The sequence below is a fragment of the Neopsephotus bourkii genome, unplaced genomic scaffold (genome assembly GCF_033783945.1).
Source record: "Neopsephotus bourkii isolate Nb327-2 ecotype Australia unplaced genomic scaffold, CSIRO-AGI_Nbou_v1 NB_1250, whole genome shotgun sequence".
NCBI classification, from domain to species: Eukaryota; Metazoa; Chordata; class Aves; order Psittaciformes; family Psittacidae; genus Neopsephotus; species Neopsephotus bourkii.
The window spans coordinates 4,605,965-4,666,023 of NW_026901735.1; the positions used below are offsets into that span (position 1 = coordinate 4,605,965).

At 50.6% G+C, this 60,059-nt stretch overlaps 2 protein-coding genes across 2 annotated transcripts; both read left to right on the forward strand.

The window, feature by feature from the left end:
- The first annotated feature begins 6,141 nt into the window (after positions 1 to 6,141).
- WLS (Wnt ligand secretion mediator) lies at positions 6,142 to 40,618 on the forward strand. Its single transcript, XM_061364869.1, has 12 exons — positions 6,142 to 6,421; positions 20,384 to 20,656; positions 29,376 to 29,500; positions 30,569 to 30,730; positions 32,044 to 32,180; positions 32,561 to 32,729; positions 32,911 to 33,008; positions 33,118 to 33,181; positions 33,899 to 34,042; positions 35,592 to 35,675; positions 36,754 to 36,907; positions 37,492 to 40,618. The coding sequence occupies exons 1-12, from the start codon at positions 6,316 to 6,318 to the stop codon at positions 37,599 to 37,601; spliced, it is 1,626 nt and encodes a 541-aa protein (XP_061220853.1). The 5' UTR covers positions 6,142 to 6,315; the 3' UTR covers positions 37,602 to 40,618.
- Positions 40,619 to 46,190: 5,572 nt separating this feature from the next.
- On the forward strand, positions 46,191 to 47,931 carry DIRAS3 (DIRAS family GTPase 3). Its single transcript, XM_061364905.1, has 2 exons — positions 46,191 to 46,360; positions 46,750 to 47,931. Exon 2 carries the CDS (start codon positions 46,835 to 46,837, stop codon positions 47,429 to 47,431), a length of 597 nt encoding a protein of 198 aa, XP_061220889.1. The 5' UTR covers positions 46,191 to 46,360; positions 46,750 to 46,834; the 3' UTR covers positions 47,432 to 47,931.
- Positions 47,932 to 60,059: the final 12,128 nt, after the last annotated feature.

The window sequence follows — 60,059 nt, forward strand, 5'->3', positions numbered from 1 at the left end:
ACATGCAGTATGGCTTTATATTTAGCTGCATCTCCTAATTCAGTCTTCAGTGCTGAAGTTGAAATGGATTTGATTAATGAGAATATATGGCGTTGAGCTGAGCTCTTAGGCAGAAGCTCTTCCCTGGGAGGGTGCTGAGGCGCTGGCACAGGGTGCCCAGAGAAGCTGTGGCTGCCCCATCCCTGGCAGTGCTCAAGGCCAGGTTGGACACAAAGGCTTGGAGCAAGCTGCTCCAGTGGAAGGGGTCCCTGCCCTTGTCAGGGGTTGGGGCTGGAGGAGCTTTAAGGTCCCTTCCAACCCAAACCAGGCTGGGATTCTGTGATTCTATATTAGAGTTGAAGCCAGAAGTTTCAGTTTTGGATAGGGTTTGGTGTGGAGGCTCAGCACGAGGCAGGAAGCCCTGTGAGAGGTGCAGTGACTGTGGTAAAAGCCATCACAGAAGTCTGATGCAAGGTGGGAGGTTCAGGCTGAGGGATGATGGCTGAAGGAAGGCCCCACCATAGAGTCCTAAGAGACAACACAAGAGCAGAGCTCTGAGCTTGTGCTTTCATGAGGACTAAGGGGACAGAAGAAGTAGCAAAATGGTCCCTGGAAGAGTTGTGAGAGGCTGAGCACAACTTTAGCTGACATGAGCACAGCTTTGGCTGACAATGTGTAGTCCAGTGAGCACTGATCACACAACTTACCCTTGACAAAGCCATCAGGGGAGCCATCTGACTTGGTCCAACAAATTCAGGCCAGGCCTGCATGGTGCAGTGGCAGCCCTCAACTGTGCACTAGCCCAACTTGCCAAGTGACCTGAGTTGTGTGGCTTTGAGCTGTGACTTCTTCCTATGGGTTTTGTAGAGGTGGGAGGTAGTTGGGCAGCAGGTGTCAGAGGTTAGAAGTGGTTGGATGTTAGAAGTGGTTTTGATAAGTCTTTTGGGCCTCCAGATCATTGATTCAGATTGATTATTGATAGAAGGATTCAAGTAGAGCTGTACTTGCTGCCAGCTGATTTTTATGTTATGAACGACTTTTGGATGGAAGAACGTGGAAATTTGGTGAAAGACTGGTGATGAATCTTCCCTAGACTTATTCAGATATCCTGCTGCAGGGAACTCTGCCTCTTGATGATTGGATTAATGGTTGGATCACACAGTTTGGCAGACTCAAATAAAAGGCTTTCCACACGCTTTGGAGGGTTTGAGCCTTTGAAGCATATGGTTGTTGTAAAGTCTATAAATAATACTTAAAAATGGAGTTTAAAGAGTCTTTAATAACTTAACTTGCTGCACTGTTGGCCCCTCCTTCAGGATATCACAAGTCTGCACTTCCAGCAAAAATGTGCTGTCTGTCAAATTATCAGCTCACTCTTGTCCATACTGAATGGAAGCCTTGATGCTTAGGGACGTGGGCTAGTGGGGGGCTTGGCAGTGCTGGTTTAATGGTTGGACTCATCTTCGAGGTCCTTTCTAACCTAAGTTATTGTACCAAAGCTTCATCCTAATGTGAGGAAGGCTTTGTCATCTGGTTGGAAGCACATCAGAGAGGAGCCATCAGGAGAGTTAGCTGGGATTGTTCTCTCAATGTGTTTCAAATGCTGGTCCATACCCAGTGAATGATGGCTTTCTTTGCCCAGTCTCTTGATGAGACAGGCAGGAGTTGGTGAGGATGTGCAGGACAAGACAGGTTGCTTTGAGCAACCTGGTCTGGTGGAAGGTGTCCCTGCCTTGTGTTCCTTTCTTTCTTGCCATATTGTGATCCAAGATATTATGCCAGGAGTCCGTGGCTTGCAGCGGGGATGGAGCTTCGGGCTGTACATCTCAATCCTGCAGAACTGCATGGGATGTCAGACCTAGCAGGCTGGCTGGTAAAAGGTGTTGTGTGTGTGGAGAAAGATAAGCCTGCTTCTGAGCTGTCAGATGTAGAAACAGTGGCAAAACTATCGTAGAATCCCAGCCTGGTTTGGGTTGGGAAGGATCTTAAGCTCCTCCAGCTCCAACCCCTGCCACAGGCAGGGACCCCTTCCACTGGAGCAGCTTGCTCCAAGCCCCTGTGTCCAATCTGGCCCTGAGCACTGCCAGGGATGGGGCAGCCACAGCTTCCTTGGGCAGCCTGTTTCAGGGCCTCATCAGTCTCACAATAAAGAATGTCTTTCTTACATTCAGCCTAAATCTGCCCTGTTTCAGTTTTAACCCATCAGCCCATATCCTATCACTGCAGTCCCTTATGAAGAGTCCCTCCCCAGCATCCCTGTAGCCCCTTCAGACATTGGAAGCTGCTCTGAGGTTTCCACGCAGCTTCTCTTCTCCAGGCTGAACAATTCCAAGTTTCTCAGCCTATCTTCCTATGGGAGGTGCTCAAATTCCACTTTCCTGGTTCTCTTCTAAGAAGTGGCTGAATGTTCAGCCTTGAACTACAGTGGGGCTTGGAAATCACTCAAAGTATTTACATTACAGAGTGGGGCTTGCTCAAGATGGAATACTGCATACCTGTCCATTTTGCTCCTGATCTGAACTGCAGTGGGCAGTTACAAATTGTAGCTGTCTACTCACCCATCTCAAACCCTCCAGGGTTCTTTTGATGAGTGCCACTCTAAGTTTCACATGTAAGTATCTTTACGACCCATAGCAAAGGCTTTTCCTACACAGATAAAATGTTCCCCAGTGTCTGTGGGCTAGAAATAACTCAAAACGCCCTTTTCCTGTTCTGTGAGAGAATTTTCCATGTTATCAGTATTTGCAAGAGAGCAGAGCTATGGAGTTACCTACAAAAGCTCCTAGGAGTACTGAAGAGTAAGAGTGCTTTTGAGAGCCTTTAACAGTCTTTCCCCTGGAGCAGCAACTCCACATTAGTTATTACTAGGGGTAATTTTGTAACGCGTTGGGTGTATGCCAAACAAAACAAGAAACTGTAGTTGTAGCATCAAGCAACAGTGATACCCACACCGAAAAATACAGCCTACGAAGTGCAGACCAGGGCCAAGCTTAATCCCTGAGGGTCTGTTGTAGTTATGCTGCACGCTGTGTTGTAAATAAAGCAGGCAAGTACCAACAAGGTTGTATCTGCTGGGAGATGACCAGGATTTAATCAGCTTTCTGTCCTCTATTATCCTTTGGATTTTACATATCACAGAACCCCAGAATCCCAAGGGTTGGAAGGGACCTCAAGAGATCATCTGGTCCAACCCCCCTGCAAGAGCAGGGTAACCTAGAGTACATCACACAGGAACTTGTCCAGGTGGCCCTTGAATATCTCCAACGTAGGAGACTCCACAACCCCCCTGGGCAACCTGTTCCAGTGCTCTGTCACTCTCACAGTAAAGAAGTTCTTCCTGATGTTAACGTGGAACCTTCTATGCTCCAGTTTACACCCATTGCCCCTTGTCCTATCACTGGATATCACTGAAAAGAGCCTAGCTCCATCATCCTGACACCCACCCGTTACATATGGATCAGAGTCCACTGTTGCACTGGTATAAATAGTGCTTCTGTAAAGGAGAACTGAAGCAGCTCAATCCAGGACTTCTGTGCAGCAGTGGAAGTCTGAATAACGACAGTGGGGGTTGATTTTGGGGTGGTTTGGGGTTTGGGGTTTGGTTTAGGTCTTGTTTTTAGCATTATTACTACGCTCATAGCATTTCGCTTCCTAACTGAGACCATAGATGTTCCTCTGTCAAGCCTGTGTGTTGTATTTGCAGTATGTGTCCTTCTCTTGCAGCTGTGTTTGGAAACCACCGCTGAATTCTAGCTTGATTTTTCACATCATTTCAGTTAACCAACTGAAAATACTGTGATTTTTGGGGAGTTTGAGCTCTGCGCAAACCCAGCACCCCAAGAAAGCCTTCTCAAAGCTTCTGCAGTGACCTGCAGCACAGACAGGTAGCACCAAGAGCGAGGAGCTTGTGGGAGTCCCGCGGGGCCCTGACCTGCATCTTCAGGCAGCTCAGCCCCTTTGGAAGCCTGGGATGGAGGCCCAAGCCTGCAAAGAAAAAGCATTCCCTGTGGAAAGGCTCCTCCTCCTCCTCCTGCCCAGGGCTGGCGGTAGGATTGCTATTTTAATAGCAAAACAGCCTCCAGCAGTCAAGAGAAACTAATGGCGTAAGTGGCAAGTAGATGAGTTCCCAGATGATTGATTCTGGAGACCTGGCAGAGGCAGAGGTTCTGGTTTGTAAACAGCTGCAAAGGAGAAGTGATGGAGATGTTCCTCCTCGTGTGCTTTGGGCTGGTTTCTTCCCTGTGTGATTCTGTGTGTGGTCACTCCTTGGCAAGAGAGAGGTCCCAGCTCCCTACGGTATGTGCTCTATACGCCCTTTGGACGTGTGTCAGAAGGCACATGAGATTAATATCTTTAAACATTGCAGTGTTAAAGATGTGGGAATGCACCAAAACAGAATGTGAAGCATTGTTTCCTGTGTCTTTGTTATTTTCCTTTATTTCCCACTTCAGATTCTGTTATTACAGCAGGATCTTAGCTCTGCCTCTTGGATTTTCATCCCAGAAGTAAATTTGCTTGGAAGAAATGGGACATTTAAGATTGCACCATGTAACTTCAGTGGAGACATTAAGGCAGATTGCATTTAGTGGCACGTGTGGCTCCAAAGGTGTTTGGTCAAATACATCCCTGCATTTGGGAACTGTGGGACCTCCAAGGGTGGCCTGGACCGGGTGGACCCTCCTTGCCAGCAGTGATTGCAGCAGCTGGGATACAGGAGCCAAGGATAACTTCAGGTATTCTGTGACTGCCAGAGAGTTTACTCGGTTAGAATTTCAGGTTAGTTTTTGCTTTTTTGGGGTTTTACATTAAATTATGACTTCATTGTTAAAAATAGCTCTTAATGGAAAAGTTCTTTGTACCCATTATGAACCCGCTAGGAGCGTTCCCACAGACCTGCTTCCAAAAATCAAAGCCTGTTACGGTGGCTTTTTGCCAAGACAATTAAAGACTTAAAATGCCAAATACTTTATACTGAAATTTCAAGGAAACCCCCATAGAACAATTGTTATAAAAAAAGGTTTATTTTGAAAAATCTAATACTAATGGTTAGGGTGTCTGTTGGACACTTCATGTCTGTTCTGAGTGACAACTTTCATTATTTCCTCTGTTGGAAATCATGGAATGGTTTGGGTTGGAAGGGACCTTAAATCTCCTCCAGCTCCAACCCCTGCCACGGGCAGGGACCCCTTCCACTGGAGCAGCTTGCTCCAAGCCCCTGTGTCCAACCTGGCCTTGAGCACTGCCAGGGATGGGGTTGTTGTCACCACTTGTTTCCTTTCATGGCTTTTTTTGTGCTCAAGGAGTGTTTTCAGCAGCTCCCTGCCTTGTTTCAATTGCAGACAGCAGTGCTCTGTGCTCCCCACTGCATGCCCAATGGGGCAGCATAGCACGGAACCTTGTGCTGTCCTGTGACTGGTAGCTTGGTTTGAAGGAATAATGGGATTCATGGTAAAACCCAGAGAGAGTGGCTGGGGATGGAGAGCTCATTCTGAGTCAGGTACAGGAACGGGGGAGCGGGCAGAACCAGGAGGGAAGCATCCTCCAGGGACCGGGATGGGTGTGCAGCATCCTTGCAGCCCTGCCCTGGGACGTGGAGGCTGAGAGAGCTGGGCTGGGGCAGCCTGGAGAAGAGAAGGATCCTGAAGGGGAGACCTGAGAGCAGCTCCAGTGCCTAAAGGGGCTGCAGGAAAGCTGGAGAGGGGCTTGGGACAAGGGCCTGTAGGGACAGGCCAAGGGGAATGGCTTGAACCTGCCCGAGGGGAGACTGAGCTGAGCTCTTAGGCAGAAGCTCTTCCCTGTGAGGGTGCTGAGGCGCTGGCACAGGGTGCCCAGAGAAGCTGTGGCTGCCCCATCCCTGGCAGTGCTCAAGGCCAGGTTGGACACAGGGGCTTGGAGCAAGCTGCTCCAGTGGAAGGGGTCCCTGCCCGTGGCAGGGGTTGGAGCTGGAGGAGGTTTGAGGTCCCTTCCAACACAAACCAGTCCGTGGCTGCACAAGCCCGGCTCGGCGCAGTGCTCCATAGGGAATGCCGCTGTGGAAGCTGGGGGGGGAGAATTGTCCCGCTTCAGGAGAGAGCCGGGGGGGGGGGGGGCCGGTGCTGAGGGAGCGGGGAGGGGCGGTGGCCGCGTCACGTGACCCGCCGCCAGCTCCTTTAAAGCGGCCACATGCGGCGGGGCCGCCACAATCACGGCGGAGGAGGAGGAGGAAGGACGGGAGCGGCCGGAGGAAGAGCGGGGCCGGTCCCGTCCCGGCGGGCCCCGCCGTGCCTGTGAGCCCGCCCGCCCGGGTGGGGAGCGGAGCGGAGCGGAGCTGAGGAGCGGGGCTGGCAGCGTGCGAAGATGGCTGGGGCCATCATCGAGAACATGAGCACCAAGAAGCTGTGCATCGTCGGGGGGATCCTGCTGGTGTTCCAGGTCATCGCCTTCTTGGTGGGGGGGCTCATCGGTGAGTGCGGGCTGATCGCCGACCCCTTCTCTGCTATTGCCGGTGTCGCTGCCTCCCTTCCCTGCGGTGATGAGCCCGGGCTCAGGGATTAAAACGCGGCCTCTCGCCCGGCGCCTGCACGGAGCCATCGGGCACAGGGAAAAGTTTGTGCTTTGTTGGGTTTTGTGTGCGGTTTATGGCCTGGTTTCAGCCTCTACTTAAAGAAAGAGGGAGGGGGGGGAAAGCCTTCAGTATGGCGACCGGTAGCGCAGGGGAGCCTGCAGCTGCGAAGTTGATTTAAGAAAAGAAGGTATATATTTAATTGACGAAAAATAGATTATCCTTCCTCTCTCGTCTACCTCGGCCCCTCCCCGGCTTCCCCCCGGCCGCAGGAGGGAACCTCACGGGAATGGTAGCGAAAAGCTAAGAGAAATAGCAATAAAACTGAGAAGCAGAAGGAGGGAGCGCTGGTGGGTGCTGCCCGGCCCCGCTCCGCCGCCCCGCGGCCCGGTTGGGTGTCCGGGCTCGTTTTATGGGGATCATCCCACCCCTTTTCCTTCCCTTTCCTTCCTCAGGATCGGCTTCCAAGAGGCGCTGGGTGGGGGGGTCTTAAACACTTCCCCCCCAGTGCTTCTCGGTCCTGTACGGACAACCCCGGACCCCGCCGTGCTTCGGGTCGCGGTCATCCCCCGGACTCCCTCTCGGACCGGGATCCGGGACACCCGGAGCCGCTGGTGCGGTCCCTACCCTGGAGCGTCCCCATCCCAGGGGATTTAAAACCCCTCCTTGAGCCCCCGGCCCCGGGGGGTGGTGGCGGTGGGGCTGGCCCCTGCCGGGGAAGGAGCTGGGTACGGAAGGAGGAAGATGGAGGAGGAAGATGAAGAAGGCGCTGGGGCAGCCCCGGCTCCTCTCGGTTGGTTTATTTGTTCTTTTACTCGAAAGCAGCCTCGCGTTGTGCGCCGGCTCCTTGCGGCGCAGGGCCGGCTGCGTGCAGCTTCCCAGTGCCCTGCCTGCACCCGGGCTTTATTCCCTTCCCTTTGCGGCTGGTGGGATTTCCAGTGCCCGCTGGGGGTAATGGGAGCCGCGCTGCTCTGGGTGTGCTTGTGAAGTTGGGCTGTTCTCACCATGGCCTCTGTTGGAGCGGCATTGAGGAAATACCTGCTGTATGCTTTGAGTTCGTCATGTTTCTTTACGTTACCCAGTTCTTTTCCCCAGGCAGCAGAGGCAGTGTTTCTGGTGCACATCAGCACGTTGCATTCGTAGCCCCTCTAGTTCTCTGCTTCCAAGAACCACAGAAGTAATACTAAACATCCTTTGGAAACATCAAAGTTCCCCCCGTTCTCTTCCTTCTTCACTTCTGCTTAATCACAACGGAGTCACTGGCACACGCTGGATAAAACCCAGTTTTTCTTGTTTTGCCCTGAACCAACCCTGACCATTATCAGGATTGGGGATTTTTTCCTTCCCCCTCCCTTTTTCTTTAAGAGATGCTTACAGAACCCAGCTCTTACTCATGAGATAAGGTGTTTTGGCCTGCGTTGTGGGTAGAAGCCAGGCTCTGTGCTCAGCCCCAAAGTGTTTTTCTAGTAGCTGCTCACTTCTAAGCTTAAAAAGAAGTTGCTTGTGCAAAAGGAAGGCGTTGATCTGAAATCCTGGTTTCTGTTGTTGAGACGTGATAGAAACAGATGTGTTTTTATTGCCTACGAAATCAAATCTAGAGAAATGTTATCAGGATTGCAGCGACTTAGAGGTGCAAACTTGGCTGCTCTTAGTCCAGTCTTCAGTCTTGCCTGTTCCCTCCCTTACCAGCTCCTATCTGCAGGCAAGTCCTAGGGGATTATTGTGGGCAAACTTCCTTTAATTGCTGGGGAAAAACCCCACTTTTGATCTTCCAGCAGAGGAACCAGCACTGATCAATCACCCAGACTGGTTTTTCCCCCGAGGTATTTAACACTTCTGATGTGTTCAAGGAGTGAAAAGGCTCCTGTTACCTCTGGTGGCTGTGGGATGGGCTCCAGCAGCTCCCGACCCTCCTGGGAGCTGCAGCCTGGGTGTAGTGGTTGTGAAACAGCTGGAAGGTTTGGTGTGTAAGCTAGGTGTGGTTCCCAACATCTGGCACATGGAGAGCATCACAGCCTGGTGCTCTGCACGGAGCTCTTCCCAGGAAGCCTCCCTGGCTGGCGCCTCTCTGAGGGGGTCCATGGAAACTGAGCCAGTGACTTGTGGCTGAGCCCTGCAGCTGCAGGGTCCTGGTCCCTTTATAGAGTCCCAGACTGGTTTGTGTTGGAAGGGACCTCAAAGCTCCTCCAGTTCCAACCCCTGCCACAGGCAGGGACCCCTTCCACTGGAGCAGCTTGCTCCAAGCCCCTGTGTCCAACCTGGCCTTGAGCACTGCCAGGGATGGGGCAGCCACAGCTTCTCTGGGCACCCTGTGCCAGCGCCTCAGCACCCTCACAGGGAAGAGCTTCTGCCTAAGAGCTCAGCTCAGTCTCCCCTCGGGCAGGTTCAAGCCATTCCCCTTGGCCTGTCCCTACAGGCCCTTGTCCCAAGCCCCTCTCCAGCTTTCCTGCAGCCCCTTTAGGCGCTGGAGCTGCTCTCAGGTCTCCCCTCAGTGTTGTCTAAGAGGTGGGATGCAGGTTGGTGGTTGGTGCTCTGCAGTGTGCAGAAGCAGAGCTCACGTTGCCGATGGCTGTGGCAGCAATGACAGGGCACTGCCACTCCTCAGAGAGGTGTGACAAGGTGGGACGGGAGCTGAGATGTCACTGAAATAGTGTTCCTGGTCTGGTTTGATCCAGTGCACCACACAGACACCAAGAATCTAGTTATTTTAGTGTATCCAGGTCTAGACAAACCAAAATACGTCCGCAAGTGGAACAGGCTACAAGGCTGAAGCAGCCTGTCCTTTAGCAGTCAGTTAGGTCATGTTTCAAAACAATGACTAAGTGCTCTATTTTAACAGATTACTTGTGCAAGTCCAAGATACACAAATGCATCGGTACCCGATGCGACAGTGACACCAAGGCTTCGTTTGCCTGACCTTGGGGGTTGCTGCAGCGGGGTTCTGTGCTCTGTGCATGAACAGTCAGCTGTGTAAGGGCTGCGTTTCAGTAGGGCTTGCACATTCCAACAGCTCTTTTATTTAGGAGCAGGACTCCGATCAGCTTGCACACGGGTGTTACTTGGAGCTGTGTTGGCAGAGCATGAGATGTGCACGCATGGGAGTCGTTCCCTTCCTCCTGGGGTGGTCTTTGCAAAGGTGGAGGGTGAGAAAACCCCTCAAAGAAGGGTTTTAGTGAGCGTTTCTTTGTGCTATGGTAATGAACTGTTGGCTCCGGACAAGTGGGGCTGTCACTGCTGCAAGCCCTCCTCTGCTCCCAAACCCTGCAGAACCCCTGGTGTCTGCTCTGTTCTGTGATAAACACCTTGTTTCTCGGTTACGTTTGTGTGTGCTTTATGTGCCCAGGTAGGATATATCAGTGCTAGCTAACACATGATCCATAAAATTAATCATACAACCCTGTCTTCACTATCCTGCTATAAATGATAGCATAGATAGAGAAAATGGATCAGACAGGAATGTTTTATCATTCAAGGCAGTGTGAGTGTTTGTGAGGAACTAGGCTAATGCTGGTTTGCAGTCACACTGGCATTCCCGGGAGCTCTCTCATGCCATGCATATGTATGCTCTGCCTTTCTGCTGTATGGGTGGGTTCAACCGTGTCCCTGCATCCTGTCTGTCTCCAGGGGGTCTACCAGGCTCCTACAGGCTTGGAGCTGTTCTGGCTGGCTTGCGGAGCCAGGTTAGATGGTGGCAGCGTTGGATTCAGCATGAGGACAGTCCTTCCAACAGCTGGATACCCGCTGGGGAGCTGGTGATGGTGTGTGTCCCTCTTTGTAATTGGATTTGCACCTTGAAATTCTTTTATGTATCCCAGCCTGGTTTGTGTTGAAGGGGCCCTTAAAGCTCCTCCAGTTCTACCCCTGCCACAGGCAGGGACCCCTTCCACTGGAGCAGCTTGCTCCAAGCCCCTGTGTCCAACCTGGCCTTGAGCACTGCCAGGGATGGGGCAGCCACAGCTTCTCTGGGCACCCTGTGCCAGCGCCTCAGCACCCTCACAGGGAAGAGCTTCTGCCTAAGAGCTCAGCTCAGTCTCCCCTCGGGCAGGTTCAAGCCATTCCCCTTGGCCTGTCCCTACAGACCCTTGTAAAAAGGGGGGCTGTGTGTCTGTATGTGCATATGTATACACATGGTATTTTAAGGGACAAATATATACAATGTTTAAAAAAGAAAATGAAACAAATGGACTTTACTGCTCAGATCTGTCCCAGAGTTCATGGAGATGGTAGAACTTCAGTGTTAATCAGGTCCCAAAGTGTGGGGCACTTCTCATGGTGCTTTGTAGCTCCCACTGAGTACCAGAGGATGCTGAGCCTGCTGGGTGCTGCTGGCACTGGGCAGGGTTCCACACCTCTCCGTGGGCTTTGTGCTGCTGGTTGAGCCCCACCAAAGCAGGAAAGACACATGAGCCTGCAGCTTTCTCTCTCCGTTACTTTAGCCAAGCAGAGTGATGTGCATCTTGTCTTGCCCCTCGTTTCCCAGCACTATGGAGGCTGTAGCAAGGAGCACAGTTGCTGGGTAGATGGGATGGCTGAAGTGGAGGGCACAGGGGGAAATCAGACCACAGAGCTCTGTGCAGCAATCGCCTTGCTTTGACGCTGTGGTTTGGTTTGTTCCTTTAGATAGTTATTGAAAAGACAGTTTATTTGATGTGACAGGCTCCTAGGTCTCCAAGAGCACCTTGTCCCACGCTGCACAGGACCTTGGTTTCAGTTCAGATGCGTGCAGGAGAACCTCTCACGAGTGAAGGCACAGTCCAGGAGCAGGCCCTCTGCAGTTAATCACTACAGACTCAGCTGGTTGAAGAAGTGGAGGTGTTCACTGAGCACATGGGTTCCCTGGGAGGAGGGGATGTGTTTAAGGAGGTGCAGGTTCACTGCTCCCTCGCCTCGGCTTAAGGGGAAAAAGCCAGAGTTGTTTTGACTGCCTTGAGTGTCTGGCCCAGAGCTAATGAGTCATGTGTGTAACTGCCTGAGCAGCGATCAACAATCCGCTTCATTATCTAATTGTCTGCTTTGGCTCCTGAGCACTGAGCTCCCAGGAGTTCATCTTCTTTCCCGGGATTTCATGACTTTCTTAGGGCTGAGCTGATCTCTTGGCAGGGAGGAGGCTGCTGCTGAAGGTATGTGGATGCAGCCTGCTCGGGAAGGGTGTCTGTGTGCTGCGGGACAAAGCCTGGTTTATGTGCCTGGCTTTCTTTCATCCCCTGGCCTCTCCAGAGATGGGCGAGCTGTGCGGTACCGTGGACATGAATGCCAATAGGTTCCTCTGTATAGACACATTCCTTCTGTGCTGCAGCCTTGGCAGGAGCACCGGGAGCCGATGAAAAAGCAGACATGAAAGGTCATGTCTGTTTGGTTTAGGTCTGCTCAATTCTTCTTCTTAAGAGCTGTAACTGTAGCTGAATGGGCAAATGTGCCACAAATGGAGGGTTCCCAGGCAGAAACAGCCGTGCTGGGGGCCTGAGGAGCAGGCAGAGAGGCTCTAAATCCCCCAAGGTGCTTGTTTTCTGCTCTTCTCACAGCTGTATCGCTCCTAAGCTATAGCTACCTTGGGGAGATGCATCAGGTAAACAACACGCCTTGTAGCTTGGGTCTTCTCATGCTCCTCTTGTCTTTTGTGTTGGCACTAACTAAACCCTTTGGTTTCAAACATGCCCTGAATGCTTGCAGGTGGCGATGACCCTGCCTGTCTATGCCTTGCAAAGGGCAAGGGTTTAACAGGAAGCCTTTGGTTAGTAAATAACATTTATGGTGTCTGAAGTTATAACCCTGACAGCCTCCAAAAGCCTTTGAAGGGCTCAAGGTGTCCCTGGTGCTCCAGGACCGTCGGCTGCTGCCCCAGCAGGATCTGATCCCTCCCATTCAAATGCAGATGGAATTCTTCACATATCTGAGCCCTGGGTGGTTTCAAGGTATCTTGTGATCCGTGGTGTGCAGCGGGAGCTCCGGCTCGGCTCGGGAGCAGAGCTGCTGGATACCAGCAGGTCATGCTGCTATTTTAGACCTCTCTTTGCAGGGATTTAATACCTTGGCTGGCTGGTGCAGGAAATGCATTTCATCCGAGTTGAAAATTGACAAAGGAGGCCTTGGAAGAGGCTCAAGCTGCCTGTGGCCATTGGTAAAGCAGTCCCTGCCTTCCTTGGCTTGCCCCTGTATTCTTTGAAATAAAACAGCTCTGAACACACAGTCCTGCATTTAGGGAATCTGGTACTGCAAATGCTCCCTTTATGTGCATCTGTTGCTGCTGTTCCATATGTATGTGAACCACGGAGGTCGCTCATTGAGTTCTTCCAGCAAACACACTTGTACTGTAGGGCCTTACAGGGTTTTCTTGCTTTGTGACTTACCTGGGGCTGATGGAAATAGCCCTTATCTCTGAGAGCAAAGCTGCTCTTTAGAGCAGCCTTTGGCTGCTGTTGGGTGGCAGCAGCCTTGCAAGGTGCTTGGATTCCTGTTCTTCAGTGGGGATCCTGACTGTGTGTTCAGTTTTAAAGGCTCTTGGCTTGGAAGGGACCTTAAAGCTCCTCCAGCTCCAACCCCTGCCACGGGCAGGGACCCCTTCCACTGGAGCAGCTTGCTCCAAGCCCCTGTGTCCAACCTGGCCTTGAGCACTGCCAGGGATGGGGCAGCCACAGCTTCTCTGGGCACCCTGTGCCAGCGCCTCAGCACCCTCACAGGGAAGAGCTTCTGCCTAAGAGCTCAGCTCAGTCTCCCCTCTGGCATCCAAAGGAGGCACAGGACTGCCTCCCAACTCCAGCAGGACTCTTCCATGGTTGCAGTGCTCAGCTGGGGGCCTCAAATCATGGCAGCTCACTTCCCAGCCCAGACTGTTCAGACAGTTTTCAGGTTAAGCCTAGGTTTGAGTTTGGCACTGTGGTCTGTGCCACCAAGCACTGCCTTCCATGTGGCTGTGTCCTGAACTAAGTCAGGGCTCCCACTGCCCTATAAGCAAGGTATAAAAGCTGGTGCTGTCACTAGAGGATGTCTGGGCACAGATTCCTTCAGTCTTGCTTTCCACATCTGATGCAGAATCTAGACTTGGGTCAGAAATCTCTGGAAGTAGGCTTTTGTGAATTGGGCATGATCATTTTTGTCTGAAACGGAGACAGAAACCTGTAGTATTGAAAAAAGTCTGCTGGAGACAATAGAAACAGGGGTGTTCATCTACAACAGTGTGTCTAGAGACTCCCACTGTAAATAAGAAGGGAAACGATGCCCTGGGGCATTAATGGATTATGGTCTGGGTAAAAGCTTTAATTAAATTCTTAAGAAATACCTTTCCCAAGTGGGTTTCTTTGCTCTTCAAAGATGTATTATATGGTTTTAATGCACAGCAGTTGTGCACGGAAGAGGTGCTGCAGCGCTGGGAAATAGGCGTTGTGAAACAGTAACAAGTACTGGTAACATAAATGTTTAGTGGTTACTCGATGTATTAAACTTGTAGCACGGAGGTGAGGCCAGGAGGTAGGGGAGGTAACTTGCGTGTCGCAGTAAGTGCCCGTTTCCATCTCGGGGCTGTGTGTGCTGTAACCGGGGATCTCGCTGCGGTAGCTGGGGAAGCCGAGCCTGGCTGCTGCTAAATTAGCTTGTTTATTCCTGCCCCACTGCTGGCGAGGGCAGTGGAGCAGAAGCGCTTTGTGTGTGCTCGCTGGGCAGTGCTGGCCCGCGCGGGAGGGGGTAATTGGGTACAAAAGCAGAATGCTGCTGGGGCACGGGAGAAGTTAACACCCCATGAGCTCGGGAGGGTTCAGGCTTTAATCAGGGTAGACACAATGCAACTGAGAGCTTCTAAAGGGTTGTTGATGGGGCGAGAGCAGGGGTCAGTGGTTAACTTGAAATGCTGGAGGGGTTCTAGAGGAGAAGGTACCAAATACACACCGTGTATTCCTATGGGAGCAGAGGGGATGTTGTTCTCGGCTTGGGGCTGAATTCCTTGTTTGCAGCAGGAGGAGGAGGGAAGGAGGAAGGACTAATTTGAGGATTTATCCCAGGAGCTTGTTAAAGATCTGCTTAATGAATTTAATACAATGAGTGATGGTGGCTCTTGTGTGAATCTAGGCACACATAATGTTATAAAATGAAAATAAATCAAAATTGAGCTCACTTATAGTGATGTTTTTACTTAAAGATTTACATTTAAATGCAGACAAGCAGCATTTCTTTTTCCTCTTGAGGAACAGTTCCTGGGGTAAGCCCCTTTGCTGGTGGGATCTCATTTTCTGCCTTGGGAAAAGGCAGGTGAATGTTTACATGTTAATAGGTTGGTTCATGGACAGTATAGCTGAAACCACAGACAAGTGCTTATTGCTGCACTGGAGAGATGCTGAAGCTGGCCAGCCTGGAAAACAATAGTAGTAGTTCTACAGCTGCATGTATGGATTGGGGAATGAATGCTTTCCTTTTGAGGTAACCAAGCCCTGAGGGTTAAGTCTCAACTGAAACTTGCCAATTCCTCACCCCTCGGAATACTCCATTTGTTTCATTTACTTGGCCATGGTGTTGCACCCATTGAATGGAATTGAAACTTCCCCTTCTCAGGATCTCTGGGAGCCACACTTAGGAGCACAGTGGTCTCCAGGATCTAACCCAGTGGCTCAGGAAAGCGCAGCACAGTGATGGGTAGGGTCAGGGGCACCCCACTGTTTACCACTTCGTTGGGTGTTTGGGGCAGGGTGCTCGGTCTCTCCAGTCAGTCCTGCAGGGTTTTGCTCTGGAGGATGCAGGCAGACGGAGGCAGCGCTGGATGGGGCAGGGTGTCTTGGCCACATGATGAATCACTTTGTCTGTCTCCACTTGCGCTTTGTTTAGTCTACGTGAAGCAGAAGAATTTCTTTTCCAGTTGAGACGCAGGAGGGAAATCCTCTCTCTTGGCAGTGAGGATTCTCACCAGTGCTGAGAAACCAAATCGGGGCATCTTTTGCTGCAGTAGGTCTGAAGATCGTTGACCTCTCCAGTCAGTGGATATAAAGCATGCTGAGATGTCTTCTGCAGATCCTCTTACTCAGAGTCATTCTATGACACTGTTCTCTTTGGGTAAAACGCTGCAAACAGCTCAACACAGGACGGAGTGGCTTTGGATCAGTGAAAAACAAAAGCAATTGAATTTTGGCCATCTCCCTCCCCCAGTAAACATCTCCCAACTGCTGCTGTTTCTTGGGGACCAGAAATATGATCTTAAGCTCCTTTCCAACCTAAAACAGTCTATGATTCTATGAAAATCCATACGCTTGAGGCAGCATACCATTGGCTCTGTGGCACTTTGAAGGTGAAAAGTGATAGACTGAAGCAACTCTTGCATGTAACCTGCAGTGAGTCTTCTGTGAAACGCAGCTGAAATTGCCTTGGGAGTCCATGGGAAGTGGTGGCCATGCTGCTGAAGGCACCTGGTTCTCCAGGGCTCACTGCCTAGAACCATTGCAAGGAGCTGGGTTTCCTTGGTAGGGAACAGCAGCATCTGCTGGGACCCCCTGTGACTGTGGAGCTGTTGGAGCGAGTGCAGAGGAGGCCATGGAGATGCTGCGAGGGCTGGAACAGCTCTGCTCTGGAGCCAGGCTGAGAGAGCTGGGCTGGGGCAGCCTGGAGAAGAGAAGGCTCCTGAAGGGGAGACCTGAGAGCAGCTCCAGTGCATAAAGGGGCTGCAGGAAAGCTGGAGAGGGGCTTGGGACAAGGGCCTGTAGGGACAGGCCAAGGGAATGGCTTGAACTGCATAGCTTTAAAGATAAATGGTTTTATATCACATATGCAAACAAGCTTCAAAGAGCCTAAACTGAATTTGCTCCCCAGACTGGTGTGAAAGCCAGTGAGCTGCAAAAGAGGCTGCTCAGGCTGCAGTGGTTTTGTGTTCCTCTCTGTGCCTGTCTGGAGTCTTAAGGAAGATTTAATGCAGGTTTGTCCCATCAGAGCTGAAGGGGGCTCCAGTGGTGCCCGTTCGTTCCCTCCTGCTTGCTTCCCTCTGGCATAGGCACATGGCTCCTTGGAGATCCTGCTGCTGCTTGGAAAGTGCTTGCTGTGAATCATCCTGCCTCTAAACTGCTCTGTGGGAAGTTTGTCTCTTAAGCACAGGGACGCTGGAAGCATCCTTGGACAGTGCTTGTGGCTCCGGCAGCCTCATGCCTATGGCTTCTGGTGTCCATCACCACAGGGGATGAACCCCTTTGGTGTAAGGGGTTGTTGGGGATGCTTTGTGGGGGCTTTTGGGGCTGGCTCTGGAAGAGCCATGTTCCCAATGGGCTTCTGCCAAACCTTCCTGACCAAGGCTCTGAACCCCTCCAAGTGCCACCTGCATTACTGCAGCGCTTCCCATTGCAGCGAGCAGGCTGGAACGTGGGCTGGGGCTTCTCCACTGGATTATGCACAAATGGCTATTGAATTATTTACAGGCTGACAGGTATCATTTAATCTAGAAAGCTGAGGCATCTCCCAGCCCCACAGGCAGACTGGCTGAAAGCAGCCTCCCCGGCACCACGTGCTCACTGAGGTCCCTCGGTGCTGGCTTTGTTTGCCATAGCACTTTGTAATGCTGTTAGTTGACTTGGCTGCAGTTTCCCAAAGCAGTGTTTTCCACTTGGTTCAACACTCACTTGAATTTAATGGGACTGGAGCCAAAGAAGTAATGGAAGCCAAGTGCCGACGTTCCTTTGGTGTGCAGTTCCCGACGAGGAATAGATGGAGTAATTGTCTCTTGTTCCTCCAAGCTGTAACTTTGGCAGAGGGGATACTTGAGGGAGGATGCCAAGTACTTAAAATCAGTCCATGATGAAAACATGTATTTATGGCTATAATGAGTTGCATCAAAGCAAGAGATGTTCATTTTCCCTGTAGAAGTAACTCGCTGTCTCTGAATTCCGAAATGCCTACTTTCAATCACACAAAGGTCTCAGAGTTAAAAAGCTCTGAATGCCTGGCTTATTTCACTGCAATATTCCTAATACTCACTCACAGCTGCACTTTTAGCCATGGTAACGGGGCTCTGCGTTGAGGCAGGATAAAGGAATGTCGCACTGATTTATGCATGTCCTTAATTCAAGTGTTCTGTAACCCTGGGCTTGCAGCTTCGGTTTGTTTGTTGAATGCTTTATTTTGTTCTATTTTGGTGTTTCTTTGTGGCATGTCAATGATTTCTGCTTTGGGGCTGCTGTCACGTATGAGGCTTCTGTGGTTCCTGGAGGGCTGCTGGATGCAGTGGGCTTTGAGATGCAGCAGAGTGAGTCTGTGTTGCACTTAAGCTATGGATTAATAACCAGAGCAGGAATGAACCTGGGACTATTCCTGCTTAAGCAAATCCCTTGCAGCCTTCATGCCAGCATCCTGCTGCTTTGCAGCTACAAGAAACTTATTGCTGTCAAAAAAAACTATATAAAAAATGCTGTTTATAAACTGCTTTTGAATAACTTCCTCCCGACTCGCACATTGAGTCATCGCTCCCCTGCCCGTAGGAAGCAGCAGGGATGTCATCCTCAGTGAGGTGACATATGAGGGAAGCTGCTACGCAGGGTTCCTGGCTCGGCTCCCAAACAGCAATAGAGCTGCTGTTGTGATGCTGCGTCCAAATTACAAGGGAGCCAGGTCTGAATCACCCGGGTGTAGTGTGTGCGGATGTGTGCTGAGCCCGGCAGCCCTGTGAGGCTGTGCCCTGGATGAGGCTGGGGGTGGCTGGTGGGTGCTGTGCAGTCTGGGCTTGTGTTACTCATTGAAACAGTTGGAATTGTGGAGGTAGGGTGTTATATTTGCTTCTGGAGCTTTTTGGTGGGCTGTGATGTGTTCAGGAAGTCCTGAACTGTCCCTTGGAATGAGGATGATGATAACGTGAGAACAGCCCATGGACTGGCCAGCTTCTTCCCTGCTTTATGTGGCCATCTCGGTGGTGTTTCTCTGGACACTTCAACATTAAGGGTGCTGAGGCGCTGGCACAGGGTGCCCAGAGAAGCTGTGGCTGCCCCATCCCTGGCAGTGCTCCAGGCCAGGTTGGACACAGGGGCTTGGAGCAAGCTGCTCCAGTGGAAGGGGTCCCTGCCCGTGGCAGGGGTTGGAGCTGGAGGAGCTTTGAGGTCCCTTCCAACACAAACCAGGCTGGGATTCTGTGATTTAGGCTGCACTTATTCTGTACACTTGAATATCTGTTATTCTGTATGCTACTTCTATTTTAATTCCATAGTATAGGAACGCTTCCATGCTTACCACTTGCATTAGAGCATTTTTACATTATTAAATTAAATTTGCACTTTGATTCTTGGGTTTCAAGCCTGATTTTAAAAAGGGCTGGATAGTTCAGTGTTTCATTCCCATTTCATGACTTGCACTGTGTAACTTCAAATTCTAGTGAAAACAGACACCAAGAAAACTTTTAAACAGATTAAAAAGAGAGTTAACCTGCTCCGTCTGCTTCCCAAAACCCGTGCAGCTGCAGTTCTTTACACCATGTCCAATGGTACATTCCTGGTGGCACTTCAGAAAACAGGACAGTTGTGGTTTAACAGCAGTGAAATGGGTTGGACATCAGAATGTGTTGAATTGGCTGTTGTGGGGAAAGAAACCCCAAACCAGCTTCTGTCAAATGGGAATAGATGCATGAGAAGAGGGGAATTACTGACCTGGTTTCTGGACATTCTTACCCATAGAAGCCCCTTGGAGTGCACTAGGGAGATGAGGAACCAGAGCAGCTCCAGCTGTCCACATGGTTTGCTGGTTCTGTGATGCCTTAAAGTGGCATTAAAATGTGTACTTCCCAAATGATACTGGAAAAACAGGGCAGCAGCACTGTCAGAAGTCTCTGCATGGCAGAACGACACTGGAAATGTATTTGAGTTTTGAAAGCCTTTTCTTTCTCTCGGATCTGGAGGTGTTATGCTGAAAGTTTGGCTGGAGGTGGATGCATTTCCCTTCTGCTTTCATCCCTATTTGTGCTTCACGCTTGGACTGTTTCCTCACTGATGTAAAGCCTCTGCAGTTTACTCACTAGTTTTAATTGTCTGATCTGGGGTGTTGCACATTATCCTAATACAAGGAAAATGGGCACAAAGCTATGCCCTTGTCTGTGGTGATGGTCACAGGGCAGAGTTTGGGGAGCAGTTTGGAGCCAAGCTCTCAGTTCAGTTTCTTTCCCCCCCAGTATCTCAAAACCCTGTGTCTAGAAGGAAAAAGAGAGAAATCTCTGCTGTAACAGTTGTTAATTCACACCTGACTTACAGTACCTTCATGCACAGTGTGTCTCTACAGTGAGCAGCAATGGGTGAGCAAAGGGTTTTGGAGCACTATGGAGGTGACTGGTTTATCCCATGCTTTGGTGAGGCTGAGATGGCTCCCACAGCACATCCGCAGACAGCAGATGCTGGTGATGGCACTGAGCTGGGTTAGATGCCAAGTGATGCTGCTCTGCCATTACCAGGGGTTCTTAAACAAGCACGGTGTGATTCAGCAGTGAGAAAAGGCTTCTTGCCCAAGGAGTGCGGCTCTGTGGTGACCATGAGGTTTAGGATGAACTCATCTGTCTAGGTTTGTGATACGGGCACATACTTTGCATGTGGATTTGCTCAAGTGAGCAAAGCAGAAGGGTGTATTGCACAGGAAAAGATGCCAGTAACTTCCAGTATGATTTTGGTGTAGCTGAGGTATCTGAAACTGACCCAGCAGATTCTGGCTGCTTCAGCTAATCCTAATTTGATCCCACTACAAAGTCAGGAGTATGTCTGTAGATGTAATAAACTTAATTACTTAACTGCAGGATCAAGGAGCTGTGAAGAAGCATTTGATGCATTTGTTTTCAATTACCTTCAAGTAGTTGAGGGGGGAGCTGCCTGTTTTGGTGGGGAAACCACTAAGAAAATACCTAAAGATGCTAAAAATGTGGTTCTGTTCCATTTACAGCTCCCAGCCCCACTACAGCTGTTCCTTACATGTCAGTGAAGTGCATTGATGTAAGGAAGAACCACCACAAAACCAAGTGGCTGATGCCCTGGGGACCCAACCACTGTGAGAAGCTCAAGGACTTTGACGAGGCGGTGAGCAGGCAGATCGAAGCCAATGACATCGTGTTTGCAGTGCACATTCCCCTCCCCAGCAAGGAGATGAGCCCCTGGTTCCAGTTCATGCTCTTCATCATGCAGCTGGACATCGCATTCAAGATGGACAATGACCTAAGTAAGTCACTCTTTGTCATTAGGTGCTGAGTGTGGTCTGGTTTCCCGATGTATTCCTCTTGCAGTTGCCTTTATCTCGCATCGTATGCCAACTGCTATGGTGCCTCCATACAGCTGATGGTACAGGAGCACATCCTAAAGGTGAGAGTGAGTAATGAGGCATTTCATGGAGCAAGCTGCTCTAGTGGAAGGTGTCCCTGCCTGTGGCAGGGGGTTGGAAGTGGATGAGCTCTAAACTCCCTTCCAACACAAACCATTCCATGATTTCAATATGTATCTTTGCAAGGAGAGCTGTTCACACTGCACTAGTGAGTAGCTAAGCAGGTTCACTGTTAAAATACATAAACCATCAGCAAGTACTCTGGTTTAAACCCAGCAATTTGCTTTCACAGCATACACTTCTGGGTTTCATAGAGTTTTCAAGATGCTGAGTGCACAGCAGCAGCTTACAGCTCATAACACAGCCCAGCTCTTTCAGGTGCTGCTTTCCTCCTGCTCCTACATGTTCGCAGCCTGTGCCTTGTGCTGGCTCTGCTGTCCCTGTCCATGAACTGCATGGTGCAGCCTCCTCAGCAGAAGCTCAGGTTTGGCTGGATGAGCTCTCTAACCAGTTAGAAGGTTGGGTTGGTCATGGCCATGCAAGGTAGTGCCAGAGATGAAGCTCTGCTGGAGGAGGTGAGGTGTGGGAGCAGCAGCATCACCTTGCTGTGCTCTGGTTTGGATGTCTTGCCTTGTGTGGAGGTGGTGAAAAACAGGATCATGAGGCTTTTCATTTTTATGAAAGTTACTGCCTCAAAAATCCTATGTTTATATTTTATATATATATTTTATATTTATTCACACACACTTGAACTAGTTACTGGCATCTCAGTGCTGGAGACTTCAAGCTATGCAGTTCTGCTCTGTGCTTGCCAAGCACTTCGATGTGGTCAGCTTTGAAATTGCAAGCCAAAGTACTCGGTAAATGAGATTATTGATCTGTAAGTTTATGTGAGGGGTCCGTAAGAGGGAATGTTCATGTCTGAGTCTTAAAGCACAGGTTCTCCAGCAGGCACCAGCTGCAGAAGAGTTGGTGTTCATTTACTGAGTCTTTGTCATCATAATGGCTTTAACCTCTTTGGTTTGAGGTTGGTTGGTGTGAACTGAAGTGGTTGCCCCAGCCTTCCACTGATCCTTGTTAGACACACTTTCTTGCTAGGATTTGTTGGAAAGTTTGATTTGATGGATTTCCCCACCTTCTGGCCTTGAAACGACAGTGGTCCAAAGTAACTGGAAAGCTATAGGTAGAGGAATTGCGGATGAAGCAGTTTTACTGGGGTTCACCCTTAGTACCTGGAAGAGATACCCTCAAAAAAAAACCAAACCCCAAACTCAAAAGCAACCCTGCAAAATGATGCTGGGAGCAGCAAGGGCAAGACTGATCTGCCCCTTCCTGAAAGAAGGGATGTGTATGTGTGTTTTAAAGTGGTTTTGGGAAAAATCCTTCTGCCTAACAGCTATAACCTAACAATGAATGAACAGCTCACTTTCCAACTGACTGAACTGGGGCTTCTGTAGCTCTTTGGCCACAGCTTGTCTGTTGGTCTGGCTCTAGTGGTCATGTAACCATATGGTGGACCAGCTCTGGTCTAGAAGCTGCCTGCTCGGCTGGGATGTGGACTAGCAGACGTGCTCTGGTACAGGGGAGCTGGCAGCTCACAGCCAGGTCACTGTAGATGTGTTGAAGCTTTCATGACAGCTTTACATCTCCTTTATCCTTTACTGCCTTGCCTGCTCAGCATTGACCTGTTCCTTCCTGGCTCTTAAATCATACAATCATAGAATAGTCAGGGTTGGAAAGGACCTTAAGTTCATCCAGTTCCAACCCCCTGCCGTGGGCAGGGACACCTCACACTAACCCATGGCACCCAGGGGTCTGTCCAGCCTGGTCTTGAACACTGCCAGGGATGGAGCATTCACAACCTCCCTGGGCAACCCATTCCAGTGCCTCACCACCCTTACAGGAAAGAATTTCCTCCTTATATCCAATCTAAACTTCCCCTGTTTCAGTTTTAACCCATTACCCCTTGTCCTGTCACTACAGTCCCTAATGAAGAGTCCATCCCCAGCATCCCTATAGGCCCCCTTCAGATATTGGAAGGCTGCTCTGAGGTCTCCACGCAGCCTTCTCTTCTCCAGGATGAACTTTCTCAGCCTATCTCCATAAAGGAGCTGCTCCAGCCCCTGATCATCCTCATGGGCTCCTCTGGACTTGTTCCAACAGCTCCGTGTTCTTTTTATGTTGAGGACACCAGAATGTATCATCATTAAGATGAGTTAAATATGAGATTGTATAAAGCTTATATATGTGTTCTCTCTGCATTTTAGAGATAGAGAGATAAGAGTAGCTTTTTAAGGTTATTAAGGCTTCAGCTTCTTAAGACTTCAATAGGTGGTTGTGCTTAGAGAAACAATTCTTTGTTCTGAGGCTGTTTAAAGTCAAACCACTGAGCTGGAGCCAGTACCTGGCTGAGCACCTGGGAGCAGGTTGCTAAGATGCTAAACAAGCTCTTGAGAATTCAAGGCTAGGTTGGACACAGGGGCTTGGAGCAAGCTGCTCCAGTGGAAGGGGTCCCTGCCCGTGGCAGGGGCTGGAGCTGGATGAGCTTTAAGGTCCCTTCCAACCCAACCAGTCTGTGACTGATTCAAGGACACTCTAGTTTCTCCTCAATGCAGGGAGCCTTTCCAGGTCAGTATCTGTGTTCTGTGACTTCAAAGGTGGGAACTGGTTTTGAGCTTGAAAAGCAGAAGAGCTTGTCTTGGGGCACCTCTGCGTACTAAAGGCAAGTTTTGGGGTGAGCTCTGCCACTTTGCAGCTGTGAGCTTGCTTGCCACATCTTGAAGGTTTTCCCTCCTGGACTGAGGAAAGTACTTGCAAGTGCTGTTTTCCTACACTTTGTGCCAAGCTGAACCAAATGTAAATGAAGTGTAAAATCTAAGCAACTAGTGAGTGACGTGGTTGTTGATTGCTAGATTGTGCTCTGGGAGGTTATAAACTATTAAACTAAATCTTGTTAAGCCAAAATAATTGCATTTGTCTCTGTATCTCACTGCTAACTTTGCATCAGTGCAAGAGCTTCATCGATGGGGTAATTGGAATTAGCTCCTCAAGAGGCAGCACTGAAGATGTGAAACACCAACCATGTGAAATAACCTCATTTCTTCCTTTAAACTGACAATTCCAGCTTCTTCTCCCTTAAGCTTCAAGTGACCTCAAAGCCAGCAGTCATCCTGCTGGAGTCAGTGCCAGCAGGAGCTGGTGCCAAACCAGGGATGGCTCCTAGAAGGCGTTGCAGTGTTAAAGCCTCTGCCAGTCACCCTCGTAATGACTGTCTTGAAGCTGTTCAGTTCATCTAGGAAAGCAGTGCTGCCTGCTAACTGCAGATGCTCTTACCCGCCTGAAGCTGCTGCCTGCTCCCTGGGGACACATCCTGGTCTCCGCTGGCTCCCAGAACCCTGCAGCATGGTCCAAAGAGATGTTAAAGTCAATTTGAGGCTTGCAGGGGCCAGGCATCTTGCAACACCCTGTGGGATTGGCACTTGTAGGAGGAGAAACCAGCCTTTATCGTGTTCATCTTGGAAACTTGCTCTGGGTTCCTTAATGCAGATGTTCAGGAATGATTTTGAAATGCTGATGTTTTAAAAATGCAGATGTTAAGAAGCTGAGCTACTTCCCTTGTGTTTATGCAGACCCAGACTGGTTTGTGTTGGAAGGGACCTGAAAGCTCCTCCAGCTCCAACCCCTGCCATGGGCAGGAACCCCTTCCACTGGAGCAGCTTGCTCCAAGCCCCTGTGTCCAACCTGGCCTTGAGCACTGCCAGGGATGGGGCAGCCACAGTTCTGTTTAGCAACCTTAGCTGGAGCAGGTACCTGAGGGCTGTTGGCTCCCTGGCTACCAGAGGCTTTAGGAGCCCCTGGAGGTGGGCTCATCCTGCCTCAGTTTAACTTTGTGGAAAGGTAAACCTGAAGCTGGTGAATGTTTGACATCCAGGAACGCAACATCTCTGAGGATAAAGGGCTGAGCATCAGATAATGACACCTTTATGTATCAGATGGCATAAAGCATGGAGGGGCCTTTACAGACTTTCACTGTAAAAAAACCCCAATGTTATCATCTCTCTTTCAAACTAGCGAGCTTAAAATGTAGTGAGACGTCTCCTGGTTTCTTTGCAGGAAAGCCCTTGTGTACAGTGGGCTGGCTGGGCCCTGCCGGCTCCTCTTCAAGTTCAGCCCATTTTGGTCTCCTTGGAGGGTTTTGTAATTTTAGAGAGCTGGTGAAGCATGGGAATGCAATGCAAATACTTCTAGTGCTTCCTCTGTTCCCTTGCATATGTTCCTTTCCAGACAGCTGTATTAGTATGCAGATGGCACAGAGCCACCTTCTGAAACAACTTCTCTATTTTTAGCCCATTGTACAGTGAGTAAAGCCATCCTGTGTGAATGTCACACAGCAAAGTGAATCATGGAAAAGATCCTGGGCACCGAATGTCTGGCAGCAAAATGCCAATGTGAAAAAATACACTGGTGCTCAGAGCATGGCAGGTACTGGGGAGCCCCTCACTGCCGAGGCATGGCTCTGACCTGCTCCAGAGCATCTCTAGAGGTGAGACCCCCCCTGCAGCCCTGATCCAGCTCTGGGGCAGCAGCACAAGAGGGACGTGGAGCTGTTGGAGCGAGTGCAGAGGAGGCCATGGAGATGCTGCGAGGGCTGGAGCAGCTCTGCTCTGGAGCCAGGCTGAGAGAGCTGGGCTGGGGCAGCCTGGAGAAGAGAAGGCTCCTGAAGGGGAGACCTGAGAGCAGCTCCAGTGCCTAAAGGGGCTGCAGGAAAGCTGGAGAGGGGCTTGGGACAAGGGCCTGTAGGGACAGGCCAAGGGGAATGGCTTGAACCTGCCCGAGGGGAGACTGAGCTGAGCTCTTAGGCAGAAGCTCTTCCCTGTGAGGGTGCTGAGGCGCTGGCACAGGGTGCCCAGAGAAGCTGTGGCTGCCCCATCCCTGGCAGTGCTCAAGGCCAGGTTGGACACAGGGGCTTGGAGCAAGCTGCTCCAGTGGAAGGGGTCCCTGCTTGTGGCAGGGGTTGGAGCTGGAGGAGCTTTAAGGTCCTTCCCAACAGAAACCATTTGATGTTTCTATGGTTCCATGTGTAGCCTTGCAAATGGAGACTCAGCAAGAAAGCTCGAAGCTGGAACCCCAGCAGGAGTGTGTCTTCTCATCATTCATACCTGGAATATATAATCACCTAAACAAACTTGTCTGTGTTCTATAGGGTTTTTATTCTCATCCAGTGACACTGGTGAGGTTGTCACTCAGCACTTGAGCTGCTGGTACTGGAAGCGATTCTCCAGGCTCCGAATAATATAGATGTCATCCAGAAGATCTATGTAGGTAAAGTTAATCTGGAGTGTGCCATGAGGAGGTGCTCTGGCATCGTCCTTGAGAGATGAAGCTTCCTGGTATGGGGCTTTTCATCTCTTGGTACTGAATAGGGCAGAAAGTTCTACCTTGATCATCATGTGTGGAGGAACTGAATAACTGCTTTCCTCAAGCATGTTGGCCTCTGAGGAGCTTAGCACAGGTTTGCAGTGGTGGTTTCTCTTCATTACATGTATTTTACCTCTTCTGCTGTGGCTCAGCCTTGAATGGTTAAAATACTCTGATCTTTCAGTACTTCCAGAAGTAAAGACTGGCTTCACTGTGAGTCCCTGCCTCTTGCTCCACTCTTTTGGTAGTAAATAACACTGGTTTCAAACACCTTTCTTGTGTCTTGAAACCAAGTGTGGTGGAACATCACCTGCTGCTTTTCTCCCTGTGTATATATTTATGTATATATATACATATTTATATGTATTTTATGGTGGCAGTCTCAAAGGGTCTTTGTACATTCCTCTTTCTATGGGGGGACATTACCCAAACACAGACTGATGGAAATTCAGAGGGAGCTTCTATTCCACCAGCCTGTAAAGGCCCACACCAGCACATCTTCCGCCTTCTGCTTTTCATACTCGATGGCAACGGCAACTTTTGGATTGCAAAGAAGAAATAATGAAAGCTGTTTTTGTTGGATTCAATCCTAAGCATTCCACTTGGTTTTATGGCTTCTGAAATGAAATTTGTAGTTCTTTGTAGCTAGGCCAAGTTTAACTCTATGTTCCCATTTATCTGTTTTGCTAGTCTTCTAAATAGTGGATCTGAGATGGCAAATTCATGTTTCATGGCAACCTGATTAATGGCTGCTGTGGAGAGGAACCTGACACCAGTCTATTGACCATGTGTGGAAAGAAACTAAATGCTCAGAAAAACCTTGATGCACCCACATCAGGTACATAGTGGAACCACCTGCAAACACTGTATAAATAGCACGTCTGGACCCCAGGTACCACCCACACCCCTTCCCATCTTTTGGGGTGAGTATGCCACATTGTCCCAGCAAAAATGTAGCTGAAGAAGATGACAAGTATGTGGGACCCTCAGTGCTTGAAAGGCTGCTGCTTGCTCTTAAACGTGCCACAGCCTCCCTTCAGATTTATGAAGACCAGATTGCTTTCAGAGCTGAACTTCAAAGCTCATCAAGGCTTGATGTGTCTTTGCAGCCATTCCTGTGTGCTGCTGGGAGAGCAGCCAGCCCTGTTCCCATGCAGAGGGCTCCTGGTGCAGAGCTATGGGTGTTGATATTGTGTAAGCCTTTCACATCCTTATGGGATGGAGCATGCTGGTGTCTGGCTGTGCAGTGACACAGCCCTGCTGGAATGTGTGTGTGGCTCAGATTAGATCCACAGAGGTGTTTCTGACCTCCTGAGCTCAAAGTGTGCCACGAGCTTGCAAGGGTGAGCAGTTTGCAGTGAGAGCAGTGCTGGGTCAGTGGCACAAGTGGTTCCGTTGCCATTTGCCAATTCTTCTCTATGGATGATGGTTCCGTAGCCATCTTGCAATGCTTCTCCATAGCTTTCCCAACAGCTGTGGCTTTCAGAGTGTGCCGGTCTATGAAAGGAGGCTAGGTTGCAGCATGCACATGCTCGTTTCAGAACATGTTTCTCTTTCAGAGCCTTCCCTGGGATCTGTGCCTGGTCAATAGGAGGGTTTTACATCTGCTAGAGCTGGTACAGACTTGCCTTGGGTTTTTAAAGCATGTTTATGTGTTGTTCCTTGGCAGCCTTCAACTGTAATTCATGAACTTGCTCACTTATGGCACCTAAATCAGCCTGTTCCAGCCTCATTTCCTTCTTGCAGCAGCAGCCTCTTGGCAGCCTCCTAGCGAGAGCATATCTAAAAGCAGCTGTGCTCACTGTGACACGTCCAGGAGGGGATGAGCTGCCTGTGCCCATGCAAACTCGACGTGGTGAGCTTACACATAAGCTCAGTGTGTGTTTACTCATGTGCCCGTTGGTGCATCGCTAAAGGCAGGAACAAATCGGTGCTGGAGGGGAGGGTTTCAACAGTCTAATGGGGAATGGCTTGAGCTCAACACCACATACAGAAAACATCACCTCCAGTGTGTGTGGCTGTTCCCAAGGGGTTTTCCAGCAAGGCCAGCACAGCTAAAGCTGAGGGGGTTTTAAGTGTCTTCTTAAAGGAGGTTTGAGTATGGTGCTCTTACTCCGGGGCCCTAACTTATCTCTGAGAGCAGAGGATCCAAGTTCTGGGCAATTCTGCAGCAATTTATGCTTTTGGTGATGAGTTATGGCTCTGCCCAGCAGTGCCTTTCCCTGCTTCCTTCCTTCCCATCCACCCAAAGATCCCAGTGACCCTTCTTGTTTCCTTCATTTAACATCTCTTTGGTAGAATGCATCTTGTTGTTAAGGGGCGTGTTGTAGACCTTCAAGATGCTGGGCTTCAGTGTTTATGGGTGATGTGCTTGCAGCCAGAAGAAACACAAGGTTACATTAATAGATGGCTTTGTTCATTTAGGCATGACAACAGAACTGCTCCATCCCTGGAAGTGGTGCCCCATCCCTGGCAGTGCTCAAGGCCAGGTTGGACACAGGGGCTTGGAGCAAGCTGCTCCAGTGGAAGGGGTCCCTGTCCATGGCAGGGGTTGGAGCTGGAGGAGCTTTAAGCTCCCTTCAGCCCCAACCATTCTATAATAGTTGCATGCCTTCCCCTTCCTGCAGCTCATCTAACCAGCCAGAGTTACGTACTTCATCTTTTGTGGTTTTCTGTAAACACTATTTCAGTGTTGACTTAGAGCAAATCCTGTGATGTGATATAGCTGCTTCCTGAAGCAGAAGGACCTACTGCACACCTTGTGTTACCTGCAGAAGGTCTGTATAGAAGCCTGTCTTATTATCCCTCACCCAGCCCCTGCTGAAGAGGCTGTTGGATTGCTTTTGGCTTACTCTGGCTCTGCAGCTGTCTGGGCTCCAGTTCTACATGAATTATTATTTCTAATGCTATATGAATAAATAATGCTCTTCACCCACAACCATAACAGAAGCTGTAAGTCATGGTACATTAGGAGGATGTCAGACCTTTATGACCAGTAAAGATTCTTCCTTCTCTGCTGGAAAGGAGATAAACATTTTGAAAAGGGTGATTTCATCTGTATTGTTTGGAATGCAAAACCTTCCACTCCCCTCCATAGCTGTGGGTCTCTGTGAGGTCCCCTCTGTGTCTACAGGCTCTGGTACCCATCTGATCCTCTGTACCATTCCTCTCTAACAAACCTGATGTCTCCTTTCTCTTGCAGAAGAGAATGCAGAGATCACCCTGGATGTGTCGCTGGCGTATCGTGATGACATGTTTGATGACTGGAAGGAAATAGCCCATGCAATGGAGATCAGGAAGCTGAAATGCACCTTTGGCTCACCAAAAGTAAGGGGTTTTGATGATGCTGGAGGTGGGGGGTGTGGATTGTGTTGGGATTTGTCTTCCTTTCCTCCTTAGTGCTTCCTAGAAGCATGGAATTGTTCAATCATAACTTAAAAATGTGTCAGCTCAAAACCTGTGAAAACCTGATGAGCTCCATGTGCAATTGGTCCTGTTTGGTGATACAAGAGAAGGGGGTACAGTTGGGGGTAGGCTTACAACTGTAAGGAAGAAGAGGTGCGAGGTGTTGCAGAGGTGCTGTCTGGAACATAAATGCTTGGAGCTCTGTGTACCCCAAACCATCTTAGAGAGCTTGGACCTTTCCATCTTGCACTTGTGATGAACACAACCTTGTTACAGGAGTGGTGGGGATATAGCCCCCAGGGACACTGCAGCACTCCAAGAACCCAGAGGATTTCTTAGAACAACTTCTCAATGCCCCAGGCTCCAAGGCTTAGGGGCAGCAAGCACAGCCAGATGAGAACAGCATCTTGTTTAAATCCAGATGTTTCTTCCTCTGCTGCAGACTGTAATTCCAGTGCTTAAATTAATCTGGCGTCTCTTCCCCAGGCCATGGTTTTCAGCTCTGTGTCTTGTCCCATTTCACAGTCCCTTTCAGAGCCCACCTACATCTCCAGTGACACCTGTACCCTCCCATATAGCCACATCTATGCAGTGAATACATCTGAGGTACAGAGAGGAGCATTGCTAGTAAAACAGGACTTAAACTGCACATCAAGATATGTGTGAGGGAGCTGCATCTTTTGTCGGGCTTAAGTGATGCTTGCTGAGGGAGGAAGCTTGGATCCCAATGTAGTCTTTCATCTTGAGAGGCTCCTTTGGGGAGTATTCAAGAGCCTGAAAGCTGAACCCGCTGTTGATTCTGACCCAAACCAACAAAACCCTTGCAGAATGTCCCAAGGCACTGTCTGTCACAGGCTTTCCCCAGGAAGGTTTGAATCGGCCAACAGGCTCTCAGTGCTGGCAGTGGTCCCAGTGTTCGGGTTTTGCAGACCCTCCCCATGGAGGGAGCCCATCCAAGGCTGACCACAGCGTTCTGTGCCCTTTCTCTAGACGCTGGAGTCCGAGGGCCGTCACTATGACTGTGACTTCCTGCCCTTCATGGAGATCGGCAGCGTGGCTCACAAGTACTACCTGCTCAACATCCGCCTGCCCGTGAACGAGAGGAAGGGCATTAATGTGGGCATCGGGGAGATCAAGGACATCCGCCTCGTGGTAAGTGCCTGACCTGCTTCTGTCCGTGCTGTCTGCATGGGGGCTGCTCTGACCCACAGCGAGGTCCTGCTCTTCATGGGCAGCTCCTGCCTGCAGATGTGACCTCCCTCCTTCCCAAGGGATGCTCTCATTGACTGCTCTCTTCTGAGGAGCCCTCCCCAAGCCTGGAGCAGGGCCACCCTCCTGCACTGCCCTGGCATCACGTCCATGGCTCCGGGAGCTCCCCTGGGTCCTCTCCTCACCATCAGAGTCTGGCTTGAGTGATGAGTGCTGCATCTGAGTAAGCCCTGCATCTTATGGATTAGAGCTCAGGAGGAACAGGCCAGCAGGGTTCAGAGGTGACTTGGCCTCTCTTGGTGTTGGCTATAGCCATGCAGATGTTTGGGTTGGCTGTCAGCTATCCCTGCTCCTGCCCTCCCTTATGGCTGGTGCTTTTCTCAGCTGGAAAACCTCCCACCACCATCCCTCTCAGCAGGATCAGTGAGCTGTGGTGACTGCAGACAGAGGTGGGAGGGATGTGTGTCTGGAGACGCATTCATTTGGCTGATGCTCTTCCCACCAGCGGTGACTTGGCTTCATGAGTATCTTGTTACTTGTCTGAGAGCAATTCTGCCAGCTCTCCATGCTGGGTCAGTGTCCCTCTCCCGAGTGCTCTGCACCTCGACGTGGAAGCTGTGTCTTGGTATTAGTTTTCAGGACTTCTGAAGCCTGCTCAGACACCTTGGGTGCTAAATAGGAACCTGCTCCCTTTCCTGTGTTGGATAAACCATGTCCTTCAAAGAGCAGCTGCATCTTGACAGGCTGAGAAAGTTGGGACTGTTCAGTCTGGAGAAGAGAAGCTGCGTGGAGACCTCAGAGCAGCTTCCAGTATCTGAAGGGGGCTACAAGGATGCTGGGGAGGGACTCTTCATTAGGGACTGGACTGACAGGACAAGGGGTTTAACCTGCCCGAGGGGAGACTGAGCTGAGCTCTTAGGCAGAAGCTCTTCCCTGTGAGGGTGCTGAGGCGCTGGCACAGGGTGCCCAGAGAAGCTGTGGCTGCCCCATCCCTGGCAGTGCTCAAGGCCAGGTTGGACACAGGGGCTTGGAGCAAGCTGCTCCAGTGGAAGGGGTCCCTGCCCGTGGCAGGGGTTGGAGCTGGAGGAGCTTTAAGGTCCCTTCCAACACAAACCAGGCTGGGATTCTGTGATCTACATGTGCTTACATGTACTACTGCCTACATGTCTCTCCTGTCAGATGCCCTAAGGAGAAGCATGGAGTAGTGATGCTAAACTCTTTACAACCATTGCATTCCGCCCTGTTTTTTTCCTTAGGGCATCCACCAGAACGGAGGCTTTACGAAGGTGTGGTTTGCCATGAAGACCTTCCTCACACCCAGCATTTTAATCATCATGATCTGGTACTGGAGACGGATCACACTGATGACACGTGCTCCTGTCCTGCTGGAGAAGTGAGTAGGGGCTTGTGTTGGATACGGTGACCCTCGAGTGAGAGCAGTCTGACCAAGGTGGTTGCTGCTCCCACAGTCCATGTGTGGAGAGACAGGAATGGTCTCTTCCCTGTCCCCTCCCTCCACCCAGCCTCATTGGGAGCAGAAGACCTCGACAGCTTCTTTCCTTGCCCATTAAACCCACAGGGGATGAGGAGATGCATTTGTCCACAGCTGCTCACAGGGGCTCAGTCCCCCAGGGTTTGCTGGCAGGAGGTGGCACTGCCCCGCAGTGCTGGGTGTTCTTGTGTTGCTCCTCATCACAGCTTTGGCTGCTGGGGCTCTGTTCTCAAGCTGGGGAGCAAGCAAGCTGGAAAGAGATTCCCTTTCTGCCCCTCCAGGGTCATCTTTGCTCTAGGAATTTCCATGACGTTCATTAACATCCCTGTGGAGTGGTTTTCCATCGGATTTGACTGGACTTGGATGTTGCTCTTTGGAGACATTCGACAAGGCATTTTCTATGCCATGCTCCTGTCTTTCTGGATCATCTTCTGTGGGGAGCACATGATGGTGGGTACCACACAGAAGGGAAGGTGGCTTCCAGCCCCAATTGCAGCAATACCCTGCAACTCCCTTATGCTTGCTGAGTGTTGGAAACAACACTGTGGGGCTTGCAACAGGAGAGAGGACTTCAGCCTAACTTGCTTCTCCTTTTTCTCTTCCTCCTCTGCACTTCTTGACCCTTGATCAGGACCAGAATGAGCGGAATCGTCTCTCAGGGTACTGGAAGCAGGTTGGACCCATAGCTGTTGGCTCTTTCTGCCTCTTCATCTTTGATATGTGTGAGAGGTAGGTGCATGCTGAAAGCTGAGGCTTCTGGCCACCTCCTGCAGCAGGGACCAGCAGGTGAAGCTTGTTGGCTTCTGTGATAGCTCAATGGTTTCTCTTCTCTTTGCAGGGGAGTGCAGCTGAAGAACCCCTTCTACAGCATCTGGACCACGGAAGTTGGCACGGAGCTGGCTGTATCCTTCACCCCAGCTCAGGGCAGGCTTGGTCTGTGTTGGTGGGAGAGTGTGGAAACCCTCCTCCTTCCGGCATTCCAGGGCTGTGAGGGGGGGATAGAGATGCTGGTGTCATTTGGAAGAAGCAGCCCTGGCAGGTTTGGAGCTGGTACCCTAGGGACTGGTGCTGAGCTTGGGGAAGTCACTGCAGAACTGAACCTCTCCAAGATATCTGAGATTTGCAGGGAAGCATGGGGAATTTAGGTCCTGGGTCATCACAGTAACACCAGCACCCGGGATTCTTTAACCCCCAGCCTCGACAGCATCTGCTTTGCAGACCTCCATTTGCTGCTATTGCTCAGGCAGGCGTTGCTGAGGCATTTCCATGCATTGCTCTTCCAGATCCTACTGAAAGGGCTTGTTATGCTGCCATTAAGTTTGATCCCTGGGCTGAGATAAGCTGATGGGATCAGTTCCCCTTCCACAACACCCATCCCTCTAGCAGGAGCCTCGCTGGAGCTTGTTGGCTGGCAACAGCTTCCCAAATCTCCTTGGCAGTGTCACCCAGGCAGTGTTTGGTGTGTCTGGGGTCACAGAGCCTCTGCTCCCCACCAAGCTCATCAAGTAAAAGTGCAGTTCTGACCTTTGGGATGGTACTAAAAGAAGGGAATCACTTGAATAATGTTTCTGTTCTCCCTGTTCAGCTCATACTGTGTTCCCTTGACTCACACTGCCCAGATGGCCTTTATTATAGTTGCGGGAATCTGCCTGTGTCTCTATTTCCTCTTCCTGTGTTTTATGGTCTTCCAAGTGTTCAGGAACATCAGTGGGAAGCAGTCAAGCCTCCCAGCCATGAGCAAGGCTCGCCGCCTTCATTACGAGGTAACAGTCCTCCTCGCTGCACAGATTCTTTACTTTATAAATGCATTTTTGACCTGAAAGCCTATACTGAGACATTCCCTATCCATACAGTCGTGAACTGGGAGATCTGATCTTCACCAGCTTTCTTCTGCTCAAATCCCCTAAATGCCTTTTGGTCTGACTGGTGTGAAGTTTCTTCTTTATTTGGGTCTTTATTCCCAATGGAATACTGTAACCTGTTAGGAGGGTATATAAGCTCCCTCTCTTTTTCTGTCAGTACTTGCCACCACCCAGCATCCTGAACAGTGCTGGAGAACAGAAGTAAATTGCCCAAATTACCATTGAAATCACTATACGTTGTAAGCACACGAGGTCCTCACACCTCATTTCTCCTGTAATATTAAGGACTGTATTTAATGGAAAGTATTACTAAGACAACCCTGTTTTCTAGGATGTCAGTTAGTATTTTTGGGGTTGTCTTTTCCCAGCCAAGTTGCAGGAGGGAAACTGTCCTGCTAGGATCAAACTGTGACACATTCATCTTGGTTTTGTATGTTGTTTCTGTCCTAGCTGTCTTTAACTGCTGCGAAACACAAGGAGCACGCTGTAATGCTTAAGCTGAGAGTGCTTGTTGTTTCCATGGGTGATAAATATTGACACACCAATGTTGTTCTCTTAACTAATGGTCACTTCTGATATAAACAAGTCTGTTATCACCCATCAGGAATGCACATAAAAAATAAGTTGGAATTGAGAGAATTTCAAGCAGAAATTCAGCATCTTTCCCTTTAGCCCAGGACTTCAGCTCGTATTGTGGAGCTGCTGGGGCTGTGCTGTGTGTACAGACAGCGTGAATCTGATCTGGAAGAGCTAAATTAATAGTCATTTGCTGTTAGTGTGGCTCAGTAATTACACAGACACTGATATTTCTAGCAGAATTCCAGAAACAGGTTAAGAAAAACAGCTCACGTGCAAAGACAAAGCAAAAAGAGCTTGTGAGTACAAATGTAAAGCCAGTGGGAGCAAGAGCGATCTGCAGTCACATTCCCAAGCGAGTGATCTGGAGCCTTAGCTTATCCTGCAGTCCATGTGCTTCTCTAATAGCCAGTGTAGCTTTGACAGGTATTGGGAATTGCTGCAGTTCCCTCCCAGGCCGTTGTGGAGGTGAAACACTGCCTCGTCCTGCTGAGCCAGGCAGGCTCTCCACAGACATCTGTCCTACAGCAGCTGTGAGCTACCTCCTAGGGAAAACCCATGGCTTGGGCTGACCTGCCTCCTCATCCACGTGAGCTCCTGGTAAATCAGTCACAAAGGCAAATGTAATGGAAAGGCAGAGCTGTCCAAACACGCACGCCCGGGAGCATCCGGCAGGAATGCAGACGTGTGGGGAGCGGAGAATATGACCCCGGCGCAGAGGAGTGGGTGGAGGTTGTTTTGCTTTGGGGTTTTGTGGGTTGGACCCTTTTTTTTCTTTGCCTGTATTTTAATGCTTGTCTCTTGTATGTGCTAAAACCCAAACTGGGTGTTGTGGAGCCTGTTAATGTGACCAGTGACATTTCTCTCCACACAGGGGCTGATTTTTAGGTTCAAGTTCCTGATGCTCATTACCCTGGCGTGTGCAGCAATGACAGTCATCTTCTTCATCGTGAGCCAGGTGAGTGCTAAAACTGCTTCCTCTAAGTACATCAGCCTCCAGTTCCATAGCCACTAACAACTCACTTGCTGATCAGAGAAGATGTGCCTGTTACCAGAAGGTTTGATAACAGCTTGCTGTTTAAGAAGCTGTTTTCACTTACTTGAAGCACTGCCATAAAATTGCTCAGCCTGAAGCCTTCACAAAGGCCCCTGGCTCACGGGAAGGGTTGGGCTGTGCTGTTTGAAATATCAGCCAACAGGGTTTATGTCATTTCTGAGAACTCAGCAAGACATGAAATGTTCTGTTCACATTGAAAGGACCTGGTGGCTTTGTATGGCCACAGAGAAATATCAGAGTTCAGTCTTCCCCGGGGGGACTCTGCAGCCCTGCTGTTCTCAGCAGTATCAGGACCTGTTTATTCTGAGCCCGAGGCCATCTCCGCACAAATGAGTTTGTATCACTGCTAAAGTGAATCTGAAGGTTTATTCCAAGTGACTTTTCAGATTGCATCTGTTTCCAAAATGTCATTTTGGAGAGAGGCTTTTGACAGGGGCCTGTAGGGACAGGACAAGCACCTCGCCACCCTCCCAGGGAAGAGCTTCTGCCTAAGAGCTCATCCCAGTCTCCCCTCTGGCAGGTTAAAGCCATTCCCCTTGGCCTGTCACTAAGCCAACCTAGTTTAAACTCATTTAGCTTTTGTCTTTCCCCCTTATGTCTCTTTTTTACCAGAAAGCCAATATTTCATTGTGAACAGTCTGTACATCTTCAAGTAACATTAATAGTGATGACACTTCTTAAACCTTGACAAACCTCCGCATGTCTGAGGCTGGTGCTATCAGCCCAGGCCTCTCTGTGAGCCAGAAGCAGCAAGGCAGCATTCAGCACGTGAGCTCTTTGCATTATTCAGCCTGGTTTTCCTTCTATAAAAGCTCTATTTATGGAAGTGTAATGTTTTCAGGTGTAAGGAGGTTGTCCCCTAGGTACTACGCTTTAGGTGGCAAACCTTGGGGTGAAGGTGATGCTGTAGGAGATCACTTCTGTCTTTGTGCAGACTTTGGCCTTACTGAGCAGCCCATGTCTGCTTTCTCCCTGGCAGGTGACCGAAGGCCACTGGAAGTGGGGGGACATCACGATACAAGTGAACAGTGCCTTCTTCACCGGCATCTATGGGATGTGGAACCTCTACGTGTTCGCCCTCATGTTCCTGTACGCGCCATCGCACAAGAACTACGGTGAAGACCAGTCTAATGGTAAATGCCTTTAAGATCTGAAGGCTGTCATGGCAACAAAGTGATATAATGTGGGTGATACTTTTTGAGTATTTTACTTTTTGGCCGAAGTGCACATTCATCATTTTAAAATGCAATGCAAATGATAGTTTGGTTTTCCTAGCAGACATTTCAGTTAATCATAGAATCCCAACCTGGTTTGTGTTGGAAGGGAGCTTAAAGCTCCTCCAGCCCCAACCCCTGCCACGGGCAGGGACCCCTTCCACTGGAGCAGCTTGCTCCAAGCCCCTGTGTCCAACCTGGCCTTGAGCACTGCCAGGGATGGGGCAGCCACAGCTTCTCTGGGCACCCTGTGCCAGCGCCTCAGCACCCTCACAGGGAAGAGCTTCTGCCTAAGAGCTCAGCTCAGTCTCGCCTCGGGCAGGTTCAAGCCATTCCCCTTGGCCTGGGGGAATGGCTTCTTTCTAACAGGAAGGCATTTATAGAAACATTGCACAGTCCCTAACTCAAGGAAAAGCCTGGTGGGAATAAAATGGATCTTTTGCTTTCTAATTTCCAGGTATTTCATTGTGAGATGGGGCTAATGAAATCACTTTGTTTCTCAGGTGACCTGGGCATGAACAGCGGGGAAGAGCTCCAGCTCACCACCACCATCACCCACGTGGACGGGCCCACGGAGGTTTACAAGCTGGCTCGGAAGGAGGCTCAGGAGTAATGCTGAGGTGGCCTCATCGGGACCCAGACCGGGGTGGAGAGCAGAGGACAGCACAAGGCCTGTGGCAGGAGCCCTCTCCGACCTGCCTTGCTCCTCGAGCACCCCGTGCCTCGTGTGTTTCACAGACTGTGACACCGAGCAGAGCATTTGTAAACTCTTTTTAACCTGGTGTAGTCATTTCTGGGGGGAGGGATATGTCCATTGCGTTACACTCCAGCACGTAAAAACCGGACAGAAAAGCATTAAGGTTGCAAAGTCGCCTGTTCAGATGTAGGGAAGGGGCAGAGCTGATGTTGGGCAGTTGTTGTTTGGCTGTTGTGTGCCTGTCATAAAGGTGGTGCTGGGAGCTCAGGCAAGGAGCATGGATTTGGTACATAGAGCATCTTCTTGTGTGCAACTTCAACAAGGTGTTGGTTTGGGGGAGCTAACACTTCTTTGTAAGAACATTCAATTCCACCATCTGTAATTGTATTGAACTTTGAGGTCTTTTAGTACAGCCTAGCAGCAAACCCCTGTCACTTGAGTGAAGCAGAGCAGGGAAAAGGAGTAGCCTGTGTGTGGTATATAAGATCCTAGTAGAAGCAGCAGCATGCTTTCTCAGTAGGTTTTACAGCTGCTTGTTAAATATAGGGCAGTGTAAAATCTGGATGCTTGAGCTGAGTTGCAGGAGAAAGGAGGGTTCCTGTCCTTGGTTCCCAGAGGGACTGCTCCCACAGCCTGTTCTCAGCCCCTTTTGGTTTCCCTTGCTTTTGTCTTCCTCTTTTTGTTATGGCTTACTCATTCTTATGTGCTTACGTGCCATGGAGAGAAGAGAAGGGCCATGGAGGGGCAGTGTGTCCTCAGTTCCTGTGCCTCTGAGCCCCTCCTTGCACTGCTGGCATGGAACATGCTTGGCAGAGCTGGATTCTTCCAGGGATTATTGGACTGATGTGGATACTTGGTTTTTCAGAGCAGAATCAGGCAATGAGGTCGCTCACTCCTGTGCTGTGCCTAGGCAGGTCTGCCTGTGACACTGCACTAGGTCAGGGGAGTGGGGACTGAGCTGGGCTGGAGGCTTAAACTGGGCCACGCTGGGGACCAGCTAAGAGGAGTGTTAATGCTGTGTGAGGGAAGTAGTGTGGCCAGAAGGGTCTGTGCTGCTCTGGGCACACATTCCAGGGCCTGGAGGATCCAGAGGGCTTCATTAACTGGCCCTAGTAAACATCTGTGTTAAGTGCTAGTAATGTGTAACTCACCCTCCTGGTTTTGTCCCTAGAAGATAAGCATCTGCTGCTGCTGTCTGTTGGTGAAGGGTCAGAGATGAGGGAAAGAAGGGAGGCTTCCAAAGCCACAGTCATAGCAGGTGCCAGTCCTGGAAAAAGGGACATATTGCTCTTGGATTCTTAAAACTTCTGAAGTCGCACATCAATTGCCAGAATATGAAGGCTGCAAGATGGGAATATAATTGGGAAATACAAGAAATGAGATGATTTATGAAACCTTAATCCGTCTCTAGTGGATCTCAGTGTGTGCATCACAATGTCCAGTTAAAGCCCGTGCATGCTGGCTCTGCTGTCACATTGGGGTTTGTGAGTGAGGGCTCTGGGTGGGAGCTGAGGCTGTGCAGGGAGGGCTCTGCTTTGCACTGGGAGTTGCTGGTTCATCCCAGTTCCCACAGCTCATGCTCAGTGATGCTGGTCCCTGCCTGCCCTGCACACCCATCCCACTGTCTGCATGGGGCTGCTGTTGCTCCATTCAGCTCTGACCATCCCTACCACCATGTCATGCATGTTAGTAACCAAATACAGCACCAGCTTTCCCTGCCTTTTGCTTTCCCTTCCCATTTTTCTGGAGATGAGTCAATACTTCAGCTGGGGTGAGGTGTTCAGACAATTCACAGAGTCCTGGAATGGTCTGGGTAGGAAGGGACCTTAAAGCTTATCCAGTTTCAACCCCAATCAGTGCCTCAGCACCCTTACAGGGAAGAGCTTCTACCTAAGAGCTCATCTCAATCTCCCCTCTGTCAGGTTAAAGCTATTCTCCTTGTCCTGTCCCTACAGGTCCTTGTCCAAAGCCCCTCTCCAGGTTTCTTGTAGCCCTTTTAGGCACTGGAGCTGCTCTAAGGTCTCAGCAGCACCTCAGCCAGGATGTGGGGTCAGAGCTGAGGAACATTGAACCCATCACTCTGGGTGAGGTCCCTCATGTGCTGCTGTGTCTGAGCACGTGGAGTCACTGTAGCACAGAAAAAGTGCCAAGAACTACTTCAGGAAGTTAACTTTGGGTGATTTTGGGATACTTGAACTGGAACACTAATAAGTTTTTATAAGCTTGGGCTGTTTAAAGTGGGCTGACAGTGCCCCTATCCTGAAAGGAAATGTGGTTTAGCAGAAATAAAAGGAGGGGGCACACTGACTGCACAAGGAATACATGCTGCAACCACAGCTTCAACACGATAGCAAAATGTAACCTGTGAGCAATTTACACACAGAAAGTAAGCACTGGGAGGTCCAAGGGTTGAATCACAGAATGGTTTGGGTTGGAAAGGACTTTAGGATCTCGTTCCAACCCCCACCAGGGAACAAGCAGTGTTCCTACTTGCAGTAGTTGAGGTACAAAGTGAACTGAATCAACGCGCATCACCCTGTGCTCGACTTTGCAACTTTAACGTCCTTTTTTACGTTGGGTTCTTACGTGATTTTATGTTGTTCCCATAGATGTGTCCATGGTTTGTCTCACAGCTTAGGGTAGCACTGTGTTTTGTAAGGGCTCCTCACAAGGAGGGAGCTGCAGCTTTCAAGCCAAATCGTGTGTCAAACACTAACAATCTGTTTACGGGGGGTGTGTATGTGTGTGTGTGTTGGGGGGTTTTTTTACTTCCTAATTCCTCAGTCCTACATGTATGTCTCAGAAATAGTCCTGGCTCTTATTAAAAATATATTCCTTTTTTTTGGTTAGGTCGAGTTCAGTTTTTACAGAATGCTTCAAGCAGCCTGGAAAACGTGTAGTTTTGTTAATTTAAATAAAATATACACATTGTGCAGTCGTGGTGGGCCTGGCTCCCTGTCAGGGCTGCTCTGCTGTGACCTGGCTTGCTTTTGTTCAGGAAGCTGCAGGTCACACAGCTTGCTGCTGGGGAAAACAGTTGGGCTGCTTCGACAGTTTTTGTCCCAAAGCATATCACCCTCGGGCAGGTTCAAGCCATTCCCCTTGGCATGTCCCTACAGGCCCTTGTCCCAAGCCCCTCTCCAGCTTTCCTGCAGCCCCTTTAGGCACTGGAGCTGCTCTCAGGTCTCCCCTTCAGGAGCCTTCTCTTCTCCAGGCTGACCCAGCCCAGCTCTCTCAGCCTCTCTTATTTCCCTTCATGCTCCATGCCCTGCACTTGCTGTCCCTGTTTGCCAGCCCTGGAGCTGTTGCATCTTTGCTGTGAACTTTACATATTGCTTTTACCCCTCTGCAATGCCAGTTTGGGCGTCCTCCATCTGCTGCTGTATTCTTTGGAGCCTGCTCTCCCCCGACTTCTTTTTCTATCTATAATCTAGGAGGAAAAAAAGAGGAAAAAGGTTTCACAGACCCTGCACTTGAGGAGTAATGGAAAAGATGATGTCAACAGATTAATATCAACAGCTTGACAATCCCACTGCAGTAAGGTCTGCCTTGGCAGGGGAAGGGGAGCTGGGTGGCTGTGTCTTAGGCAGAGCCCGTGGCTCCATCTCTGCAGCCTGCGTTGGCCACAGCTTCCGTGCTTCAGCAAGGCAGCTGCGCTGCTCGGAGCCAAGCGTTCGGGACCTAATGGATTTCCAAAGGGCAGGTTCATGACTTGTGAATCAGTGTAAATCCACCCGGCCCCTGCGGCTCGCTGCGCACGGCCGTACCCTGGCAGGTCTCTGCTGCCCTCTGCCGCCACCACAACCCGGCTCTCGGAAGCTTTAATGGCAAACCCCTTCTCTCCAGGAACGTGGGAGTGGGCGGATGTTGAAGCTCCCGGTACCTCCAAGGGGATGCTCGGGGTGCAGCCGGTCTCAGGAGCTTCGTGCTTCTGTGCCACTGGGCAAGGACATGGTGAGGAGGGGGGGAAACTACCCAAGGGTCTAGAAGGCTGCCTGGTGGTGCTATGGGCAGCCAACTCAGAAGGGAAATGGGTTGGGATACGCTTCTGCGGGTGAGCAGGGGACCTTAAGGTCAGTAAATGTCTTTGGTTGGAACAGTTTAACTGTTGGTTTTTGCTCTTAAATGTTTTTTGTGGCTTCTTCAAAGCCTGGTTTGTGGCTGAAGAGCTGAGCAAGGAGCTGCAGAGATTCCTATGCACGGATGGATCTGATCCTTGTTATCCAGCTTCAGAATGAAAGAAACAACTTGTGACTGGGTGAGTTTGAGTGTCCCCGCAGCGACCTGAACCTCTCATAGCATCACAGAATGGGCTGGGTTGGAAAGAACCTTAAAGACCATTCAGTTCCCAACACCCCCCCGAGCTGGATCAGGACTGCAGGGGGGCAGGATCCCCTCCCTGAGCTGCTGCTCATGCTCTGGGGGTGCAGCCCAGCACGGGGGGGGGTCTGGGCTCAAGCTCACACTGAAGCCAAGTTACGGGGAGCTGCTCCTCACCCAACACCCCCAAGTCCTTCTCCGGGTTAATAGCTGTATCCTTAAAAACGTCCTATCCTTTGGCTGTTTCATTATCTCAAGTCAAGGGAAGTTTATACCCAGGATGAGATACTTGTGTGCTCTTCTGCTTTTCCATCCTCATTTTGTGGAGCTTAAATCCCTCCCATGTTTCCAGAGGAAGGGCACCCTTCCAGGTCCAGAGGAGCTCGCTCATGAGATGGATGTTCTGCCCCTAAAACAGATAAGCCACTGTGGAACATTTCCTAATCAACATTATGCAGGTGGAACAGCTCTCCCAAGTGTCAGCATTACTGGGAAGAGCCACCCTTTCTGATAAGCACCACTGACACATCCTCTGCTTTAATACTAATTTATGTAATTCCAGAGGAAAATCCCTTTTCTGCCTCCAGCTGCTGTGTCACACCTCTCACAGTGACATTCAAAGCAGTCTTAAGAAGGCGGCTGTCCTGGTTGTGAATATCAAGTGTCTCCCACAAGAGAAGGAAAGCTTTGGTGAGATCCAAAGGGAAAGCAATGGAAACGGAGCAGAGGGAGGACACGGCAGGATGGATGCCCTGCTCCCACATCACTGGGACATTCTCCAGCAAGACCATGAGGGCCTTTGGGAGCTGGTAGTGCTGTGCTACGCCTCAGCGATGCCCAAAGATGGGACAGCTAAAGCCAGGCTCTCCCTGTACTCCAGAAGCTGACCCGCATGATTTCAGCCATGTGGATCCAGGTTGAAGTTAAGACCCTGCAGCCTCCCTTCTCTCCAAAGGAAGCCGATGAAGTTTGGTGGGGTGTCCCCATGCTTGCTAAGCAATGGGAAAGGGGGATTTACTACCCTTAATGTGGACAGAAAAGCAGAGAGGAGCACTGCCTGGGCTGGGTAACCCGGGAAAGCTCTTGTGCAATCCCTGCGAGTCCCAAGGGATTCCTGGCATAACAGAAACAATCCCTGGCAAAGTCACTGCAGGAAAGGGACCTGCTTATCTTCACCCATCCCTTGTGCTGTCCTGCACCACCACACAGCTCCAGGAGCTCCTCAGGCAGTTCTGGGGGTAGCAGCAGCAGCTCCCCAGGCAAAGCAGCACCCGGTGCCTCACCCCTGCTCCCTGCTTTACAAAGGGGCTCTCACCAATAGCCCGTTTCCATTGAAAGCTTCCATTTAACATTTCTCTGGTTGCTGCCAGCTCCATCCTGAGCAAACCCTGCCCAAGAGCAGGGCACTGAGCCAGCACCTTCAAGCTGTATCCCTCCTCGGTCACTGTCCCATGCAGGACAGCAGTGCTGCACAGCATGGGTCTTTCCATCCTTTCTCCAGGGAGGCTGGAGACCTTCCCACTCTTTGCCTCTGCCAAGCTGACTCAGCGCTCCTTTCCTACTGTTCTTACTGGAGGAGAGTCACGAATCCTTCCCAGAACAGGAGCCTGTTGGCTTTTCATATCACATTACTTATCAGATACCTCTCACAAAGAGCTGCCTCCAGGCTCCGTTCTGTGCCCAGTGAGGTAGGACATAGCTGAGCCTTGCTCAGCTGCCTCCTGTGGCCAAAACACAGCCACTGGGATGGGAGAGGCCTGCCAAGATGGGTGAGATCCCAGGCTGAAGCCCTAATTGAGCTCAGATGGACAGTAACTGAGGAATGGTAACCCACCCAAAACCATGGAGAGCTTGGAAAATGTCTGAATATGGGCTATCTGCCTTTGAGCACACGTGGCTCGCTGAGATAGGAGAGTTAGCATTCCATTATGGTTAATAAATACCTCATAAACACCAGAAATGATGGGGTTTAAATCAGTCCTGGAAATCCCTGTGAATTGCAGGATTCAGGCAGAGCGGATGGCGTGCAGGTTCTGCAGCTTGCTGCGAGCAAGTCCTCCTGCCTGCAGAGAGAACCATCACAGCAGCCGCATGAGGGGCAGGAATTGCCTTCCAGCAAAGGGAAGGTGAGAGGTGATTAATTCTTGTGAGCTAACAGCAGCAGATGGAGCATGAGGGACCTGGTGCCTGTTACAGACAGTGGCTTGTGGGTTTGCCAGTGCTTAACAACCACAGCAAAGGTGGGTGAAAAAGGGCAACTGTTCCAGATGGACATGAGCATTGCCTGGATTTAAAAAGGAGAAAACTCGTAATTTCCCCAAACACATCCCTGCAGGAACCTAAATGCACAGGGCACTTTCAGCGGTGCATGAGTCCTGGTCCAGCTCTGGGGCAGCAGCACAAGAGGGACGTGGAGCTGTTGGAGCGAGTGCAGAGGAGGCCATGGAGATGCTGCGAGGGCTGGAGCAGCTCTGCTCTGGAGCCAGGCTGAGAGAGCTGGGCTGGGGCAGCCTGGAGAAGAGAAGGCTCCTGAAGGGGAGACCTGAGAGCAGCTCCAGTGCCTAAAGGGGCTGCAGGAAAGCTGGAGAGGGGCTTGGGACAAGGGCCTGTAGGGACAGGCCAAGGGGAATGGCTTGAACCTGCCCGAGGGGAGACTGAGCTGAGCTCTTAGGCAGAAGCTCTTCCCTGTGAGGGTGCTGAGGCGCTGGCACAGGGTGCCCAGAGAAGCTGTGGCTGCCCCATCCCTGGCAGTGCTCAAGGCCAGGTTGGACACAGGGGCTTGGAGCAAGCTGCTCCAGTGGAAGGGGTCCCTGCCTGTGGCAGGGGTTGGAGCTGGATGAGCTTTAAGGCCCCTTCAACACAAACCAGGCTGGGGTTCTGTGACTGCAGCTTCCCCAGCGCCTGGCTGGGGACCGTCCCCTCTCCGCTGAGGCAGCGCAGCTCCATGCTGACACCTCCCTGGTGGCTGCCCAGTGCCCGGCGTCTCCCTGCGGGGTTCCAGCTGGGGAGCTCCGCTCCAAGCCCACGGTCATACTGAGGGAGAAAACAACCCATTCCAGATTGAGAACGGGAATTCCCATCCAGGGAACGCACCCCCTCCCGGTCAGTCAGCTGCAGGGCTGGTTTTAATCGTCAGGATGGGAGGTGTTGCTGTTACAGGCTGAGACTGGCTCTGTCCTCAGGGAATCCACAACAAATTGTGCCTGTCCGCCCGATAGACAGGATCACACAGTGATTAGGGTTGCAAAGGACCTTCAGACCAAGTAGTTGAGCCTCTGCTCCGGATGTTGCACCTCCGGCTCCCTGCAGCCAGCAGCCGCGGAGGAGAGCTGATCCCTGCCAGCCAAGCATGGGAGCGTTGCTTTAACACGGCCGATCCGCTGTGCACATCAACCCGCTACCGAGCCGGGCTGGCCCCGGGTGGAGGCCGCTCTGCTGCCCCTCGTGCGGGCGGTGGCTCCGCAGCCGCGGGCTGGGGTCTGAGGGCGGCCACCCTCAGCCCGGGGGTCGGCTTCAGCTCCCTCATGGGGGCCGGCGGCCATTTTGGGCTCGGGCAAAGGGGGTGCGCTCGGCCGCGTCCCACCGCGGGGCCGTGAGGCGGCAGCCGGCCGCGGGGCGCCCTCTCCCGCCCGCCGTGGCGGTGGCAGGGAAGGGGACTGAGGCGGGCCGGGAGGTAAGGGCGGCCGGGGCGGCTCTGCGGGCCCCCAGGCGTGGTGGTGGTGGTATGGCAGGGGGGACATGGCTGCCTGCTGCGGGCAGCGGGTTAACGTGCGGGGATCGGCCGTGGTGGACGGTGCTTGCGGCGGAGAAGCGGACGGGGCTTGGAGCAAGCTGCTCTAGTGGAAGGTGTCCCTGCAGGGCAGGGGTTGGATCTGGATGAGCTTTAGGGTCCTTTCAGCACAAACCAGGCTGGGATTCTGTGAAAAATACCCCCTGTGAATGTGAAATACAACTCTTCCTTGTTTGCCAGCATGAGGGAGCCAAATCAAAGCGGCGGAGCTCAGCGCGAGGGGCTTGGTGCCCCTCTGAGGGAGGGGTACATCAGGTCTACCCTGCTGCTTTGGGCCGCGGTGGAACGCAGCCGCCTTTGGAGTGCGGGAGAAAATCCGCTTTAAACACCTGCCATAGGGTAGTGGGAATAACCCGGCAGCGCCTGGGGCTCTGCGGTCTCAACGGCAGCAGCCGCGGGACCGAGGAGGAGAAGCACCGAGGAGGAGGCGGGCTCGGGGCCGCCCATCCCCGCCCATCCCCGCCCATTCCCGCAGCGGCGGGGCCCGGCCGCGAGCGGCGCGGTTCCCGCTGATGGGAGGCGAGTCCGGTCCCGTTTCGGCGAGCGCTGGAGCCGATGGCTACAGGTGAGTTCATTTTCACGGCTCATAACGTTAAGTGTGCGTGGGGTGTACGGCTGGGGAGGGGTGGCAGGGGGTTATTTACATGTAATGCAAAAAGGATGGGAGGGGAGTGACTTACTGAATTGCTTATTCAATAACATAGTGTAAAATTGCCCCATCCCTGGCAGTGTTCAAGGCCAGGTTGGACACAGGGGCTTGGAGCAAGCTGCTCCAGTGGAAGGTGTCGCTGCCCGTGGCAGGGGTTGAAGCTGGAGGAGGTTTAAGGTCCCTTCAATCTAAGCCAGCCTGGGATTCTGTGAAATTACAAGACTGGTGTGAATGATTTCTTTTTCTTTCTCTCCCCCTGCACATCTTTCTCTTTCCCCCTCTCCCATCTCCACCTCTCTGTAAAGGCCACCTCTGTATAAAGGGGTTTAAACTCGAAGAACTCGGGCTTTTCCAGTTAAAGCCTTCACTTGTATCGGCAGCGCAGCAAACATGCCTGAACAAAGCAACGATTACAGGGTGGTTGTGTTTGGAGCAGCAGGGGTTGGCAAAAGCTCCCTGGTCCTTCGCTTTGTAAGGGGAACTTTCAGGGAAATCTATGTCCCCACAATCGAAGACACGTACCGGCAGGTCATCAGCTGCGACAAGAGCATCTGCACCCTTCAGATCACAGACACCACGGGAAGCCATCAGTTCCCTGCCATGCAGAGGCTCTCTATATCCAAAGGGCATGCTTTCATCTTGGTGTACTCCGTCACCAGCAGGCAGTCCATGGAAGATCTCCAGCCCATCTTTGAACAGATCTGTCAGATTAAAGGGGACATCCAAAAAATCCCCATAATGCTGGTGGGGAACAAAAGTGATGAGACCCAGAGGGAGCTGGATGCTAGCGAGGGGCAAGCATTAGCCAGCAAGTGGAAGTGCTCCTTTATGGAGACATCAGCCAAAATGAACTACAACGTGCAGGAGCTCTTCCAAGAGCTCTTGAATCTGGAGAAGAGGAGAACTATCAGTCTCCAGGTGGATGGAAAGAAGTCCAAGCAGCAGAAGAAGAAAGATAAACTGCAAGGCAAGTGCTCTGTTATGTGACTGACGTTGGCTGGACAAAGCTGGAGCAGGGACTCCCATAGAAAATGCATTTCTGCTGGAGGTTTCAGACAAATCCACGCCTTACAGGGCTGTTGCTTTTCTCTCGGATCTCCACTGGATTATTTTATGTGTTGGGTTTAAAGGGGATGGCATTCTGCATGTTTATTTTTTAAAAAACAATAAATGTTCAGTGCTAGCAATTACATGTGACTGGAAGTTTGTAATGCAAAAAGTGTATAGAAGAATGTCAGCCAGAAACAGACATCTCTGTTGCTGTGAGTACGTGCTAGGTTTCAGTTCTTCAGCCTGTTAGCTCAAAAGAAATCATATTTATAATGTGTATACTTCAGAAATTGCTTTCAGGAATCCATCTTTATCAAAGCCAAGCATTTGCACTGCAGATGAATGTGGATGTGGCTCCAGATGCTTGTATTTTTGGCAGACAGGCTGGCTTGCCTACTGAAGACTCAGTTTTCCATGTAAGAAGTTCACATTTCCCATGTGCTGTGTGATTCCTGAGCCTGCTGCAGTTCCAAGAGTGATTACAGCTATACTTGCATGTGATCAGGGTGTTTGCTTTCTCGTCCCCTTGCTCTGACCACCCTGCTCACTGAGGCAAGGGCTTCCATGTGCTCTGGCTCCAAATCCAGGGGTGATTCTTCACATCCTTAGGCAAGAGCTGCCTCCATGAAGGTGATTGGGTTGTTGTGAGTAGCAGCCAATGTAGTAGCTGCTTATAGTGGCAATTCATCTTTCTCAGCTGGCAGTCTGGTTTTGCATGTGGCTGAAGCTACTTTTGCAGTCTTCCTGGAGTTCTCTTGGATATTTATGTCCCACCCTCTCTTATTTCATCCAAGTTACCCAGGTTTTAGTTGAGATCTAATACAGAGTCAGGTAACACTGCTCTGAGAAGAAACATCTATACCTGGAAGCTGCATGTTTAAAGCAAACTCCTCTCAGATGGAAACTTCCAGCAGTCACTTCCCACAAATAAAAGGTCTGGAGATATGGGTTTAGTCTCTAGTCTCCCTCCTCCCACTTTTCTTTGTTTTGGCTGTTCTTAACAAGAGACAAGCATGATGAGCCTCATCTGCAGTGCATGGTTGAGAAAGATTTCAAGTGCAAGTACTTGCTCTGATCCTGTGCTGTAGATCTACTTTGTATGTGTGTTGCTCTGAGCAGAAGGTTGTAAAGACTTCAGTACCGTGCTGTAGGTGTGATTTTTACACAGCAGCGTAGTCTTGACGCAAGAGACATAGAAGAGAGGAATTGTTTCTTTTTATAGCACTTTTGTAGTGGAATGGTTTGATTGTTAAACAAAATATGGAGCAGGAGATGATGGAAAGTACATACCCTTTCTTAGTTTGAACACATTAGTGTCTATTATTAACTAAGTGCTGCGGTTGTGTGTGAGATGCTCGAGAAGGGGCTTTTCAGCCATCATTTGCTCGTGTGTTGCAGACTAACACACACAACCATGAAGCTTGTCTCCATGCTGATATCTCACATATTGAACAACTCTTATAATCCATGCTGGCTCCTTATGCTCCGTTGACTCCTATGTCTGTTTGTGAGTGGGTTTTGGTCTCCTTGGGCTGTTCCTACCCAACCATGAGGGCCCGATTGACTCTGTGTGTGCCAGAGGAGTTTGCCCCAGGTACAGCTCTCATGCTGTTTGATTCCACAGGACATCTCACTTTTCCTTGTTTCAGAAACTCAAGTTCTGCATGAGTGTTTGGTGCTGAGATGTTATGCTTGCCAAAGTAAAAGTGCCCATTTGCCACACTGATACAAAGGCTTTACACCTGATCTCATTGGAGATGATATCCCACAAGCTTCCCATGCTGGACCTGTGGTGCTGACTGGTACAGTCCTCTGTGCCACTGCTGTGTGTGGCCTTCCCTTCTGTTGTGGGCAGGGGTGAGTCAAGCTGAAGGGCAGCTGTAGAAGCATCCATAAGGGCTTTGCTTGAAAAGAGCTCTTGCTTTTTGCTCTCTAACTTTGTGCATGGATCTTGATCTCTTTGTTCTTTCACATCCACACACGCAATGCTTCTCTACAGGTTGTTTTTAGCATCTCACAATTGTTATGGCAAAGACTATTTCAGTTCCAGTCTTTGAAACCCCTATAAGGCATTTTATATTTAAGCCGTTTTGAAATGTCATGGGACCTGCTAATGTCTCTACAACTCCCACTGCCTTCACAGAGATGCCTGTGCAAAGGCAGGGCAGCCTGTATCTGTAATTATTCACACAGACGAGGTGTTCTGTAACATCTCGTCATCACTGCAGTGTTTTCCCTGGGTGTGATGTGGAGATCACTGAGGACTGGGGCTTGGCAGAGTGCAGGGCACAGTTACTACAGACAAAACTTAACCTCCAGAGGGGAGACTGAGCTGAGCTCTTAGGCAGAAGCTCTTCCCTGGGAGGGTGCTGAGGCGCTGGCACAGGCTGCCCAGAGAAGCTGTGGCTGCCCCATCCCTGGCAGTGCTCAAGGCCAGGTTGGACACAGGGGCTTGGAGCAAGCTGCTCCAGTGGAAGGGGTCCCTGCCTGTGGCAGGGTTTGGAGGTGGAGGAGCTTTAAGGTCCTTTCCAACACAAACCAGGCTGGGATTCTATTAAAATGGGCTCAGAGCTGCCTGTGCCCTAGAGAATCACAGGCAGATTCCCCAGGCTGCTTGTGATGTCTATGAGAGGAGGTCCCACAGGCTCAGTTGGGTGATGGGGGTGTTGGGCTGGGGATGCTGGAGGGCTCCTGGTGCAGGATGGTGGTTGTCCCAGCCTGGGAGTAAGCAATGCCTGGTGTGGCTGCCTTTCATGCTGTGTAAATAACCTGTATTTCAGTTGTGCTCCATCACTTGTATTGTAAATTACATCTGTAGTAAGAAATAAATTGTCTAACTTGTTTCCATATAAGCTGAGCTGTCTGGTTTTTGTGTGTAATCTCTCATGCTTATAAGGAGGGAAATTTGGTTTAGTTAACTGGTGCCTGTCAAGATGTTGGCTCTTAAGAGCTCTACACAAATCTAAATGACAGGGCAGTATCTTCACAGCCTCCCAGGGAGCTATGTGGAGAGCAGCTATAGTTAGAGTGAAGAATACCGTATTTCTTGGAATGTTCCCTAATCATTACAAAAGAGTGGCCACATTCCACTTGGAAATGAATGGCACTTCCTAAACCTGGTATTGGGATCTGCCTCCTCCTCACCTGGGTCTGGTGAGTTTGGAACAGGCACTGGCATCATTTCCTCCTGTGCTCTTACAACCAGCAGTCTTCAATAGTGTTGTTATTCCAGAGGGGTGATGTAGCTGTAGAATTACACCCCTTGGACTCACTGGGGAATAGCTGAAGATTCGTTGTTTCTGAGGAGTGATGGGTAAGTTTTGGCTAAAACAATAGTGAAGTATGTGCCTGTTGCAAATGGTGTTTGAGGATTTTATTGCACACATACTGACGTTTTATTTCTCATGGAGGAGCACTTTGAATTAAAGGAATGATTTTAAGGATTAGTGTTTTGTAGTGTGAGGAGTATATGTTGCAAGTAAACACTTTAGCCTTGTTTAAGTGCAGTTTGATAAAGTGAATAGATCTATGTGGGGTGGTTTTGAATCAGAAGATACACCAGTGAAAGACACTCAGGTAAAATCATTCCTCTGCAGTAACAAGCAGCTCTGCAGTCTGGTTGAACTGGCTCTTGTGTTACATGACAGGCTTGGTCCTTAACTGCAGTTTGCCAACAGCATGCTTCTTCATGAGGCAGCAACAACATGTTCTTTATGGAGCTATTTATGCATCCTGTAAACTCCTCAGCTTGGAGACACCCTTGACACCCTGTTCATATGTGGCATGCAGAATGGTAACTCTCTAGTTCACAACTTACATTGTCTCTTTCTTCCTCCCCTTTATTCAGCCCCAGAACTCGCTGGTTTTCTACAGTGTTCTTCAAGGGTTCAGATGTGATGAGACAGGGTCACAGAAGACACTGATACAACTTGTCGAGTTGCTCTTGATGCCTCCAGAACATCTTCCCAGGTCACAAGGTGAACACAGTTGACTACAAATTCTGTTCAGCATCCTGAGTGACTTGAGAGATGTGTTGGTAGGTGGGTGAGGGCTGAGGCACTTCAGACACACACTCTCAGGACTTAGTGAGGACTGGCAGTTCCTAGCTTTGATCAGCTAGGTATGTATTCCCAGCAGTAATGTAACCCTGTCATTCAGTTTCTCCACCAAGCAACATGGACTGAGTGGAGCATTAACTCTGGTTTTCCTTAAATCTGTGTTCCAGCATCTCAAGCTTGCTTTAAAGCCTGGCTCAAATTTTGCTCTTAAAAACAGTTCCTTGCTTCCTGCTATTGTAGAGCTCTTAAATAATGCTCAGAAACAACATTGCAGTGCATTTCTGAGAACTTGATATGTAGTATTCAGACTACAAGGTGTCAAATTGTCTTTTAATGGACAAAGATAATGGCACTGTGGGCCTTCCGTCTCTCTGCTGGAGGAAAAATACTACAGCACTGTTCATTTAAAGCTGTTCCAAGGTTTCCTCTCTGCAGCTCAGAAATCCAAACATTCCTCAATTAGCACTGTTTATTATTTCCATGCAGCACTCATCGACTGGCTGGAGGCAGCTTCCTTCCTGGCTCTGGCCAACCAAATCAGTGTCAGGAGAAAATACCAGGGAGGAGAATCACAAACAGCAGTTCTGCCGCTTGGAACAGAGGGATGTGAGCAGTAGCTGCAGTGTCCACCCACAGATGTATTTTAAAAACAAGCAGACAGAATATTGCTATATTCTAATTCCTCTTCCCAGAGTGAAGAAGGCACATGATTAATGTAACAGCTCTGAATAATAAGCAATAGCTCTTGATATGCATGGTCTGTAGCTACAAGGTGCTCGGCACACTCTACAAGAGTGAAAGCACATCTTAATCATCAGCTGCCATCATCTACTGTTTCTGTGGCGTAAATTAAGTACATCAAAAGCATCCAAGAGCTAATGAAAATGCTAAAGGCGGCTCAAAGCTAATGGCAGCAGAGCAGCCTCCCAGTTAATGGATATTGCTGCATGTTAGGCTGGCGCTGCTACCCCTAATTGTTTCCTTTTGCCCTCCCCTTTGAGCAGACACCTAATAATGGGAAAGGACAGGAAGAGCAGAGAAAGGATGGAGAGACCCAGTGCCAGCACTGCCTTGGCTTGGTTGCTTCTGTTCTGCAGGAGGTCACAGTGTCCTATGGTCCTAGGTTCCACTACAGCCTTGCTGGCATGACTGGGCATACCAACAGGCATGGGGTCTGCCTTGGTCTGCTTCATCTGGTCTGATTTCACAGAACCATAGAATCATAAAGTGGTTTGTGTTGGAAGGGACCTTAAAGCTTATCCAGTTCCAGCCCCATCCAACTTCATCTAGTTCTTGGCACAAGCTGCTGAGAAGCAGTGGGCCAAGGTGGTCCCCCCATGCCCATCCTTTCTACCAGGTAACGACTGAGGGGCAACAGGAGGGTTGCAGAGCACTGAGGGATGGTTGGGTCAGAAGGCTCTGGTTCCATGCTAAACCAGTCTCCCTCTCATTTTTAGGCTTGCTGGAAACCTGAAAAGAACAAAGAGCAGCAAGTCAAGGCCACTTTGGATGGGGCTTGAAGCAACCTGCTCTAGTGGAAGGTGTCCCTGCCTGTGGCAGGGGATTGGAACTAGGTGAGATTTAAAGTCCATTCCAACCCAAACCAGTCTATGATTTACCCAGCCTGTGTCTCCTGGGGCTGAGCCTGCAGCAGAAGCTGTAGGTGTCCCTGATTCCTCATGTGGCCCCTTTGACATGCTAGAGGGGGTAGGATGTGTGTAGGATATGCAGCGTTGTGACACCACACCATGGTGTGATCACATCCTTGACACCAAAAGATAACACAGCCCAATGGTGAGAGCTAGCCAGCAGCAATCAAAGCCTTTCTCTCTCCATGGACAACAGAAAAAGTTGGTCCTTTTTACCCAGGACAGCAGAATGGGCACAGATGCATCTAGATGAGTAGCTGTCTTATAGAAACCCATCCTGGTTTTCCATTCAGATAATGGTAAGAGGAAATTGGTTCTATCTGACAGAGTTTTTCTTTGTAATACTGATGTTTTATTCCAAGGATCAGGGTCTGAAAAGCTTATCCACATACGCTGCATTGTGCCCGTGTGTAAATGCAAGGTGTCTGTTGCTCTTCCCACAGCATGAGGATTGCCTGCTCCCAAAGACAGCTGTGCTGGGGTGTCTGTGGGCAGGCAGGTGAGCACAGACTGTTCCTTTCCTAAACGGGTTCCTTTCCACCCCCCTGAGAGTCCCTGCTCCCATCCCATTGTAGGGTGAGTGAGTGTCTGACTGGGGTGGGCAGCAGGCAGAGCACCGCACCGAAGTCTCCACCACAGGGAGCAGTGGGAGCTTTCTTTTTATATCTCAGTGATGCATTTGTGCCTTTCAGCTAAAAATATCTCAGGATGGAGATGTGAAGACTTCTCTCCTACGTTGTGGTTTTTGCTTTGTTCCTACATGGTTTTCTCCAACTAAGAGGAGGCCACAGGGATGCTGCGAGGGCTGGAGCAGCTCTGCTCTGGAGCCAGGCTGGGAGAGCTGGGCTGGGGCAGCCTGGAGAAGAGAAGGCTCCTGAAGGGGAGACCTGAGAGCAGCTCCAGTGCCTAAAGGGGCTGCAGGAAAGCTGGAGAGGGGCTTGGGACAAGGGCCTGTAGGGACAGGCCAAGGGGAATGGCTTGAACCTGCCCGAGGGGAGACTGAGCTGAGCTCTTAGGCAGAAGCTCTTCCCTGTGAGGGTGCTGAGGCGCTGGCACAGGGTGCCCAGAGAAGCTGTGGCTGCCCCATCCCTGGCAGTGCTCAAGGCCAGGTTGGACACAGGGGCTTGGAGCAAGCTGCTCCAGTGGAAGGGGTCCCTGCCTGTGGCAGGGGTTGGGGCTGGATAACCCAAACCAGGCTGGGATTCTGGGATTCTATGAACACCTGCATCCCATTATCAGCCTCAAACTGCCTGTGGGATCCCGGTGCGTGAGGGACAAGCACTGCATACCCAGGCAGTGAAAATCCCTCTTTGGAAGGAAAAATCCATCTGTCAGTTGGAGTCCCTGAACCAATACCAAAGTCTTGTCTGAGAAGCAAGTGGTATAAAGGCTTCTTCAGCTGGTGCTGATTGCCCACATCCTGCTGCTGTGGAGCAGATAGCTCTTGGCTGCATTGCTGCTGCCTCTGTCTTGGTGGATCCCAGGCGGGCAGGAGATGGAGCAGAGCCCATCCAGCAGGTAAAACCTCCCTCTGGAGGGAGGATAGCTCAGTGCTATCCAGGGCCATATCGACCTGCTGGGATTAATGTGGATGTGAAGGAATAGCTGAATAACTGCAATATCCTCCCTCCACCTCTGAGGAGCAGCACACTGGAGCTGCAAGACATAGGTCTCTGCTTGTGCAGTCCTAATGTGTCATTTCTGTGGAGTAAAGCCCACAGAAAGGAAAAGGGAAGAAAATGAATGAACACGGGGATGTTTGTGCTCAAATTGTTTCAGCTATTTCTGCTGTCAGATGCTTTACCAGCTGGCCAAGCTGGAATGGGGAGATTGGCTCATGTCTTGATTATCTGGGAAGATTAGTCAGGATGTGGCTCAAAAATGGGAAATATTTCTATTGATTGTAAGAAATTACTCTTTCCCACAGGGGCTGGATTTGTTGGGCTCTTTTTTAGGTGATAAAATAGTCTGTACACACAGGAAGGAGGATGCTGAAGCATGGCGGGTGTTTGTCCGTAATGTGAGTCATGCCCAACAGAAGGATATTTGGTGTTTAATGTGTTTTGTTGCATTTATTACTGCTCAAAGCTGCTTTAGCACAGCCCAGGGTGCTGCCTGGCACAGCCCTGCTGAGGGGTGCTCAGCAGGAGCCAGGGCAGGGTTGTGATTCCTCCTGGACTCAGCCCAAGGGATGAGGATGGGGCAAGAAGCAGGCAGCCCAGAACCATCTCAGTTGTGTACCTGTGTGCAATACACCCTTAAAGGTTGTGCAGTTTGGGATGTATTCAGCTGTTCCATCAAACTATGCATGTCTGGGGAAATCTGCAGCCCTGCGTTCTCTTTACATGTGATGCTGCTGTTTAATCAGAGCATTTCTGTTACGTGGATCATGAGAAGGCTACAGCCCTCTCAGGCAATTTTAGGCTGCTGCATGTTTTCAGTCTGTGTTGTGGTGCCAGTTGCTCCTGTAGCATGCACGACATAAACCAGTGTGGTTTTCTTACAGGACAGGGTCATTTATCACACATGCTCCTCTTGGACAGCCTTTGCCAGGGAAGGCTGCATCCATCAGCCAGTGATGGGGATTTAAATGAGATACCCTTCACTTGTGAAAGGAATACATGATAAATAGAAGGAAAAATGACCCTATGGGAGGATCAGATTATATTGCTGTGGCTGGCTCCTTGGCACACGGGTGGGCAAGCAGAGGGAGCCAAGCCAGGCACCCTGGGCTATGGTTTCCTCTCTGGTGATGGTTGAAGCTGGTGGCTCTCACCCCTTTATCCATTTTCTGCTGCTACAAGGCACTGGGGGACCTTTCTGACCCTTTTCCACCAGCATCAGAGGTGCTGGTGCCCCCTTCCCAGGCCATCACTTCTTGGAGATGTCCCCATGGGCTGAGCCCCTGGCCAGGGACCATGGTCATAGTGCTGGTTCCAAGACATGCACGGAGGGATGTCTGCCCTGTAAATGACACCGTGCTGTCTCCTGTACGTCCGGTTCTCCTTCCTGGCATCTCCACATGGAATTTGATTACTCCTCTGCTCCAGAGAAAACCCCTCTTGATGCTGGCTGTGCACATCTGCTTCATTTATAAAATACCTTTGGTAACTATAAATCTGGCAGTGTTCAAGGCCAAGTTGGACACAGGGGCTTGGAGCAAGCTGCTTCTAGGGGAAGGTGTCCCTGCCCCTGGCAGGGGGTTGGAACTGGGTGAGCTTTAAGCTCCCTTCCAACCCAGACCATTCCATGGATATATATGATTCTACGCTTTTGAGCTCTGCTGCATCTGTTGCGTTAGTTACTGTGTCTCATTCCCTGGCAAGGAAGAGGTGATATCCTCACCCCTGGAACTGGATTATCTGGGAGATACATGCTCATTGCTCATTCAGTGAACAGCACCCCACTTCACTGGGGCAGGATGCGGGTGATGTCTGGCTGATGTGCTGCAGCATCTCCTCTGCCAGGCCTGGAATGGGCTATAGTGCATCCAAGGCAGGAAGGAGCAGCAGTGTTAAACCCGCTGAAGAAATGTGGCCAAATGCATGCTGAGAGCAATTCTCCTGTCTTCCAGGTTTATATTACTGCAGCATGTCCCTTGGCTGAACTCTAAACCTCGTTACACAGGAAATAATGAGAGTCCAGCAAAGAGAAATGATGGGGGTGGATGGGATTACACCCAGGGTACTGCTCCAGATCCCACAGGCATGGGTTGCTGCTAACACCTCTCATTCAGAGCAATACTCACGCTCTGCTGTGGGGTTAAGGGCAGCTAAATCGAAGAATCAAATAGCAAAACTGATTTTGCAGTAGCTAAGGTTGAAATTCAGATGGAAGATGTGTGAAAAGCACACTGGGAAACCAAACAGTTGCTTCCTGTCACCTTCCTCACAAGGGAGAGTGAGGTGAAGAGAGCAGGATGGGCTGGAGGGCAGCAGGGAAGGTTTTCCATGGTTTTAGCTGAGCCAATTCTGGTTACTGCTTTGTTGTGTCCACAGGAAAGCTGGTTCATCTCCCCATATGGTTGCTCTGAATGGTCAGAAGCTAAGTCGTGAAGCAAAGACTCTTTAATAGCATGGGTGCTCTGATCTAAGCTTAACACACTCTTCAGGTACATATAATAATAATAATACACACACACACATATAGAATCATAGAATAGTTTGGGTTGGAAAGGACCATAAGATCATCAAGTTCCAACCCCTCTGCCATGGGCAGGGACACCTCACACTAAACCAGGTCACCCAAGGCTCTGTTCAACCTGGCCTTGAGCACTGCCAGGGATGAAGCATTCACAACCTCCCTGGGCAACCCATTCCAGTGCCTCACCACCCTCACAGGAAAGAATTTCCTCCTTATATCCAGTCTAAACTTCCCCTGTTTCAGTTTTAACCCATTACCCCTTGTCCTTCATTCCAAAATATTGTAACATATAAAATGTTACAATACAAATGTACTGTAACATATAAATGTCTTTGCATCTGGAGGAGAAACAAAAAACTGTGCTTGTATCACTGCAGATCTGAAGAACTCATTCTGGAGAGTCCGTCTGACAAACAACGTGCCCAGTGGTGCTCCAGTGCACCCAAACACCCCTGGGTAATTAATGAAGCTCAGGATTAGAAGGGAATTCGTGTGTAGATGCTGCCTTACGCCACGAGAGGGCAGCGCTTCCCGGAGCCCGGCTGGCTGCGATGCTGGGGGAAAGTGGCAGCTCTTTATTCAAATAGGAATTATGAGGAATTCGTTCCCTTTTCAGTTTTCCTAAGGGATTCCTAAGGATTTTATTTGGCACCGGACTGTAACACATGACAATGTCCTGAGCACCCAACACCTCATAGCACTGAAGTGTCCCCAGCTGTAACACAGCAGAAACACACTGAAAAGGAGCAAACCAGACTCACAGAATCCCTGCATGGTTTGGGTTGGAAGGGACCTTAAAGCTCATCCAGCTCCAACCCCTGCCACGGGCAGGGACCCCTTCCACTGGAGCAGCTTGCTCCAAGCCCCTGTGTCCAACCTGGCCTTGAGCACTGCCAGGGATGGGGCAGCCACAGCTTCTCTGGGCACCCTGTGCCAGCGCCTCAGCACCCTCACAGGGAAGAGCTTCCTAATGTCTAACAACGGATGTTCCTTTGTCCTCCTGGAGTTTAATAGCACGAATCTGGTATAAAACCAAGACTGAAATCAAACCTAACCTGCTCTATGGGATGCTCCTGCAGGCTCCCAGGCAGCAAAGGGTATTTAAGCATTAATTAACGGCCTCTTCTGCTCCGAAGACAAATGTATTCCCAAGCAATTCCAGCATCAAAGCATTCAATCCAACAAGCAGAGGCACATCAGGCCTGCCTGGGCAGCACACAAGTCTTCGGAGAGGCCAGGCCTGCTCCTCCCCATGCTCCTGCAAATCCTGTAAAACACCCAGCTCATTCCTTATGTGGGGGCACAGGGATGCTCCTGGTCCAGCACCTGGGATGCTCTGCCGTAACACCCTGTGTGTGTGTGTGTGTGTGTGTGCCCCAGGGCACACACTGCTCCCATCGTATTCCGTTTGGAAACAGTGTTGGCAGGGCTGAATCTGGCCTTTAAAGCAGGAGAGGCTGGATTTGATTGTGCAATTCCCTGTGGATCTGGAAGAGGCACTTTGCACATCAGTTATCTGCAGGTCCCTGTACGGCCTGGTGGGTGATGAGGTTTGGGAATCCTACATTGGTTTGGAAGGGACCTTAAAGCTCATCCAGCTCCAACCCCTGCCACGGGCAGGGACCCCTTCCACTGGAGCAGCTTGCTCCAAGCCCCTGTGTCCAACCTGGCCTTGAGCACTGCCAGGGATGGGGCAGCCACAGCTTCTCTGGGCACCCTGTGCCAGCGCCTCAGCACCCTCACAGGGAAGAGCTTCTGCCTAAGAGCTCAGCTCAGTCTCCCCTCGGGCAGGTTCAAGCCATTCCCCTTGGCCTGTCCCTACAGGCCCTTGTCCCAAGCCCCTCTCCAGCTTTCCTGCAGCCCCTTTAGGCACTGGAGCTGCTCTAAGGTCTCCCCTTCAGGAGCCTTCTCTTCTCCAGGCTGCCCCAGCCCAGCTCTCTCAGCCTGGCTCCAGAGCAGAGCTGCTCCAGCCCTCGCAGCATCTCCATGGCCTCCTCTGCACTCGCTCCAACAGCTCCACGTCCCTCTTGTGCTGCTGCCCCAGAGCTGGATCAGGGCTGCAGGGGGGGTTCCCCAGAGCACAGCAGAGGGGCAGGATCCCCTCCCTGAGCTGCTGCTCACGCTCTGGGGGTGCAGCCCAGCACACGGGGGGTTCTGGGCTCAAGCACACACTGAAGCCAGCACATGGGGAGCTTCTCCTCAGGGATGCTGAGACCAGCACCCGCAACGAGCCCCGTACCCCCGCCAACTCCGGCTGGCCCCGCCCATCTCAGCGCAAGCCCCGCCCCGCCCCGGAGGTGGGCGGGGCCAGCGCTGTCGGTGGGAGGGGCTAATCCGCAGTCTCCGGTCGCCCGTGGAGACGCGCTGCGGGCGGAGGACTTCGGCGGCGGGGGTGAGTTGGGGCCGGGCCTGGGCGGGAAACGGGCCCGGGGCCGGGGGTTCCGCGGGCGGGGATCGGCCCCTCCGTGCTCCGGGGAGCCCCTCCCTTCGCCGCCCCCCTCCCCGGTTCGGGCCGCGGGCAGTGCTGGGCCCGGCGGGGCGGGCTGGGCCTGGGCAGTTTTGAGGTTGTTTTGGGCTATTTTGTGGTGGTTTTTGTTTCGTTTCCCGTCTTTCCTGAGGAGAAGTTGAGGGAAGAGGCTCAGTGTGGAGCTTGGAGTCCCTTTGCTGTGGTTCAACAAGTTGTTTGTGACTCCGGAATGGCACAAAACGTGCTTA

What these genes read in the sequence shown, in the direction of transcription:
- WLS (XM_061364869.1), top strand. Translation starts at nt 6,316, where the DNA reads ATGGCTGGGGCCATCATCGAGAACATGAGCACCAAGAAGCTGTGCATC. An exon ending in CTTGGTGGGGGGGCTCATCG is followed by an intron (nt 6,422 to 20,383) that starts GTGAGTGCGGGC and finishes TTCCATTTACAG; the next exon opens with CTCCCAGCCCCACTACAGCT. An exon ending in TCTGTGGGGAGCACATGATG is followed by an intron (nt 32,730 to 32,910) that starts GTGGGTACCACA and finishes ACCCTTGATCAG; the next exon opens with GACCAGAATGAGCGGAATCG.
- DIRAS3 (XM_061364905.1), top strand. Translation starts at nt 46,835, where the DNA reads ATGCCTGAACAAAGCAACGATTACAGGGTGGTTGTGTTTGGAGCAGCA.